The 57,597-nt window shown below is 36.3% G+C and overlaps 2 protein-coding genes across 2 annotated transcripts; one reads left to right on the top strand and one right to left on the bottom strand.

The window, feature by feature from the left end:
- The first annotated feature begins 11,532 nt into the window (after window positions 1–11,532).
- On the top strand, window positions 11,533–25,205 carry HK5 (histidine kinase 5). Its single transcript, XM_088518301.1, has 13 exons — window positions 11,533–11,772; window positions 13,094–14,011; window positions 14,933–14,989; window positions 15,205–15,432; window positions 15,520–15,613; window positions 15,712–15,918; window positions 17,079–17,209; window positions 20,506–20,555; window positions 20,949–21,313; window positions 21,458–21,561; window positions 22,647–23,435; window positions 24,278–24,457; window positions 24,921–25,205. Exons 2-13 carry the CDS (start codon window positions 13,292–13,294, stop codon window positions 25,044–25,046), a joined length of 3,051 nt encoding a protein of 1,016 aa, XP_088374427.1. The 5' UTR covers window positions 11,533–11,772; window positions 13,094–13,291; the 3' UTR covers window positions 25,047–25,205.
- A 1,249-nt stretch (window positions 25,206–26,454) lies between these two features.
- On the bottom strand, window positions 26,455–56,976 carry LOC132185158 (glutamate receptor 2.8-like). The gene is made up of 5 exons (XM_088518538.1): window positions 56,715–56,976; window positions 38,715–40,042; window positions 38,155–38,467; window positions 27,121–27,527; window positions 26,455–27,027 (listed from the first exon to the last, which is right to left on the bottom strand). The coding sequence occupies exons 1-5, from the start codon at window positions 56,920–56,922 to the stop codon at window positions 26,455–26,457; spliced, it is 2,829 nt and encodes a 942-aa protein (XP_088374664.1). The 5' UTR covers window positions 56,923–56,976.
- Window positions 56,977–57,597: the final 621 nt, after the last annotated feature.

The raw sequence follows: 57,597 nt of genomic DNA, 5'->3' as shown, positions 1-57,597 counted from the left end.
GCATTTTCGCCTACCGATTTATAAAAGTCGACTTATTTTTAACTACATAATCAGTAAATAATATGTTTTATAAATGAAAATAAAAAAGTAAATTCATGAAACACATACCAAAATGACAATCACAAATCAGCTAGACAAAAATACAATAAAAAATGTTACCAGATAAAATTTAAAATTCATTTAAAAAATCGGTTGAGTCGGTTAATTGTTGGTTAACCAACAAAAAAAAAAAAAAAACTTTCTACCCCTACCGAACCGATGTCGAAACAGTATTTCTATTTCGCTTACCGACCGTCGGAAGTCGATTCAGTGATTGTCGATAGGCAATTGGTAAGCGGTAAACGGTTAATCAGTCCACCCTACATGCACTGTTTCCCCCGAAAAAACAACATCAAAACCTTATAACTTTTTCCACTTTTATATCACACAATTCACTTTTTATTATTATTAAAATAAATAAATAAATCACTACAAAATAAAACTTTTTTACTTTTCCATACCATATTTTCACTTTTTTATACTAAAAATTCTTACTTCCTTTTTTTTTTTTACATCAATGTACATCAACTACAATGTTTAGGGAAAATGCCTTAACAAACAAACCCTAAACCTTTTTTTGTCTCCCCTAACTATAGAAAAAAAAAAAAAAAAAAAAAAACAACAACAAAAATGGCCTTAATTTTTTTTTTCAATAACACAAAAATACTCTAATAATTAAAAACAAAAAACAAAAAACAATTTAACAAAAGACTTCAAGAAATCATTCCGTTATTCTTAAGCAAAACCTAAGAAAGCAACATGTTGCAACCAAGGCAATAACAAACTTATCTTATTCAGAAGCAAAAATGAAAATACAGAATTAAAAAAAAAAGGTAAAAAAAAAAAAAAAACCACACTCCTAATGACGATGTCGCTGACACACCAGTGCGTGGGTCCCTAACAAAGTGATGCATGAAGGTTGGCGGCTAGAAGAAGGGGCGGCCAGCGAGCAATAGCGTGGATGGAAAGAACTAATGGAGAAAGTCAGATCTGAATATGAAGAAAATAGATTTAGAGATCCTATTAGATCCGGTAGAATGGCGGTGCGTAGAACATGATAGGCCGATATTGAGTTTGGATAGCATTTCTATGCGAAATGGGACATTTAGTACTTATAAAAATAACAATACAAAAAAGGAATGGGGGCATTCGTTATAAAAGAAAGAAATAAGAAAGGTATTCTTCATGCGTGCACATTATTTATCTGTTTGAATAGAATTTTATTTTCTGGTATTATTCCATATCTTTTTTTTTCTTTTTTTTTTAATGGGGGAAAATGAACCCTGGCTTAGAAAAAAAAAAAACCCTAGCTCTTTTTTGGGGGAGCGTGGTTTCACCTTTTTTGGGTCCGGAAGATTTAGTGGGCCATGGACCGGGTTTTAGTTTGAAAGTGTTCAAGTTTAGGCCATTGTCTCGGTCTGGTTGTTTCTCTAAGTAAGCCCAAGTGGGCTGACTAAACTTGTGGACGATGAAAGAATATTAGGCCATTGCCAGGGCCCACCTCTAGTGAAAAGCATTTTCTTGTGACTTGGGCCATTAACTAATTAGAAGATGAATGGTGCCCATATTTTTAATTTTTATTTTTTTTTTTATTTTTCACAACAAAAGGTTGTTTCAAAAATAAGTTTATACTTCTTTAATTATCTTTTTAATTATTATTTTTTTAAAAAATTGAATAAGATTCTTATTAAAATTGTCACTTTTAATGTAAAATAAAATTCTGTCTAAGGGTAGATTGGTAGTACCACGTAAGCATAACTTAAAAAAAGTGTTCAAATATCAAATAAGACTATTAGCTAATAATGCATATCCAAAAAAAAAAACAGTTTTATCATAAATTTTATTTTTAAAAATATAGAAAATTTCATTTTTCACTCTTAATTATGAAAAATTGATTATAGATATAAATGCTATATATGATTCAACAAAAAGATAGAATGTAGGGAGCATTTATTTTTTGAGTGTGATTGGAGTAAGAGACTATGGAGAGAAGTGATGCTTAAAAGTTTGGTCAGTCCTCTTTGGTTGGATTGGGACAAGGTGGTGAGGGAAGGCATAAAGGCATGGAAGGGGAAAATTTTGCAAAGCAGAATGTGTAAATTTTGGCTTTTGGGGCAACCATGTATCACATATGAAACTGTCATAATAGTATTAAATTTTGTAATAGCGTGAATTCTGAGGAGCAAATATTACAGCTGATTTGTTGGGAGATTAGTACAAGAATCATGGGAAAGCGCAAAGGAAAATTCAAGCATACTGTTGAAAATGTCAAGATTTGTGAGAATTGAAACATTCCTTTGAATATCTTAATTCAAAAAGGGTGACGAAACTCTTTTTTTTACTTTGATGGGTGGTAGTATTTTTTTCAGCTTGTGATTTTTTTTTTTTTTTTTTGCAGGAGACCATTTGTAATTGTTTAATCTGGGTTTGGTTTCTCGTTGTTTGATGTAAAAAAACTAAGTTCCAGCTTTCTTGCTGGTGTGTTAGGGTATTTTGTTTTATTCAAAAAAAAAGAAAAAAAAGAAGAAGGGTTGAAACTAGAATTTGTAAAAGCTCTGCACTGTATTAACAATAATAAATTTAATTCACACAAACCATCTCGACCCACTCTAAATGATATGATATTTTTTTGCTTTGAGCATTAGCCAGTACGATTTTTGTTATTGGGTTTATCCCAAAAGACCTTATATCATTTTAAAAGAGCATGCTTCTATATATAATAAAGCACATCTCATTTCCCACGGCCAAGCAATATGGGATGCTACAGTCCTACAATGCTACATAAACGGATATTAAAAACAAAGAAAATCTTTAACTTTGATGGAGTCTTTCCCCTCTTCCATATATGTTATCCATAAAGTGTGCCGCCCCTTTCTTCCAATAATCAGCCATCAAACCCTCTCGCATCTCTCTGTCAACCCATGAATTTTGCTTTCTTTTTCATTGGACTCTTAAAAATTAGCTATGTCATGATTTAGGTTTGCTGGACTTTATCTTGGAAGATGATTCTCTTGAAGTAATTCAAGTTTTACGGAATACGAGCCCAAATTGCAGCGCTTATGGGCAGCTTGTCGAGGATGCATGTAGCGTTTTATACACAAGGAGGAGCTGGGTGGCTAGTCACGTGATCGAAGAGAGAAGCCAACTCGGCTGCTCATCTATTGGCGAAGAATACTCTTCTTAATTTACAAGATAGGATATGGATGGAAGAGAGCCCTGGTTGTATTATTTCAAATTTTCAATTGTTACTTTAGAGCAACTTCTTCTTGCCTCTTAGAGTTTTTTAAACTCCGTCTCTATATGATATACAAGAAGTTTTTTTTTTTTTTTTTTTTTTTTTTTTTTTAAAAAAGAATAGATGTGTAAGATTATTTTCATACTCTCTTTTAGCTACCTATTTTGAAAAAATTTATAGCTAAAATGCTAATTTTTTACTCTTCAACTAGCTCCCTAGTTTGGTGAAAAATTTGAGGAGCTGGATGGTTCTCCCTACTAGTAGGGAGCACTGTTCAATCCTCAAATCATAAAAAAAAAAAATAAATAAAAGAAAATAAAAGTTTAACAATCTCTTTCCTCACAAAAATAAATAAATCCTCAAAAAAGAATATTTTAATGAAAAAGTGAAAGGAGATCCCTAATTTGGAGAGTCGGATATAGGTATTTTGAAAAAAATAAGTAGCTAAAATAGAAAAAAATGTAATTTTTTAAAACTAAAATATGAACTAAATTTAGAAAGCTAAATGAAAATGCCCAAACTTTCATATTCTTTCTCTATAAATAGAAGATGTGACCTCCTACTGTAAAATATGAGAGTTAATTAAAACATGTTTGAGACTATGTTTGAGAAATAAGTCTTTTAAGTTAAAAAGCGTTTTTTGGCAAAAGCAAATAGAACTTTTGCCAAAAGTACGTTTTGGCCAGTTTTAAGTTTTTTGAACCCTTAAAAGCGCTTTCAATTTTTTTAACAAACAGATACTTTTTTTTTCAAACGAATTTTTAAAGTGTTAAACGCATTTTTAAACTTCTCAAACGCACACCCAAACATACCCTTAAACATAAGTTCATGAACCATTGTTCTTACAACAGTTGACTCGATCTAATCTTAAACCAAGGTGTTGCACTACTTTAACAAAACCAACAGGTACTCACAAAATAAATAAATAAAATAAACAAAAGCAATTGGTAGATAATTTAACTCATAGAATATCCCTCAACTCATGCCCCATAAGCCCCATTTGCCTTTAATTAAGAAAATTTTCTCAGGGGGTTTTCTTTTGTCGTCGGACCCATGGATTTATTATTGGTGGTTTGGTAATCTCTCCAACCCATTATTATATGATTTATATCCTTTCGAGCTTGAAAGCTTTCCTCTTCTTTTTTTTTTCCTTAATTAAAGAGAAGTTTTTCTTTTCCTTTATTTATTTAATATTTTTTTTTCCTAGTGGATGCGTAAAATGGTTGCAGTTGGAAGCTAACAAAGGATAAATAATATAAATAAAATAAAAACCTTTTGGCGGTTCCATCCGAGGAAGATATAAAAAGAAACAAAGGGGGCATAAAGCAAAATGGTCCTACTTGCTTTGCTCTTGCTTTTGTTTGTTTCGTGAGAAAGTGGTGCTTTCCCACTAAATTCATGAAAGCTGCTACCTCCTCCTTTTAAGCATCACAAATGAGAATTATTTCCACTAAGTATTTGTAATGACGCACATACTTTCTAAAGAAAGATTACAAAAACTTATTATTATTATTCTTAAAGCCTATGCTTTACTAATCCACCTTCATGGATTAGAGTACTTATTAGGCTTTGCTAGCTTTTTAATTAGGGTTTTCTATTCTATGATCCACTCTTCACTTTTAAGAAATATATTATTTATGTTACCACCAACTTACCACAAAATATTATCCACGTTGCACCAATGAAATCGTACTACGTCTATCAAAAACCATCTCATCATATCACATGTGCTTTAAATTTTTTTCAAAATAAAAAATAAAACATTAAAATGAAACGATCAGAATAAAAAAAAAAGAAGCCAAATGAAAAAAAAAAAAAAAAGAAAAAAAAAGAAAAGGAAAAAGGAAAAAGAGGAGTAGTGGGTGAAGGGTAGCTCATTCTTCCATCCCATAGTGTACCACCCCTACAAAGAGGGTGGATTGAGGGAGTGATTCCGGCACTCCACCACCGTGGTGAGGAACAAGTTTAGAGTTATGCCTGCTGTCGCTTTCTTTTGCAATGTTAAAGAGGGTTGAGGGACCGAAGGTCCACCATTTACCACCTTTTTTAAACATGGGTCTTTTCCGGTCACGTAACCAAAAACTTAGGGATTACGAGATGATTTTTCAAGTTTGTATTACTCTTTTTTATTCTTTTGTTGGGGTGCAACAATACCGTTTGGCACATTTGGATGGCTCTCAGAACATGTTTTGCGAAGTATAATTTTAAATGACGAAAAGACTTTAGCTTTCCTCACTAAATACACCAATTAATTTTTAGATATAATGATTAGAAGCCGGATTCGGCACCTCTTTAATCGGTGTAATTTTCCTCTCACTCTCTCAATCAATCATGTAAAATATGAGACTGATCCATGTCTTTGTTCTGTCTATATCATTAATGAACAAATCTACATCACATTTAATAAAGCTGTTTTTTTCTCCCCCATTTCAGTTAATAGCCCACATCTGTCTTGATGTTGAGAGATTGGTGATTTCCACACAAAATGAACACTCTTCTAGGATCACATGATGCTCTCTCTCCTATTATGTATACTTTGTTTTTCTCTTTAAAGGAAAAGGACCTTGCAACTTGGCTCATGCTCTTCATCATTCTCTCTAAAGTGATGAGTTTGATGTGAGCAGATGTTACCTGGCACACCATTTTCTTTTTTTTTTTTTTTTTTTGGGAGGGCACTCAGAAAAGGAGGAGGCCACATAATGCAAATGCATTGGGATAGGCACCAGATTTATGTCCATCAAATTGAGTAATGAGCTCGAAAAGGCAGACAGAGAAGAGAAGAATATGGCTTAGTTGTTTAGTTGAATATAATATTTAACACATGTCCTTATTCTATGCACTACACCAATCTATCATGCATCCTTGTCTATCCATATAATGTTTTCAATTTGTGTGGTGCTGACTGCCCACATTAATTATTAGGATTCCTTTTATTAATTAATTAATATATATCTCCTTTTTATATATATTTTTGCATTAATTCTCATTAATCTTTTTTTGACTTCATTGTGTAGTTGTTGACTAGAAAAGCATGGTGGTTAAGTGAACCCGGCTTCCACCTGCGATCCGCCCGCCACAGTGGGCCATGGGTCCAAAAAAATGGGCAATGTCCCACATTCGATTCACGGAATAAATAAAATAACATTAAAAGTAGTGATATTTTACATTTGTCTTTCGGCTCTTACTTATTCTACACCTCTCATGTCATTTCATAAAATTGGACTAGATCCACTTCATCGTGTGTCTACTCGTTTCAATTGTTTGTGATGCACTTAGTTTTGATGAATGTTAAACCCCCCATCCCTCCAAAAGAAAAGAAAGAATCACAAATTAACTGGGTGAAAATGGAAAGAATCCTTAAATACCATCATGTTTTAATTGGAAGTAATGATAATCCATCGATCAATTCTTGGATTGGTTTTTTTTTATAACAATGACTATAGTAAAATACTCTTTAATTTTGTATCACCATCAGCTAAGTAAAATGAAAGTGAGATGTAGATAGATATAGTATGTAACATTACCTTTTAATTTGAGATCTAATGTCCTTGGTTGGTAACATGTGTTGGCCATATAGACAAAGGGTCTAAACATGAGGACAGATAATTAATGCTCTGTTTGTTTTGATGTAAAATATTTTTTGGTGTTTGGCGCGTACGAAAAATCACACACACACACGCACACACACACACATATATATTTAAATTATAAAAATGTCCCGACGAGGTGCCGTGAGTCCCGTTTGTGTCCTAATTTGGTCCCAGTTGTTTCTCGATCAGGTCTCGCTGAGGTCTTAGTTGGGTCTCGGTTGTATACTGACCAAGTTTCGACTGGGTCCCAGTGGGGTCTCGATGGGGTCTCTATTGGTCCCGGTTAGGTTCGGCTGGGTCCCAACCTAGTCCCAACGGTGTCCCAACCTAGTCCCGACAGTGTCTCGATTAGATCTTGATAGGGTCTCGACCACGTCTTGACAAGATCTGTCAATTTGAGAATGAGATGTTCAAATTCGGAAAATAGTTTATGATTTTTAAAAATAGAAACAATTTTTTGGAAATTAAATAGGTTTTTTCAGTCAAACCAAAAATATTTTTCGTTAACTATTATTTTCCGTCATACCAAAATTGTGAAAATATGAAAAATGTTTTTTAGAAATTATTTTACACCGAAACAAACAGAGCCTAAATGTAAATTTTTATTTGTCATTCTTTCATCTCACCTTCATTTTATTGTAATGATATAACAATATCAATTGTTTTTTATTTTTTATTTTTTTAAATAAAGGCCGGTGGGGTAGGAAAAATAAAAAAATGTCACATAAACCCCGTAAAATAAGGACAAAACGTAGAGTAATGCTAAAAGTATTTATTGTGTCACTCTAAGAATAATGTAGCTTATAAAATCACTATTGGACTTGAGATTGATGATTATTAAATTTTAATCAAATTGTATTTTAAAAGACTCCTTATTCTTGGAGTGACACAAAAAAGCACAAAAGTGACTTATAGAATTGCTCGAAATAAAAAAGCACAAATAGCACAATCCTAATTAAAAAAATATATATAATCATTTCCTTAAAAATCTAATCATATCTTAACTTTAATCAAATTCATATCAACCTTTGACTTCGTACAGCTTATGATTTCTTCTTTTGTAAACTATCAGGACAAGTTGACTTAACGTAATTACTTAACAAGTTTCGTACTTTTTCATTTTCCAATTATAATTGTTATTTCTATATGTTGTCCATACAACTTGAGTTTAAAGCACTCTTATTTCTTCTTTTATGGGAATTAATTGATGGAACGTAATAATAATTATAATATGTTTATTTTATTTTATTTTATTTTTTTAAAAAATAGGTAAAATCCGCTTAACCCTCTCAAAATACTATCCTAATTAATGACAATCTACTTCCCAAACTTTCAATTGTGACAATTTACCCTTCAAACTATCAAAACAACGACAATGTACCACCACTTTTAACAAAATGACGAAATTACCCTTACTAAAATTAAAAAAAAGTACTAAGATTTATTTATTTTTTCAAAATTTTAAGTGTATTTTTGTCTCATTGAAAATTATATAAAGGTAATTTCGTCACTTTACTAGTATTAAGGGGTACATTGTCATTGTTTTGATAGTTGATGGGGTAAATTGTCGCAATTGATAGTTTTGTGAGTAGATTGTTATTAGGGTGGTAGTTTAAAGGGGATAAGTAGACTTTATAAAAAAAAAAAGATTAATTTTAATGAAGCGCATATCAAATTAGTCAAAATATATGCTGCATAGAGACCGCAAGAATCTCAATTGTTTTGTTAATTATTATTATTATTTTTTTTAATTACTAAGGTCCTCATATTTTTGTTTTGACTTGCAAGGATCCTCATTTAAGCAATCTCTTATTATTATTATTTTTTTAATTTTTAATTTTTATTTTTTGTAGGTCATTTAAGCAATCTTTAGTTATTAGTTCCAATTTTCTTACTTTCGGATTAATACTCACTCCCATAAAACTTCGATTGAGTGAAGACCATGTTTGAGATTACGTTAAGGAGTTTAAAAATTACTTTTAATACCTAAAAAGTTGTGTCAAATAAAAAAATTAATATGTTCGGTAAAAAAATCTTGTAGTACCAATCTTCACAATAAACTACCCCAAGAAAATGAAGATTTTAGTGAAAGTGTTTTGGTTTTGGATCCCAAAACAACCGTGTATTTTGATCAATATATAGAGTTGTACAATTATAGTCATGTATATCTAGTGAGTAATGCTTAATGTCACCATCATGTTCTTCTTGTATCCTCCTAAAATTGACGTGACTTTTAAAATTACAATTGGATCAAAATTCAATAATAAGATCTAATGATAATCTATCAGAAATTCAATAGTAATTTTAAGACTTAGATCAATTTTAGGAGGACACAAGAGAAACACGAGCCTTCCTTTTAGTATTACTCATATCTAGTTGTTACAAAGAGCTCAAATTACAATCTAATCATAAGTCTCTAGATATAAGATAAACATTATATGTAGATAACAGGCTTGAACGTATAAAGATTTGAAATTTGATTTTGCTGGTCTTTGTGTTATAGTTTTTGTTGAAGTAGTTGCTAACTTATACAACTTAACTAAAAGCCCCTGCAAGCGAAAGGGTGCTATGACTACCTGAAGCTTGTCGCGTAAGAAACAAAATTGAATCATAAGTGAAAATAAATTTGATAAGACTATCTTTGTTAACAACATTTTCTTTTGATAAAATGGAATTCCACTTCAAAATGCTTGGATTAGCATGATAGATAGGATTGGATGCTAGAGCTAGAGCTCCAATAAGGTTGTGTTGTCGTTGTTGTAAATTTTGTAAAAGATTAGGGTTTTGTAGGGTTGGTAATGCTAAACCCTAAGAGTAAGATGGACTTTTGTGTAAGCCTGGAATAGACATGTGTGAGTGTGAGGAGTAGTTGTGGAAAATGCCAGATGGTTTGGAAATGAAAACAGTAAAAATGGAGTTTTTGGAAAAGTAGGGTTTGTGATGATATATAAAATATGGAGTGATTTCTAAATGTTTTATGGATGGAGTTTGGGTAGTAGGGGATGTTTAGCTGATGGTTGGAGTGAAAAATGGTGAAAAATAAGAGATTTTGGGGTGATTTCAAAGTTTAGAAGACATTGTCAATTGTCCCTCAATCAACTAAGAGTGGTGCTCGATCAATTGAGTACATGATAGGAGAAACCCGAGAGCTTTAAGGGAGTACTCGATCAATGACCGGTCAACCAAACTTTTGGGCAAATTGACCTCGGGAAATGCTCCGCAAAACTTCATCCAACCGAGCCTAGGAAGCAAGGCAAAAACTGAGTTTTCAGGGGCAATTTGGCAAATTAAAGTTTTTAGGAGCTCGGGAAAATTCTTAGAACATAAAAATTAAGAGTTTATAATCTGAAAAGTGGCCATAATGTAAATGCAGAGAAACATGATTACGAACCAAAAGAGAATAAGGAGGGGAATGCCAAAGGCAAGGCTAGTAATTGAAGTGAAGTCGTAACAAGATGGTATTTTGTTACAAAGGAATTAGCAAGTTTCTAATAACATTGTGATGCATTGTCTAGGACACAAGTACCAGGTACCATTAGCAATAAGGGCACCTAACTCCAGACCTATAGCTACCCAACAGTCAGGAGGTAACACTGTCCTGTGAGAAACAGGTAGGTTCGGCAGGACTGACAACACCATTAGAGCCTTAAGAGGATGCCTAGTAGAGTAAAAGAGCTTATATTCAGAAAAAGGCTTTGGGAAGTAGCGAGCAAAGTCCTAGATCTGGTAATCATATTGGAAAATGGGGTTAATTAGGAGCTGGTCGGGTAGAAAGAGAAACATTTGGGGCAGACTTCGAAGACACAGAATTGGAAAATTAAGGAGATGAGCTGCGAGAGACAGGGTCATGTACAGAGGATATATGTGCAGATGGAGATTAAGTGTTTGTTAATATGTGTAGCCTAAGCGAATGCTCATAGTAAACGCATACTCTTTAAATCTAATTTGCTAATTTTATAAATCGTGTAAAACATTGCCATTCGCAGATACTTCCAACCCCAACCGTCCAACAATGAATAATACTTGTTTAACAATGGCTCCGTCCAAACCACTAGATTAAGTTAACCAATTGAATTAATTAAAGATTACCGCCAATATTATATATAAGCTTACAATTTACAATACACAGCGATAAGATTCTTCACATGTTCGCCTCTGCTTCCTTCAACTCTAGACTGTCCAGTACATGCACATACTCCTCAAACCAACCGGCAACCAGAAAGAGTCGGGAGCTCGGGATGTCAAACTCACTTCCCTCCCCCCGCGCGTCCCCACCACTCGCGCTCCCACCACGTCACCTTGGAAATGGCGGGGAACAACAGAAACTGCGTCACCAATTTAAAACTCAATAATAATAATAATAATAAAAATGAAATAAATAAATAAAAAAAACAAACCCTTCGTTTCTGCCTCTGTAGTCTGTCCCCATTTTTGTGATTCGTTGTATCATTGTGTACAGAGAGAGAGAGAGAGAGGGAAAAAAGCAGTGAGAAAAGGAACATAAATACTAGGATGATTTGTGTGAGGCTTTTGCAGAAGGAGGAGCTCTGAATCAATGTATAAACAAACACAGAGAGAGAGAAAGAGAGAGAAATAAAATAAAGTATCGAAGGAAGTCTGAAGAATTCTCTAATATTTTTAACCTCCAAATTCACATGGCTTCTTGGGCGTCTCTTTCTCTCCCACATTTGTTGGTGTTCCTTTTCTTTTCCTCTCCCTCACATTCTCTCTCCTCGGTAGTTAGCTCTCCTTTTTCAATGCCATTTGAAGGCTGTTGACTGAACGGGTACGGAGATTCCTCAGATCTACAGTGAAACTGTGAAAGCCTTTCGCTCTTCTCACTCCCAATTCTTCTTCTTCTTCTTTTTCTTCTTCGGAGGAGGGTGGCTTTTGTTCAACCGCTAAAAGGTGTGCCTCTTTTAAGCTTAATTGTGTATTTTGGTATGTGTTCTTTCTACAAATGCACGTTCAATCCAGTCCGTCAATGGTTTGAATTTTCTTTCTGTTTTAACTTGTTTCGTTAATATTGGATCTCCGCTTCATTTTCTCATATTCAATTTCCATTTCACTGCTTTTGTAGAATTTGTTTTATTAGAGAATTTGGTTCCGCTTCTCTGTATTGGATCCCTGAATCCATTTTGGTTATTCGTAATTTGATTTTTCAATCGAAAATGACAGAATTAACTTTTTTTTTTTGCATGAAAATTCTTCGAGAGTTTTTTGCTAGTTCAATCTTCTGCTGAACTAAAGAATGTCGAAAATTGTTCTTTTTGGATAAATATTGTTTCTGCTAATTTCTTTTTGTATCACAACTTTCATTACAAAATCAAGGCATTTCTCAGCGTTTTTATTTGGGTGATTTTACATGTAATCAATCTGTTATCTTTGTTTGCTGTTTATAATCTTTGGTTATCTGCCAAAATTCTGCTTAAATTCAATGGTGAACTAGCACAGCCAGACTGGTTTCGAAGCTCTATGCTCTCACCTTTGATATTTCCATTACTTTTTTTTTTTTTTTTTCAAGTAAATAAATATGCTTTTATTTTTACTATTGCTTCTTCCATTAGTTTGACCATTTGATTGTTGATGTGGGACGTATGGCTTTGTAAAGCTTGAGCTATTTATGATATCATGTTCCCTTTCACAGTGGAAGAGCTTGTTCAAGATGGCCAAGAACGTGCTATTTTTCTTCTCAAATTTTCTTTTGCTGCGTTTCTTTTAGAGATTCAAAATTGTACGGTATTCATCAAAAGGGCAAAAAAAAAAAAAAAAAAAAAAAAAAAAATCAAGGATTCTGGTCTTCACTTTGGAGAAGTAGGGGTCATAGGGGCTTGCATTTTAGGTAGCAAATTGGCATTCATCAAGTTGAATATCTGAAACAAAAGGTTTCTTTAGCAAATGAGGTTATAGATAATGTGAGACCTATCTTATATTTTCCAATGGCATCAGAAGAGAATAAATTCTGGTAAACTCAAAAACCATGTTTTACTTCTAATTTCTCAGTAAAGTCACTGTATCTTTAATTTACTCCTGAAATTAAGCCATTACTTGTTAGTTCTAGGCAGCTATGTTGCTTTCATAATATTATGACCAAATGTGCAGGGCTCATCCAAAAGAAATCGCCTACTCATATACTTATTCATGTTTAATTATTTATTTATTTATTTATTTTTTTTTTTCAGTACCAAAAAAAACAAGTTCACTTCGAATTATATTGTTTCTTATGCAGTTGGTGACCTGAGCAGGAACTTCTGGCCAAATAAAACTGCAGCATACTTGCTGCATTGGATTTTCTCCGTGCTCTATTAACTCTATCTCCTGGATGTGAAATGTTGCACAAGATATGTTTTTGAGATTGCTGAGATGCATATACTGAAGTGGCAACCATGGTTCAGTAGCATTAGAATGCCCATCTACGTTTAGACAAATGGTTTCTGAAATGGAGAGTGGTCATATTGAAGAGATGGACATCGAAATCCTCCCTTCAATGTGGCCTGACGATGTTGGAACTGATGCTGGAAAGCAATTCAATGTAGAAAAGCCAAAAGGGGATCAAGATATGTTGGAGGAGGTTACAATCATAGATGATGCAACAATAGTTGATTTCAAGCGTCTTTTAGAGCTAACGAATTACACTGAGACGGGCTCTTCTCAGTTGGCATACCTTGTTAAGCACTGGGAGTATAAGCAGGCAAATGCTGTACGTCTTCTCAGAGAAGAACTTGACATTCTAAGCAAACAACGGGAGGAAGTTGAGCTAAAAAAATTGGAGATATTGGAGGAGCATCGGTTTGAGGAAGAAAGATATGGCGGTGATAAACGTCCAATATCTATACTGGATGAAGTTTATGATCTATGGCAAGATGTTCCCCGCAGGAAAAATGATGTTATTGTCCAGAATAAGAGAGTTGAAATAGATGCTGAGTATGATACTGTTGTATACTGGAAGCAGCGGGCTATGCATTTAGAGAAATTATTGGAGGCAAGTACTCAGAGAGAGCAGATACTCATTGAGAAGTTACAGGAAAGCATAAAAGATCTTGAAAGGCAGTCCTCACCTGTGGAAGAATTGTCCCAGATTCTGAAAAGAGCAGATAATTTCTTGCATTTTGTACTTCAAAATGCCCCCGTTGTCATTGGCCATCAGGTAAGTTTGGCATATATAGTATAAATGCTCTGTTTGCTACAACTTTTCAAGATGATCTTCCCTTGTGGTACTTGGATCTTTCATACTCGGTTATTGATTGCTTGAAGGGATTTTAAGCACTATAACAGCTGAAATTGTATATATATATATATATATATATATATTGTTGTGGCCAACAGTCAGTTACAAGAATAAAAAGCAATATGTACCTTTTGATATTTATTTTCTTTTATAACATCCTTTTTCTAACGTTTCCTTCAAAGAGGAACAAGAAGGAATCACATGAAACATTCAGTAGTAATAGATACACTAATGTATTGATAATTACTCAAGTCATCATGGTAAGATCTTATTTGGGTTCAACAAAATCCTTTATAGTCTTTCTGCTTATATGGGGCCATGTCATTTGTTGTTTACAGCTATATTATTGTTTCTCACAGAACTTACCCACTTCCTTTTAGGTTCCCCTTCAATCTGAATTATGCTACTCTTGAAATTAGATTACAGGCATTCTTCTATATGCACAAATTCATTTATTAGAGATGTAGGGAGTGGATCTTCCTTTTCTTATTTTTTTTTTGCAAACAGTGGAACTTCTATGAGAATGAGGTAATGAGCAATTTGAATAATCTCCTTCATTCACTCTAGTGATGCGGATGAATGTGGCAGTGAAGGTGGAAATATTGCTTTAGGAACCTGTAGTTGTTGAATAATGAACTTTCAATAAATGATAACTTTTCCTGTTGTAACTTTGATCTACTGTATAACTTCTCTACAAATTTATTTATATACACACACACACACACACATACAAATTTATTATATACACAAGTCCTTTATGCTTTTATTTCCACTATCATATATTTCTTTCAATCTTTTAGCTTTACAGGGGAATGATTCTTTGATGACAATTTCTTTCAGGATAAAGAGTTGCGCTATCGCTTTATCTATAATCACTTTCCAAGTTTGCATGAGGATGTAAGTAATTGGCACTGATGTTTCTATTCAAGGTTTGATGAGATTGCTTTATAGTTTTATTCCTTTTTACAAGTTACATCTTTTATTCAGGCGTTCGCTTGAAACCTGAGCAGGCACTTCCTCTTTTGATAGAGTTTTTGCTTTTTATAATTTCTTTTGCTTCTCTGTCAAATGCCATTGAAGTACATGAAGTTTTACGTTTATTTTTTTACCAGGACATTATTGGAAGAACAGATGTTGAAATTTTTACTGGATCTGGTGTTAAAGAGTCTCAAGATTTCAAGAGAGAAGTACTGGAAAAAGGACTACCAGCAAAGAGGGAAATTACATTTGAGACGGACTTATTTGGGTCAAAGACATTTTTGATATATGTGGAACCCGTCTTTAGCAAGGCAGGGGAGACAATTGGTATAAATTATATGGGAATGGATGTAACTGACCAGGTAACTTTTTTTCTGTTTTTAGTTGTCACTCTTTGGGTCTCTTTTGTTAACATAACCAATGCTATTTATGTTCCTGATGCGCAACAGGTAAGAAAACGAGAGAGGATGGCAAAACTTCGAGAGGAAATAGCAGTACAAAAGGCCAAGGAAACAGAACTGAACAAAACAATTCATATAACAGGTTCAATTGCTTGGTGAAATATATGGAGTTGTGAATTTCACTTCGGTGCGCTTCTGGAGAAGCAAAGTTTACTCTGTTTTTTTTTTATTCTCTTGCAGAGGAGACAATGCGAGCAAAACAAATGCTAGCTACAATGTCCCATGAGATAAGATCTCCTCTATCTGGAGTTGTTAGCATGGCTGAGATTCTTTCCACCACAAAAGTTGATCAGGAGCAACGACAACTGTTGGATTGCATGCTATCTTCTGGAGATTTAGTCCTTCAACTTATAAATGACATTCTTGACCTTTCGAAGGTTGAGTCAGGTTTGAATTTCATCCTTTCTCATTTTCACTCCCGTGGATGTTCGTATTGTATACAATTTATACATTTTACAATCTGTACTCTTACTTCAGTCTCTTTAACAATAACTTCATACTGATACAAATGTTATTAGATAATCAGGTTTTGTGTGCTATAGTCAGGTTGTCAATTTTCTCTATATTAAACACATCATTTTTCAACTGCTTGTTATGGTTTAAAGCTAGATTCTCTATGAAAGATAATCTGGTTTTGGTCTCATTCCAATAGAGATTGCAAAATGACTAGTTTCAGAAAAAAGATCCTAACCGTCTAGGATCAACTTGCAGGGTATATGTTTTTATCACTGATAAAGGGGCTTAAAAGTTCATTTCCTAAGCCTATGCATCAGTTAGCAAACACAACAAACGGATTTTAAGTGGAAATTGACTACCTTTAACTAATTAGGTATAAAAAGAAGATCTGCTTAAACTGCATTGGCACACACACATTTATACATAATATATATTTTTCATTACACATACGCACACGCACACCCACACGCACACAAACACGTATATAGGGTTAGATTTAAGGTACACCTAGTTTGTCTTTTTGTTAGTATTACACCACTCAATAACTTTTAGTCAAATTAATGTTTTGATAATCCCCCATTAGATTACACATTCTCTCTGCACTAATACACACGACAACTTTCATGTCAATAGATGTAATTTAGTTTTAAATACATCAATTCATCTGTTTTTGCATATTTTTCAACCCTTGGATGTGATGTGTCGACATTGACTTAAAATGAAAGAAAAATAAAATTGTAAACACATTATAGATGAAATATTTCTAAATCTCTAATTCTCTTAATATTGGCAAGCAAAAATATTCTACGGAGAGCATTTAATCCAATACTAGGTTTGTTAATAAAATACCGCCCAATGGAAAGTTTTTGAATGGTGCAGTATTGAAAACAAATTACATGTAACTTGAATTTGATCCATATGTCTAAATTTATCGATATGCATGTATATGTGTGCGAAGATGTACTTACATATTATGGGCCCTAGACGGTGCCAAACACATGCGTATTTTTGCTTTCTATGCATAGAATCCTTGATGGATGCACTCCCCCAATATGCTGATTTTATTCCTATATGTTTTCATTTTTCTTTAGGAGTTATGAAGTTGGAAGCTACAAAATTTCGGCCTAGACAGGTAGTAAAGCATGTGCTTCAGACTGCCGCAGCATCATTACAGAAAATTTTGACCTTGGAAGGACATGTAGCAGATGATGTTCCTGTAGAGGTGAGAACTTAGATGAGCTTTCCTGCCGCATTGTCGAAGAGTTCCACATTTTCTATATTGTTCTTTTTCAAAAAGCTACAAATTTCCTGCAGGAAATCTTGTCAGTAAACTATATTACATAATAAGGTGCACCTACATGTTTTTTCCCCTCTATTTTTTGATAACTTATAAAAAAATTCACGTTATAGAAGTAAGTACTAAGATGAAATAAAGGGGAAAGCTTAGGGCTTAGGTAGCCGTTTCTAGGCTGTGAACAGCAACGTGGGGGAACTGTAGCAGATCTGGTTTTGTGGTTTTGGAGGCTAATAAAGGTGGATTATGCTAGGATTTTTATCCCATGAATTTTAGGGTCCTAAGGGTGAGAAATAAAGGTCAATTGTAGAGTCTAAGAATTGATAATTTTTTATTTTTTATTTTTTTATTTTTTATTTTTTTTTAATTTTTATTTTATTTTATTTTCTAGAAATTAAAGAGATTAAGAAGAAGAAGATAGTCCTAGGTATCAGAAATAGTTTTCCTAAGTATCACACTTAGGGTTACTTTGGCATCACACTTTGGAGTAGGATTGTATTTGTATCTCACAAACCTAAAAAAATCACATTTATAAAAAAACTAAACCTAACCCTAATAAGACTTGAAACTTTTAAGAAACTTGACTATGTGCGCTTTGACTCATAGCCCAAACTAAATAATTAATAGAACCTGTACTTAAAATTCAAAAAAATAATATAATTCAAAATAAGATCTAATAGACTAAAAGTCCAACTAATATCTAGAAAAAACTTGTTCTCGAGTTATGAACTATTGAAGTAGCAAAAACTTCAGTGTCTTAAATTGTTTTTGTTAAAAGTGAATGAACTTCATTAAAAACGCAGAGGGTGCATTCAAGTATACATGAAGTATACGAGAAAAATACCTAACAAAAAATGGAAAAAGATAAAAAGAAAAGAAAAGAAGTCATGAAAACTATAAATATGAAAACACTAATAGGCAGCCATTCAATGGTATAGAGTATTGAAGAAGAAGGCCCTTAATTCCGCCACCATCCTCTTATTGTCTTCAAAGCTTCGTTCATTTCTTTCTCTCCAGATACACTTACCACATCGGGATCATCTTCCAGACAACTTCACTTACCACATTGCCTTCTCCAACAAGCAAAGAGATCTATGACTCAATGGGACATGATCCATGCTAAACCAAAGAAAACGAAGATAGAGTTTCATAAGGCACTAGCTATCTCACAATGAAGTAAAAGGTGGTCAACGGTTTTCCCACTCTTCTTGCACATGCAACACCAATCTACAACAAATGATTTGCCACTTTCTCAAGTTATCCAAAGTGAGGATTTTACCAAAGCGGCAGACCAAGTAAAGAAAGCCACTCTCAACGGGGCCTTATTCCACCAAATACTCCTCCAAGGAAAATTATTGTAAACATGGGGGATTAAGATACAAAACGGTCTAACATCAAACGACCCTTCTTGGAGGGGACCCAAGAGAGCTTGTCCTCTCCACCTTATCTCAACTGATGGAATACAACTAATTGAAGAATGAAGTAAAGAGTTCCCTCTCCCAATCATGTGCTGCTCTTATAAAAGTAACATTTCACTAAGGATAGCCCTTGGATAATGGAAGATGATCCGCCATGGAGGTATCTTTAGAGCAGGCAATCCTAAACAGCTCTAGAAACGCTACCTTAAGGAGCTACTCCCCACACCACACATCATGTCAACCTAATCTCTGAACTGTCACCCACCTCAATTCTTGTATACTTCGAAAACACCTCTCAACCCCTCCTATTGAATTTCCAAAGACAAAATCTTGTATCCTTGTCAATGGACAAAAAGCTACAAGTCGAATTTTCTTCTCTTCTTTTAAGACAAAAATGATGATAATGACAGGTTCAATATTTTACAAAGTTAGAGTAGACAATATGGCCTTCTCTTGATGTGAAATATAATTTAGGGAATGAGACTCGTCTTTGTCCCTTATATTATTTAATTTCGTCTTGCATCTTTTCAACTTCAACTTCAACTTCAACTAAATACTACATCTGAAGCAGGACAGCAACACAGATGTTTCTAGGCTTATTTGATAGCAAACATTTGGCGAAAGATTAGGCTTTGAAGTTCTAAAGCATGTGAAAAGGAAGTAGAGAGCTTATGACTTAGATTGGGTTTGAAAAGGTTGAATTTTTAAGAGTTTTAAGGACTGGAAACAAAAACTTTTGGTTGCAGGATTTTCCTTGACAGCAGAATTTGAGGAGAACTAGGGTTGTTTGGTTAGGGTTTTGTCGTGGAAAATGCTGGAAAAATATTAGGGGTTAAGGGCTTCAATCAGTGTAACTGTGTAAGGAGAGGGATTTAGTTTGAAGACAAAACGAAGACGAGATCTCAATTTCTGGAGTTGCTGTTCTGGACAATGAACTATAACCCCGGAATGAAACTTTGATACTTCGGGATTGTTTGAGAGATATTTGATGGATGGATGGTTTACGCTTCTCTAGGATCGGATTTTAGGGAACTAAAATTTGATATAAAATTGCTGAAAAAGTTAAAAGGAAAATGTGAAGAAGAAAGAGCATACAAACTTAGGCATCGTACATAAGGTTTCCTTGGCATTTCACTTTTGAAGGATTGCATCTCACATACCCGAGTAATACTGAATTCATTTTTGTGTAACTAAAAAATGATGTGGTTTCTAGAATCATTATTAACTTTGGGATTGATTATTATTAAATTTTGATCAAATGGTAATTTTAAAAGCACTTTATTTTTAGAGTGACACAAGAGGGACACGGGAGGGAGATACGAGTGACTTGTAGAATTACTCCACAAACCTCATAAGCATATTTGCAGCAAAGTTTTCATAAGAATAATGCTATTTAGTAGACTTTAGTACACCACAATACAACTAAATGACGTGGTAGTAAAAATAAGCTCTTTGATCATCACTTAAAAAAAAAAAAAAAAAAAATCATGTGTTCTAAGGGCTAATTTTTATTTTGACCTCATCTAATATATGAGCTTTGACTTCTAAGCCCAAATTAAATAACTAATAGAACCCATAATTAAAATTCCAAAAACATGATAAAACCAAAATAAGACCTAATAGACTAAAAGTACAACTCATTTCCAGAGGAATAAAATTAGGAAAGTATCGTTCACTCCAAAATTTGAATAAAACTATAATAAAATAAATCGACCTTTTTGCTGCTTGCGTCTTGCACAATTTTTTTTTTTATTCAATATTGCTTTTGCATCTTATTTAGTTTAAACAATATACTCAATTTTGCAGGTCATTGGGGATGTTCTAAGGATTCGACAAATTCTCACCAACTTGATCAGGTACCAAACTTTGTAGGATTTATGTTTCTTCTTTTTGGATTCACTAGATGATCTATCCATATTCTGGAAAGTAAAAATTGTTTGCATCTAGCTTGCAATATATTTACCATGACACCCCCCCCCCCCCCCCCCCCCCTTTTTTTTGTTGTTTTGTTTTTGTTTTTTATCAATTTTTATATCAGTTTATCTAGTTTTGCCTTTAGATACATTCATTCTATTTGTTAATGCTTTTTAGAGGGTTTTATTTTTTGTTTTGAAAAAGTATTCTGATGTGGGTGAAAATAATTTTGAGTTTTTTGTGTTTCTGGTTGTTTATTAATATTTTTGTTTTGGAAAGATAAAACAAAAGAAAGAAAGAAAGAGTGGTTTCTGAGTATTTTTTGCTTTTTGCAGCAATGCTATCAAGTTTACTCATGAAGGAAAAGTTGGGGTAAACCTTTATGTGGTACCAGATCCATCTTCTGTAAAGGGAGAAGGATGCCATCAGAAGTTGACTGCAGATGAGTCGACTTTTTCAGCAAATGGACGAAAAGAAGAGAAATGCCTATCAACATCTCGAACTATTGGTGATTGGAAAGGTACCCATGGTCAAAGACACATTGAAGGTCCTTGCCAAAATCATCCATCAAGCGATGAACCTAGAACCCCACAAAAGAGTAAAGTCTCAGTAGATGGAGATAATGAGGAGCAACCTCATTCTCCTGAAACAAAAGTCTGGATACGCTGTGATGTGTATGACACAGGAATTGGAATACCAGGTAATGCTCCTCTCTGTCTGGAATCAATAAGTTTAAACATAGAATTCAGTATCTTTGTTGCTTTTATGCTCTGGCTCTTCCCTACTTCTGGTTGATTCCTGTCATTGTAAGCAGTAACAACATTTTTCTTAAAACATGTTACAGAAACTGCTTTACCTACACTATTCAAGAAGTACATGCAAGTTAGTGCGGATCATGCCCGAAAGTATGGTGGGACTGGACTAGGACTAGCAATATGCAAACAACTGGTAAACTTTTCTTGCCATTACTCCCCCTTCCCCTGGTCTCTGAGGCAGTACAGGCATTGGAGGTCAGGAGCATTGCTCCACTTGTGCATATAACGTGCTTTTTATGTGTACCTTTCTTTCTGTATGTCATCTATCGTATCGGCAGATCTTTTCATTTGATTAGTTGTCAAGCACGTACAGCTCATCAAATTTTCTTATTAATTGTTATCCCTTGAATAATTGAAATCAAAAGAATACATGATTACTAGAGTAGAGATTTTATACACTAGCTCTGCTAAATATTGCAGATCACTGAAACATTCAACCAAGTTGTCACTGTAGCATGAAAGATGAGAAGTCAAGGGCAAGTTCCTTTTTTTTTTTTTTTTTTCAACTTCTTTTGGTAAAAAACAAATTTCTTGTTCAATATTGTGCAACTCATGGTTCTTAGGTTTTTGGTTCAACTGCATTGTACGAAGACCAAATATTGAGGTGAATCCTCTAAAACCCAAAAAAATATGACTGCTTGAATGATGCTCTCAGAACCGCTGAGAGATCCAATGGTGCAAAACCTCTTGATCAATAAGGAAGGCTTTTTAAGTTATAATTAGCAATGAAGAACGGACCGCATATAGTAAGAATAGCATGCTAATGGTTGTTAAACACTAAGTCCATGTTGGAAGCTCATTTTTCTGGATCTATATATATTGGTCCAACTCTTTATGAAGACTTCAAACTCTGTGAAGTCTACTCTGATTCATATCAAATTAGTTGGATTTTGGCATTCTAGTCTTTCAATTAATGTAGAGATTCTCTCAGACTAGAAAAATAGGGGACGTGGTTAGCTCTATTTTCAGATTTTGCAGCCCTTCCAAGTTCACTTTCACTGCAAGGCTAGCGTTCTGTATTTCTAGTCTTAGAGCACATTTATGCTGAGCCTTGAACAAGCAAATATTCAAAATGGATCATTGTGTATGATATTCATGTTCAATTCCTTTTTCTCTGGTAAACATTAACTCATCATTTTACTGTAGTTAAATAATTTGATTTCTTGATGAAACGAAGTTTTCTTCCTCCTTCCTAAAAATTTCAAGTATTTGAAATAGGTTGAGCTGATGGGAGGTCATCTTACGGTGTCGAGCCAAGAACATTGTGGGTCGACTTTTACGTTTGTACTACCATACAAGGTTTCAACCGCATCTGATAATTCTGATGATCCTGATGAGCTCTCAGATATGGCTGATCATAATGCGGCAACTGATGAAGCTACTGAGAGATTTTTCCAATTTCAGCCTCGCACTTTGGGTTCACTATTCTCGTCTAATGGGTCCAGCAGGACTAATATGGGGTATACTAGGTCACATAAACTCAATGGGTTCTCAGACAATTCTTACTCATTTCCCTCTAATAGTGTCAGATCAAAGGAGACAGCTTCAGTTGAGGAGGCATGTTCTGTGGTTGATGATGCAGAGACACTATGTCAACCAGAGAGTTCATCAAGCCATAGCCCAGACCCTACTAACCAGGATACAGTTTGTAGAGGCAAACAGTGTCAAGATGACACAAGTTCTCAGTTCCAAAATCCTATTATAGATTCCACTCATCACAAAGAAACAAGCAGAGAAGTCGCTGTAGTGGCAAAGACAAGAGAACCCCAAGGAACATGTCAGAGGCAGGAGAAATCTGATGCAAGTTCCCAGTGCGTTTCTAGCAGCAGTACAGAAGTACCCAAATCAACATTAAAACCTAAGATCCTTCTTGTTGAAGATAACAAGACCATCGTAATGGTGACACAGTCAATGATGAAGCTGTTAGGCCATAGCATAGATGTGGTGAATAATGGAGTTGAAGCTGTGTGCGCAGTTCAGCATCATAATTACGATCTCATTCTCATGGTACTTTCTTGAAAGCCAAATTTTTTGTTCGGTTACAGTTGCCTTCATTTGACTTGGTGTCAGTCATGTTTCAGGACAAATAGACACAACACATCCATCCTTCCCACTCTCTATTTGCAAGGGTAATAAGCATGAACAGTAAAAGACGATCTAGAACAATAAGGGTCTGTTTGATGGGGCTACTTGAACAATAAGCCTTCGAAAAATATACGTTGCCTACAAGTTGCTTGGTAACTGAAAGGTGCTTTGTTGATTTTGTAAAAGGACAGTTTTTTTAGGCAGCTTTGAGAAGCAGCCAAAAGTTTCTTTCCAACATGCTTGCAGCTTCTCAGCAAGGTCGTAGCTCTTAAAAATGCTCAAGTTCTCCCAAACTATCCCTAAGATCTCTTGCTTCCCCCATTTATCGTGATTCTAGAAACTCAATCTTTAGTTTGGTATCGAAATAGGAACTAGCGAAATAGGTGCCTGCCTCTGTGATAACAAACTTGAGTATATTTCTTTCAAGGCTTTCCATTCTAAAACTTTAAAAGATACAGTGAGAGACTACACACATTTGAATGTACAACATGTGGTGTCCAAACAATGGCCAAGTGCTTGGCCTCAAAGCAACTGTAAACATGGTTCTGATTAAGCTAGAAGGGTGGGGCTTTTTCTAGAAGACATGCATCTTTTCTGTTATACAATAGAAGGGACAACTAAGCATCATCATAAACATAGACAGTACAGCTTGATTGAAATACAGGAAACTCAAAATTAGCTGTAATGCTAAAGGCCTTGTTGGTTTGTCTTGGGCACAAGAATTTTTAGTTTTTGGTAATTGTGTAATATTTGAATTTTTTCAGGATGTCTGCATGCCAGTTATGGATGGCCTTCAAGCTACAAGACTAATTCGTTCTTTTGAGGAAACTGGCAATTGGGATGCTGCAGTGAAGGCAGGAATTGACCAAGCTTTGTTGTCTTTGGATTCATTACAAAATGGTCTGGGATCTACACCATCTGCAAAGCGGAGACCCATCATAGCGGTGAGCACCTCAAATCTTATTTGCCTGCAATATATGTATATATATAAAACTCAACTACATGGTTTGTCAACTAGCTGAATTTAGCCGATACTTGTGATGTTATCCTCTTTTTATCTGTTTAATAGTGGCATTGATCAGCTTCAATTTATCAACTGTTGGGTCCTAATTTGATGATTAAAATTTCTGCATGAGTGATCCTTTCTAAGCATAGTTCTACCACACACCAAATAATAAAGAAGTTTTAATTTTCACATTTGACAAACGGATTGACTTCTCAAAGGAATGATCTTCTATTCAATGATCTTCACTCTCTGCAACTTCTGATGTAGATGCTTATGTTATTTGTTAGATTTTTTTAAAACCATTACCATCAGTGTTATCATTGTTTAAATTACATACATATACAAACATGTGAGTGTGTACTCTGAAGCATCCACTAACTAAACATTTGGTAGAAATGCAGATGACAGCAAATGCATTGGCAGAGAGTGCAGATGAGTGTTTGGCAAATGGTATGGACTCATTCGTGTCAAAGCCTGTAACTTTGCAAAAATTGAAAGAGTGTCTTGCAAAATATCTACCATCATGATATCTCTTGTAAATTAATGCTTGTGTATAAAAATGAAAGCGTGTTAGGAAAGTTTTGTAACCAATATGCATCATGTTCTTCTCAACAGTTAGTATCTCCTCAGAAGCTGTATAGGTCTATGTCATATTCTTTTTTGTCTCTCTCCAAGAGCCTTTCACATTGTTTGGAGGGGAGGCATCTATGAACTTTAGTTAGGAATTAGGAAGTGAAAGCAAAGGCGTAAAGTGATAATTTTATGAAAATATATATGCTGGCATCAAAGATGATTGGATATCTCCACACTAAAGTCTTTCTATTATATTCTCATTGCCAATACCCAAACCAGACAAGGTTCACAATAGAGTAATTTAATTTTTATGTGGTATAATATTTATATCAGTTATACAAATGTTTTCCCTTTCTCCCCCTTTTTAATTAGAAAAAAAAAGAAAAGTTGTACAAATGTTTTTTTTTTTTTGGGACGGTGCAAGAATTGTTTGTATAACTCAATCTTTCTTTTACAACCAATAAAAAATTTATGGTATGGTGTAAAGTATTGAAATATAATGAAGTTATGATACTATGTTGAAGTTTGTGAGAAAATATAAAATACGAAAATAATAGCAGAAGCAAGAGAGAGATATGAACACAAATAGTTACGGATGGTTCGATATTAGACACTTACATTTAGAGGTGAAAAGGTAGTAAAATTCACTAATCGTCTTTGCTAACCGCTTAGGCGATTAACCGGCGGTTAGCCGTTAGTCCGCTTTTTAAAAGAAAAAAAAAAAAAAGAAAAAAAAGCAAAACGATGTTGTTTCTATGGTAATACAATAATATCATACTACATATGACATCGTTTCTAAATTTTTATATATATTTAAAATTTTAAATACAAAAACATCGTTTCATGTATAGAAATAAAATGTATCATATTATATTTATATATAGGCGGTTAACAATTAGCGGTTAGAGGTTTTGGAAAAACCTAAAACAGCTAACCGTAACCGCCTAGGCGGTTAGAGGTTTTTCCTAAACGCCTTCAAAAGTGGTTAGCGGTTTAATGCAATTCCCGCCTTTTGACCACCACTTTGGATAACCCCTAGAGCATTTATCCTTAAACTAACAACTATATTTCTTATGCTTCGTACATAAGCTACTATGAAAGGAGCTTGTTTCCGACATATTAGTACCTGAAAACATAAATGATCAGTTAATGGACATGCTATTGGGAAAGAAAGGCAATTTTTAGGAACATCAATTCTTCACTACGTACTGGCCATTGTGATATGGTGAAAACCGGTCAAGAAATTACCAACGTTGTATTCCGAACAAATGTGGCATACTAGCAGAACACACAGAATTAGTTGGAACTACAATTACTTACATTTAATATATATTTAAAATGCATATTAAGTGCTTTCGTAATCTATTCATGGGATTCTTGATTTGGGAGGACAATTATCTCAATAAGGGCTTCTGGTTGAGACACTTGATCGTTTGGACTGAGATTAGCATATTCTCTACAAGGTGTTCCTGCATCTCCAAAGAAAGCCAAGTGGGATTCCTCGTGTGTTGAATGGTTTGATGGACTTGGTGGGCAATTTGTGTTTGGTGGGAGTTCACTTTTGTCTTCAAATGCTCTCTTTCTGAAAATATGCGAGGAGAGGTCTTTTCTGTCAAAGATTCTTAATGTATGCCTAATTCTTCTCCCTAATGAGCCTTCTGAATCAAAATGCATCAAGATTTGCTGCCTCTCCTTGTAAAGGAACATGCACACAGAGATGATGATGGCTAATGAGGAAGCAACACCGGCAATGAGGAATAGGCCCCAAAAGCTTGCCAGGCTGAGACTATTAGAAGGAACTTGGGGGTTGGAGTCTAAACAATTAGAATCTTTCCCTAGCCATGCATTTTCAATCTCTTTCATTTTCCCTCCTTCTCTCACATTTAAGATTGCCCTTGAAACATCAGCGACAAGAGGGGAACCTCTTTGAAAGGCCTGCACATCATAAAAATAAGATATAATCTACATAGAAACAACATGCATGCATACATACACAAACACAGGCACATAAGAAACAAGATAGCTTACAAAGCCAAAGCCATCAGTTTTGTATATTAATGGAACGGCGATATACTTTGAGCAATATTCTGTCAGAAAAAGCTTCATGTAAGGGATTTCATCAAAAGCAGCAGCTATACCGCCATTTGCACTTCCTTTGGATAGAAGCTCATCACATTGATATGGAGAATTATATCGCCGAAGCTTACTTGTGTCAAATTTCATTTCTTTTAGGATTCCTAAAACAAAAGAATCTTCCTGGTATCCAACATACTCCCCATTCTTAATAAGCTCGTTGACATCAATAACAGTTGGTTGCAGCTGTTGAACTGTTAAGAGTGACGTCAAACTTGCAGTATAGCTTTGAGTGAGTATGAACACCACGAAAACCCATACAATCACCACAAACCTAGCGCAGTTGCTTAACATTGGCTCCCCTGTTAATTAAATGCAAAAGGGTTTTAGGAATGAACATAATTGCGTATGTATGAAATTTCAAACGCATCTAATCCAAGTATATATAGTTGTCAAGCCACTAATCCAATTGTAAAGCTAGACACGTGACAAAGGCCGACACCTATAGAGCTTCAACCTCACTTGACAATCAACAACTAATCAAGAGAAATAATTCAACAGCAAAAAATATTGACATTAATTCATTATAACAATAAATAGATTAACAATACTCTAACTAATTCTTCGAAGAGTCAATAATAACAACTAATTGCTCAAAATTTTATTACTATAGACTATAGTACTATTAATTTTAAATCTCCTCACGTCCCCCAACAAGCAAAGCAATTCTATGTATGCTAACCATGTTAGGGATAATGTCCTTAAATTTAATATGATGTGTATGCCATTTTTAGTTTATGAATAAAGTTGTTTATTTTTTGAGTTTTATTAGAACATTTGACATATCATTATATACATGTGTGTAATATTTATGCATAGAGGCATGTTACACAACCATCTTTAAACCATCTTTAAACCATATGTATTTACAAATTCAATAGATCAACCATTAGATTTATGGACTTATGTAGACCCCACACAAATTCAATTATGGATTCATTCATTCACAATGGAGATGGTTGAAAAAGAATGAATTCTATCATTTCTCTTATCCATATGTAGTCCTTATGTTATGTTGAATATGGTTTAGGCTTGTTAATAAGATCATTATATAGAAGATCTAAGCCATAATACCTTGTCAATAAACCTTAGTTCATAGTTATTAATGGAACTATGTATTCTATTTGATAAGACTATAACATATCAATCATGATGGTCTATCTTAATCACGAAAGTGGAGACTTTTGATTAATATGTTGGTGTGGTTATAATGCACTGAAATGCACTGTGCAAGTTGTTATTCTACATACTATTGTCAATTGAATAACTTTAACTCACGACTGCTTATAGCATGGACTCTCAATTCTGAGACGAATGTGAACTCAAATTTGTAGTGTAGGTCACTTGAATACATTTAAGAGTGAGATCTTTCCTATTTAAAATTTCGATGTATTTGATGATCACATATAGCATTGTGGGAACACTACTCAATATGGAATTCATGATCAATTTGATTATAATGATGAAAGAGAAATGGAATATTCCATTGAGATAAATTTAATAGGAATTGATTATTCTAAATCTCGGGCTTGATTATTTTAGTAAGGAGTTACTAAAATTAACTCCGTTCGCTTCTTGTTCACAGATCGTTCGAACGTGGGGCTTCATGAAGACTTCTAGTACTTCAACCTGAGAGCTCCGTCGCTAGCCATTTGATGGCCGTTTGAACATGAGTCCCGTGCAGCATTCTCATTACTTTAACCCAAGAGCTTTGTTCGTTAGCCGTCTGAACGGTAGTGGCGATGCAGAATTTTGCTAAGTGTTCAGCCTGATACACTAATGCTAGGGTTTCCATGTGTCAGCAGTACATTTAACCTAGCCGCATTCGAAGCACCATTCGAATGGTAGTTAGTCAGTGGAGAGTTGACTGTGGCAGGCAACTTAAATGCTCGCAGGAAACATGGGAGTATGTGGCCATTATGTGTGCCGCGTTCGAATGCTAGAAGTCATCGTTCAAACGGTAGTTGGAGAGTGGACAGCTCAGTGGAGTAAATGCTTGCAAGAATCCAAGAAAAGTTGTCTACCTGTCGCCACTTCAGCATGTGAAGCCAAGGCCGTTCGAACGCCCAGTAGCACCGTCCGAACGCTAGCCAGCAAAGCTCACCTAACTCAGCTGAAGGGTATCCTCATTTCTGCCTATAAATAGAGCACTCATGCTGCTCATTTTGATCAAGGAAAACAGAGGGCAGAAGCACAAAATTGAGAGAAAAATCCTAAGTTCTTTGAGTGAGTTTTTCCTTGTGTGCTAGGAGAGGTCTTTGTACATGAGCTTCGTCTGTATACTCTCCTAGAGTTGTGCTGTAATTTATTTTTAGCAACTCATGTGTCAAACAATTGTGATAACTTGCAGCTTGTTAGAGGTTCTGGCAAGGAAGGTCAATAGAAGAAGTACCAGAGGTCATGGGGGAACTACCGCTATAAAAGGCAAGAAGGGTTACTTGTCTAGATAGGTTTGTGTCAACTACAAAGGTTTTGTAAGTGTGAGCAACTTGTAATCTCATTCTTCTATAGTGAATGATCTCCTGGGTCTAATGTCCCGAAGTGTTTTTTTTCCTTGAAGAATTCTTCAGGTTTCCACTTCGTCACCAAAAATACTTGTGTCCATATGCTTTACTGTTTTACATATTTTTGGTGATTGACTGTTTGCATGCATTAATTTTTAATTCTGCATTATTTGTGAGATACACCTATTCACCCCCTCTCTAGGTGTACTTGGGAGTCTAGATAGTAACTTTCAAATGAAATAACAGCAAGTGCTATTTTAGTTAAGTTGGAGGAAACACCATTGGCAGAGACTAAACCGGAAGTAGTCAGTTATGATGAAGATTGGATCATTGACTTTGAGGTGAGCTCCAATCACATGAGAAGTAAATTGGGGGAACCAAAAGATAACATGCAATCATGTCTTAAAAACATGGAGGGATATATTGTAGTGACCCAACTAATTAACTAAGCTTTAGGTAGCTTAGTTAGAGGGTTAATTTGCACTTTGGGTCAATAGGAATAACTGGAAGGACATTTTGGGAATTTGGACTTTCAGACCAGACGTACGCTAGGATTGCCAGACGTACGCTCTTGTCTGTAGTAGAGGACGTACGCATAGGGACCATCGGATGAACGCTGACAAAAGTACGCCATACTCTACCAATAGTACACGAACGTACGCTGGGGAGCACACGAATGTATGTTACTTTTGGAATACCCTTGGATATACCTGGATGTACGCTATAGCCTTTGGACCGCTAGGTAAATAGTACCGGACGTATGCCCCTATAGTACCGAACGTCCGCTACTTTTCATAATAGTCGGTAAGTGCCCTCTGCTTTTTCTCACCTATAAATACCCCCTATTCCTCACCCTTTCACACTTATTTTCGCCCCCAGGCTCTCAGAAACCATTGTGTGAGTGTTTTGTGAGGATTGTGTGAGTTCTTGGAGAAGGAGAGGTGATTCTTGGAGGTTTTGCTTCAAGGAGGTAATCTTCTAAGCTTAGTTTGTTCCTTAGTTGTTATGCTGTTTAAATGCTTTTCCGTAGTTAGCCTAGTTGGTAGTTTGTAGCTTTTAGCTATGCCTTTTATCTTGATTCATGTTGGGTTAGCGTGTAATTCTTGTTGGACTTATTTCCCTTTGCATGGAGGTGTTGTTTTGAGATAGGAGGTCCTAGGAATCCGTTTGGTAGCTTTAGAACTAGTTTGGGAGGATAGGAGGATGATTGAACCAAATGAGGTTCTACCTGAAACTCTTTGAGCGAACGTACGACCACGAGACCGGATGTACGAGCTTTCTGGGTAAACGTACGGCTACGGACCCGAAAGTAGGGTCAAAAGCGTTCCAGGGAACGCCACTTTGGCCAGTCGTTCGATAACCTCTATTTTCATGTTCTAGGTTTGTTTTAGTTGGATTTAGAATTAATGATAGGTCTTTTCTCAGTATTCAAGGTTATGGAGCCTCAAGGGAATTTTATGGAGGAGCCTTATGACCCGGGTGAGTACAAACTCACATGGATGCTTGTTGTCACTTTTCCCGCATTGCACATCTATTTTATATATATCAAACATGCATATTTTGCAACTCTCATGAAATACATTTTAGAACTACTATGAACTCTCTTTTGCGAAAACGTATGTTAATTAACAAGATAATGATGAGACTTGTAAAACTATGCATGCAAAAGACTGATAAGATTAATTGCATCGTATGACATGGTACACCAGTACGTGTGAGATAACGCCCATGGGCTTACTATATAGGTTAACTTTATGGTCAAATGTGTGTGTGTGGGATTTGGATCCAATGGTTTCGTGACCAAGGCGCAGCCATTCCCTAATGGATGGTCACTATAGGATGGACATCATTAGTGGTGTGGGCGACCTAAGGTCAAACTCGGTCGTGCTACTAATGTTATGTACGGTAGCGTACAATATCCGGGACATTGGTGTTGTATTACAGGTCCCTCGGGACAGGGCCAACCCTGCTGAAAAGGGGTAATATTTCGGGTAGACCATACGGTTGAACTATTACTGTTACTCTATATCATATGCATATATCATATATCTATATCACATCCATGATAAACTATCATCTCATAATGTTGCATGTACTTTATAAACAACTGAGTTCACTATTTAATGATGGGTACGTCATGTGCATTTATACTCACTAAGTCATCGGACTTACGCTTGTATTATTTTCCTTTTTTCTCCATATGTACAACTATGTGGTTATAGATAGTTTAGCAGAGGCGGATACCGCGAAGCTTCCGGTTATTGTGGAGGATTAACCCGGGAGATGCTTGAGGACTTATTGCAAGCTTAGGGGGGTACTCATGGTAACTAGTACTTTTGAGTTATGTTGTAGACCTTAGAGCTTTTATGCATGTCTGCATGTTAAGGCATAACATGAATCCCTTGTAAAGATGATGATGTGTATAGTATGATTTCAGCTACTTTGATATTCTTTGGTAGATGCTCTGGTTGTAACGATTATGTTTATAGAATCTTTTATTTCCGATGTTTAGTATCCTCTCTTTCGAGGAATAGAGGTCCCTAAGTCTTGTTCGGAGTGGGATAAGGCTGGGAGATGAATCGTGGAATTAATTACTAGTTGATTAATTTCCAGGGCATTACATATATACCATTAATTGGTGAAATTGAGCAAGAGCCATAGTCAAAAAGAGCGAAAAGCCCATGGAAGATTGGTGTGCATAGAATACTAGATGTCGTACATTCTAGTATTAAGAATTAAAAAAGGAAGAGCCTCTTGCATTTGAAGAAAAAACTGTAAGCAGAACATGGAGGAAAATAAAGGAAGAAGAGCAAGAGGAAGAAAAACGTGGAGACTTGTCAACTTGAAATATAGTTCCAAAATTAAAGGATGTTACACCCATTTCCTACCAAGGGGGGTCAATAAAGGGAAGACTTGTCCATATGGATTGAATAAAAGATATAAGGTGTTGGTAGTAGTTTGACATGAAAGGGTGTTAGACCCTTTACATTTGGATTTTATTTTTAATAATAATAATAAAAATTTGCTTAAAATTTTTTGTAGCACAAGAAACTAGGTTTTGGAGGGGACATTAGTGGTTGTCCCTATTTTTCTTTCTTGAGAGGAGAATGTTCTACTTGACAAAATGATTAGTAGTAGGTTATTGAGTGTTTAAATTAAAATAAAGAAAGGAAGAGGCACACCCCCTCCAAAACCAAAAAAAAAAAAAAAAAATGTTAACCGTTCTAATTAAAGGGCTTTTGCAAAAAGCTTCATGGGAAGGAAGCTCTCTGCAGAGGACGATTTCATAGTTCATTTTTTTCTCTTTCTTCTCTGCTTGTTATCTCCCTAGAACAATGAAAATCTTCTCCCCTTAACTCTTAAATGCTGCATCAAAGGAGGAATGGCCTCGAGCATGGAGTTGATTTTACAGTCTGCAAAATCGAAGAACATGTCTCCTTCCTCTTGTGTGTATACATAGGACCATACTCTTTTATTTATTTTTTTACAAGTGTTTTGATTTTTTTTTTGTAACAAATGAAAATACATAATAAAAATCCTTTTTTTTTTTTGTTTGGTGAGAGAGAGAGAGAGGAAGGCTCAAATAGTGTTCATTCAACAAGGTGAAACTCCTCCCCTTCTTTAATTTTTGCTTTAATTCCTTTCTTTTGCTTAATTCTCTTTTGGTTTTAAGTAGTTCTTGGAGGGATTGTTGGGATTTTTGGCTGAGTTTTTGATTTTGATTTTCTTGTTTGAGAATCAATCGAGTGCTGAAGTTTTGGCTTCAATTTTCTGTTTTGTTTTGCATTTGGCTAAAAATAGGTGGAAATGTGAGATTTTTTTTTTGGTCCTTTGTATTGGATGAAATATAGGTGTTTGGGTGAAAATTTTAGTTTTCTCCACGGGGGCAGCTGGTTGCATAATCCTAACACTTACCATGTTGTCCTACCCCCTAAGAGCTTTATGAGGAAGGTCATTGCTCGAGTTTCATTCACTAGCAGCTCGTATGATGAGGGTGTGAATTCGATGGCGAATTCTCTTCAACCTGGGGAGGATGATGTAGACCAGAAAGCTAGGGATTTCATAAAGAGGGACGGGACACTCCTAGAAAGTCACCATAGTAATTCCTGAGACATGAAGTTGAATTCCATAGTGCTTCGTCTGCAACTGTTCGGATGAGAGGAATGAAGTGACTTCCTGAGAGCTTCATCTGCAGCCGTCCGGACCGGATTAGTCATAAAAGTTTAAACTGACTTATTTTTTTATTTAGTACTAAGGTTAGGATTTTGGGGGCTATAAATACATGCTTATAAACCCCAAGAATGTAGCTTTTGATTATCTTTCAGTTTTTATCAATAAGAAGCCTTAGAGTTGAGTTTCTTCATTATTTTCCTTCAAACCCTAAATAGACTCTAGCGTTTTGAGAAGATTTCTTAGATCTTTGATAGACTCAAGGTTTAAGCGATATTTATCCCTCCTTTCTTGTTGTTTATCTTTGCAACCCACAACGTCTTGCTGCATCAGTGTGTCTCCATGGGGAGCATCCATTTTGTTTGTAAAGAAGAAAGTCGATACTATCCGGACGTGCATAGATTTTCAAGAGTTGAACTCGATAATGGTAAATAACAAGTATTCCTTACCAAGGACCGACTACCTACTTGATCAATCGAAATGAACGAGTTTCTTTACAAAAAAAGACTTTCGATCAAGGCACTATCAATTGAATATACAAAGTGAAGACATTGAAAATACAACAATCAAGACCTGGTATGTCCATTAGCAGTTTTTGGTCATGTCATTCAAGTTGGCTAACACACCATCAATTTCTAGGGACTTGATGAATAATATATTTCACAATTACCTGTATTGGTTAATGGTCATTTTATTTGAAGACATATTAGTCTACTCGACTGATCATCAAAAACACGCAAACCATCTTAGAGTAGTGTTGGAAATATCTCATCAACAAATTCCTTGATAATTTATTTTTACCATCTCCTTTTAAGGGTTTTGGCTTCACCTCCTTGCTTGGTAGGAGTATAATGTTCACATTATCATCCAATGATGCATGGCAACCTTATTATATTGCCATGGTGCACCTATAGAAAATGACAAGTATCCATGGCAATTACATCACACCACACCTTATACCTATATTTAGACCAAAGGGAAAAGAATACTAGAGAACATTTAAAATCCGTCACCTTTTTTCCTTTACTAATTCATGCCAATCGGTAGGACAAGGTTGCTTCTCCATCTTAAACTCCAATTTATGTATGACCTCTTCAAACACCACATTGTCATAGCTCTTTGAATCAATCACGAGCCTACAAACCTTACCTCTTGTGGTACAAGTAGATTTGAAGATGTTGTTACACCTCCAATCTTCCCTTTCAACCTTACGTACGGGGTGTAAAGCATGCTCTCCTAACTACCAGGAAAGGACCTTCATCCATCTGAAAACGTTCCTCATCGATCACCTCTTCAGCATCAAATTCAAGCCATTATTCAAAATCAACCAAGGCATCTTCATCTATATATTCCCCGGATTCAATAAATAGGCCTTTTCCATACCGATCACCCTTTGTACATTCCACTACCCTATAACCCGATTCACCAAATTTAAAGCAACATAGGGATGTGCTCGTTGAAGCTGCCTTATTATGTTGCACATTTGGCTTTCCTCTAGTTTGTGTAGGTTTGGGTTACACCACATGTAGGGGGTGTGGAACTAGTGCCGTTATTACCCACTAACTCTTCCTCCTATCAATCTCAAAGGCCTCCTAAACAACGTCTTTTTATAGGTGTAAGCTCTTTGATATGCTTCATATACATTAATAGGGTCAAAGAAATTTAAAGAATCTTGGAATTGTTGTCGTATGCCTCCAATGTACCATGAAACAAACTAATCATCATACTCCACCAAATCCACTCGAGCCACTAGCTTGTAGAACTCCGCCATGTATTCGTATTGGGTCCTCATATAATTATAGGGCAAGAATGCAGCCTTCATTTGCTTTAATAATTTCTCTCAGCTATTGATCATCTCCTTTTTTTGTTGCACTCTACTTTACTTTACTTACTGCCACCACACATCAACTCTTCCCTTGAATTTGGTTGCCACCAAAGGAACTCTTCGATTATCAAGTACTTCTTTAAAGTCCAAGATCTCTCCAATAGCAACTACCTAATCAAGAAATTTGTTAGGTTTCAAGCAACCTTGGAATTCCAGGATGTCAAGTTTCAATCCTCACTCCTATTTACTAGCGTTGCTTTGCGCCACAACACACTCCATCCTTGTTGGAAAAGAAGGCTGGATAAGTAGTAAATTATTCTAGAAGAATGAAAATTCCATACTTTTTGGTTTCTATGAAAGAAGTTTTTAGATTTGTAATAGCCATGCAAGTGTGTGAAGGTGGTATATGTTGGGAATAAGTGTACAAATGAGAGATTTTTACAGCGGAAAATACAAATTCTCATCCCCAAGAACATTTTTATGAAGAACATGTGAAGAACTGTTGCTATTTAAAATTAAATCACAAGATGAAGAATACTTACTTGGATATCAATGGCCACACCTAGCTTTGGGCAAAAATCTTTTTGCTTTTCTTCTTTCTCCAAGAACACGACAGATCTTAGGGATGATAAGACCTCTAGATCTTCTCACCAATGACTGATAATAACCAAAAGAGTGTGGGCTCTTACTTGACTCTTGAGAGTTTAGGCTCTTCTTTATTTGTAGGCTTAGCATGCTAGCAGATGTGGAGATTTAAACAATGTGGGACAAGTGCTAATTCTAATTTAATTAGAACTAGGAGAAGCTAATCCTAGCTTCACTAGGATTGAGGTGGACAACTAGGGTTGCGAAAACCCTAACTTCCACTTCTCCTTAAAGTAATGCATGGGGCCAGGAAAAATTTTGTTGGCCTCATGTGCCTCCCTAGGGATTTGGGCTCTGGGTTTTATCTTAGCCAAGTCCCTTCAATTACCAAGCAACGCATAGGGCGAGGGAGTTTTCCCTGGCCTCATGCGTTCTACTTGATCCTTGGATCTCTAGGTTTTATCTCATGCCCGATTCTCCATACGTGCATCTCTGCACTGTATCTCTCTAGCCCATGTTTTAAATAAATAAAACAAGGAACCTAATAAATAAGAAAACCTATTTTTAGTTAAATTACATCAGCTTGGTGAGGGACCTAAAGAGAAAAATAATTATTGGCTTAAATATGTCTATAATCATATCTCCCCGAGATTCGTTACGCAACAATATTTTAATCACAATTAATTCCACTAAATAATTGTGATTACACTCCAATAAATATTTTTGATTAAACAATTAATTCATTTGACTTACTTAATGTTGACTTATGATCACTCCATGAAATATTCCGTAGTAAAATTAAGGCTAAGGATACTACCACTTAATTCTCTACCTCTTTATCCTTGAGTCACTGAATTTTACGTTGTTCTCATACTTGTGAAAGCACATGTATATATTTTGGCATGCCAACCAAAATGCTTTGGCCGAAGACTTAGAAAATAATATCCATAAAATCTATCTTAAGGGAAAATTTCTTGTCTCTTTGTCTTCTGACAAAAGATTTGGATTCCCTCCTGGAAAAGGCATTCCCACAATGCTACATGCGATTACCCAACATATCGAGGTTATTTATGTAGTGTCCCTTATTGCCTAGGTGTGAGAAAGTGGATGTGCATATATAGAGCATACTCTCTCTAAATGGTATGAGGCTTTTTGGGGTAAACCCAATAACAAAACTGTACGAGCTGAGGCCATAAGCGGATAATATCATACCACTTGGAGCGGGGTGTTACATATGGTATCAAAGCCGAAGCCCAACCTGAGATTGGAGGAACATGCACAAGTCCATGAAGGTCACCAACGAGGACACTAGGTCCTAAAAAGGGGTAATTCTGGAGTCCCACATCGCCTGGGTGTAAGAAATGAGATATGCTTATATAGAGCATGTTTCCCCTAAATGGTATGAGGCCTTTTGAGGGTAAACCCAATAACAAAAGCATGCAGGCTAAGGCCCAAAGCGGACAATATCATACCATTTGGAACGGGATGTTACAATTTCGACCTATAATAGGTCTCATTCTTGGATACCACTTGTGTGATAACCACGTTACTCATACCCATAGTCATATTCAATGTAATCCTATGACCTTTCACATGTATAATAAATATGATGAACTTTGGTGACAAGTATGTAAAAGATATTTTATATGCCATATGCTCAAATCCTTTAATCAGTAAATAAAACATATATTCGTTACAAATATTTGATGTCAACATAAACATAAAATCATTAGGATTTAGGGTGCAATCCCCAATAGTATATTGTGCATAGTCCTTGTATTGAGTATTTGAATCGCTTGTTAGTGTCATATAAGAATAAATTAGAACATGGTAAAGGGAACTTACGATGTGAAAAGACCATGGTGGAGAAGGCATACCACAAGCTTGTCCCAATTTGATGCGATGGAGGCCCGCGAAAATCATCATTTATTCGATGTTCAAGAACCCATACCACAAAGCCTATGAAGACAAAGAAACAACCGCTTGTTATCCAAAGGTCGAAAGTTAAAGGCTTCAAGAACACCCATGCATTTTTTCTCCCGCTATCTTTGACTGGCACAACCATTGATACACTAGACTCCATGTATGGCAATGTAAAGTCCACAAAGTTAGACCGGTTGGCTATGATTGTTGTATCTCCTACGGCAGCGTCGAATTTCTGTCAAGAAAACTATTTACTTCCATGATATCTATTCACATATATGTATATATAAGTATCTTGTTTGGATAAAAAGTGCATTCCAGAGGAAAAAGAATAAACAAAAATAATATATATGGAGAAGTGAAATATTTTTGTGTTAATTTCTTCTTCAGTAGCATAAACGATTTTATAGTTTATACTTGTCTTGTTTTTGTTTTCAAATGTTATCTTAGTTGTTAAAAATAGTAAGAAGATTTTTACCGACCCCAAGAGATACTTGATAGACCAAATCATCATAAGTACCAGCGCTTCCACCATCAGGGTTTTCAAAGGGAATGAACTCATAGCTAACAGCGTATGGCAATGTTTCCATTACAGCATTGAAGACGTCTATGCTATACCCAGTGGCCTTTTTTGTGTTAGTGCTAGGATCAGATGTCACCTTGATAAATTTATTAAAACCATGTATTGAAACTCCTATTTGTAGCTTCTTCTTGTTTGTTGGAATATCCCAACCTTTGGGAATAGAGCTTGAATCACCCGGCCATACAATAGGTCCTATATTATTCTTCGAAGTGGAATAAGTGTTTGGGTTCTTCGATTTCAATTTCCTTGTGAGCCCATTTTTTGGAGTCCAGAATGCAATCTCCCTTTCTCCATTACCATTCACATTAATTATCTTAAAAGTAGATAATTGTAGTTGCCCATTAACAAGACTGAACTCTCCAGAAAGGCCTGTAAATCTTGCACCCAATAATGCTTCGCGAAGTTTCGAACCATTTGGATTGACCCTAGTTTCAAGATCAGTTAAGTTGCTTGAAGCATTTGTCTTTTCAAAACCAAGATTTGTGATCCCAATTTTCTCAACTGCCCTAGCCAGTGCAGAAGCAGCATCATAAGCCCATAGGCTAACAACATCCAATTCAACATAAAAAAAGTTTGGATTGTCTAGTTGGAATTTCCTTTTCCATCTAATTGTAAAATTTTCAAGCTTTTTTGTTTTTGGAACATAAGTCTTTATGCCCAATACCCCTTGCATTGAGTCCAAGACTGAAGGTTCTATGGAATTAAATGAATTGGCTATCCCATTGGTAATGATCCAAACATAACCATCTTTCATCATTCCAATCTTTTTTGCTTTGGTGAAAAGCCGAGAACTAAGATTGTGTGACATGTGCACAATGAACACTCTTGTCTGCATTGTCATCAACTTGTAAAGTTCTTGGCCAATTTGTTCTTCTGTACCCAATGGAGGAATGACACTTCGATAAGGGATACGTGCATCAATCTCTTGGACGGCATCAATCAAGAAGGGTATTATTTCCCCGTAATTATTGTCTTCATAGATTGGCACGACTTCTCTCCATCCAAAAGCTTGAATAATTGCACTTATAGCTTTCATTTGAGATGAGTCATTTTGAGCGACTTGAAAAAAGTATGGACTCCGAAGGGAATTAAGAAAAGGGCTTGTTGCTGAGAATGATATAATGGGCACCTGAGCTTTCTCCCCTAGATCGATGACAAAGTTTGCCTGCATAGAGTTTTGTGGCCCTATGATGGCTTGCACTTTTGTATTTTTGATCAGGCTCAAAGCTGTATTTCGAAAACAAAGAAAACCTAATTAAAAAACATTAGACTCTTAATTTTAATTTACAATAATAATTAGCTTATATTTCAATAGGTTAATATTTAAGAATAATTGATGAACTCATTATGATTTAGGCAGAACTTGGGTTTTTAATGATTTGGTCCTAAGCTCTTCAAAATAAGGGGGCATACATGTAGTTCAATTCATATGATACTTATTGGTTGCTAAAGCAAGTGTTTAGTTTTTTTGGAAAGGTTTAAAGCTTATTGATTTAGTCTTGGAGTTATTCCTTGGATTGGCTAAAGGAATTAGGATTTCGATGGTTTATTTACATTGTAACATAATTATTTTCTTGTTTTGTAAACTTTAAGTTTGATGGATCTAGATTTTCCTGTCTGGAAAAAATACCTTAGAGCGTATTTGATCATGAATTCTAATTGAAATTAAGAAGTATGTTTGATATAGAAGTATTTTTGATATAGAAGTATATTTTTGATAATTAAAGCATTGGGGTAGAAATTAAATATGAAGAAAATGCTAAATTTTTGATATAGAAACTAATTGTTCATATTTAGCAAACTGATTGTTATGAGAAGTGAGTAATGATATTATCACACATAAGATTTTAGTGATAAACTCTTGTAGCTGATAATCATTGTTTGTGGTCGTTAATGGAATTGGACATTCCATTGGGAAGACCATAACACATCAACTGTGATGATCTATCTTGATCATGTGATCTGTTGACTTCTGGATGATGTATTAGTATACAATGCATTGAACGGGCCATAATTTCTTTTTCTTAACACTATCTAAAGAATAATGTACACTCAGGACTACTTATGCCACTTACTCTAAATCTTAAGGAGGTCGTGGACTCACATGTAAAGCGGAGGCCACTTTGATACATTTGAGTGTGAAACCTTATTGCGGTCAAAATTGTTGATGTGTTGTGTGATCGCATTTAGTATTGTAGGAACTCTATCTCTAAGAAGAAATCCAGTTCCTTTAATTGAATTAAAGGAATAAAGAATTTACCTTTGAGATAGATTTGATGGGATTGATCGTTCTTAATCTCAGGTCTACTTGTTTTTGTTTGAGTTCGATTGTAAAACTTTTATGCACGTACTGAAATGAGATTTTACAAAGTACAAAGAATGGTCAAGTGATTAAATTGGGTACTTAATGTTAATCTATAGTGAATTAAAGTGACAGTCTTAATTGACTTTAATTCAACTATAGATTATTCCATAGAAAGAATTTATGTGTCACACATAAGTATTGTCTAAGGGATTAATTGAATAGATAAAAAGTATATACTAGAGTTCAATTACAATTATTTAATCGAATTAATTGTAATTGAAAGTAACTTGTGACAACTCATGACATGACATGTGTCACAAGCCTATTGGAGTTAGTTATATTTTTCCTTTAGATCACCCTTTAAGATGATGAAAATTGACAATTTTATTATTATAGCCATGTTTTATTTCTAACACAAGGCCAATGAATTTAGTTCCTAGGTGGCTAGTTCTGGAGATATTGGGGCTAAGACATGGATACGGATAAAGGAGCATTGGCTACGGATAAAACCCAAGCCCATGCATTTTCTAGGAGTGAATGGGCTTGGGTGGGAGCCTTAGCCCTAGCTACATGGGGAGGAGTACTCCAACTCCTCCCAATGGCTGGGTAATTCTAGTACTACTTGTATTACCCTCTCTTACCTCTCCAAGGAACCCAAGCCTATAAATAGAGGTGCCTAATGAAGGCATAAACACACAACTCATACAATTGAGTATTACACACAATTGAGGGCAATAGCTTTCTAGATTTTATGTATTCGCAACTAGAATACAATTGAGTTCTAGTTTTCTTAAGAGTTTGAGAACCCACTCTCCTGGTCAGATTCAATTATTGAAGAAAAGACTTGAAGGCTTCATCACCTCCCTTGGTAGGCATGTTCTACATCTTAAGAGGAGAGAAGAAGAAGAAAAATCAAACAAGCCCATAACCTATGGAATGGCCGATTCTCAAGGTTAGTGCACTCTTGATGGTGATTTTTTTTTTTTTTTTTGGTATGATCTATCCTTTTTTCTGTGAAGTTTTCATGGTTAATGGGATCCTATTCCGTTACAAACTTGATGTACAAGTTGATCCCAACATTACAAAAACCAATGAGGTTTTAAACGGAGAGGAAGTTAAAAGGATTTGTAGCCTAGAAATAAGCCCCAATAGAAAACATGATCAACTAATTTGGATTGGAATGTCAAATGTGGAGTTTTTGGTAAAAGTTGCCAATCATCTGGAAAAAGAAAGGAAGATGAAAATAGAAGGAGACAATTCAAAAGCCCCATGTTTAATAATATGTGGGAGAGGATGTGACAAATTATTGTGCTGGGGGTGGTGAAGATGTTCTTATGGAAGCAATGCAACAATTTGCTGCCAATAAAAGAACATATTTTTTGAAGATAATGAATGATCCACTTTGTCCTATCTGTGGGTTGGATATGGAGACCTTTAGCCATATTCTGTGGAAATGTTCGTCATCCAATGATATATGGGCTGATTTTTTTTGAAAAATTAAAAAATACTTGAGGAAAGCAGATGATGTCCTGCCTAGATTTAACAGGGTAGTGGAGAAACTTGAAGAGGAGAATGTTGAATTGGTGGCCACAATAGCTAGAAGAGTATGGATCCTAAGAAATACACTTGCATTTGGAGGGTATCTCACTCATCATCAATCCCCGTTAGTACAAAGTGCTAAGAAGTCATTAGAGGACTTTTGAAGAGTTGCATAAAATATGAGAAATAACGTTGAACAAGAACGTGCTACAGTGATCCCGAAATGGACTGAAACCCCTCGTGAGGTAATAAAGACAACTGGGATGAATCGATAAATGTATCAACAAAAAAAAATAGGAGTGTGTGAAATTGTTAGAGACTAGGAGGGAAAGGTGTTGGCCTCAATGTGTTTATATTTTGAACATATCAACTTTAGGGTTTTATAAGGATTTTTTACGTCAATGGTGTTAAAAGAAGGAACTTCAAAGGGTTTTAGCCTCATTTTTTATGTTTTAACTGATGTAGGGTGGAATTCACTCCTGACGAGCTTGACTAAAAATGTCATAGCTTGAGTTTTGTTCACTGGCGACTCTTTCGATGAGGATGCGAATTCGAGGGCGAATTTGAAGGCGAGTTCTCCCCAACATGGGGAGGATGATTTAGGAGAAAATTTGCACCTAAAGATTTTTACTAAGAAGACCATATCTAGAGTTTCAAACCTCAGATTGGAGTAAGGTTTGCGGCGTTGAAAAGCTAACTCAAATATCTATAAAGTCATGTTTCACGAGAGTGTGCTAACTCCAATGGTTACTAGGTCAAACGGGTTGTCTAAAAGAAGTCCCGGAAGCCTCCGTTCGCTAGCCTGTTCAAACGGTGTTGAAAACTGAGCCCTCTATACGATATTCCGTTCGAACAGAGTTGCAAACGGAGCATTCTAGAGAGGCCCGTTTGCTAGCCCATTCGAACGGGACTATAAATGAAGAATAAAAGTTTTTTTTTTTTTATTTTTTATTTTTGTTTTGTTGTCGTTCAAACGGAGAAATGTTCAGTTCAAATGGCCAGTGTCAATTTGTTAAAATCGACTTATTTCGTAATACTATTAGGGTTAGGAGTGTGGGGGCCTATAAATACATGTTTATAGCCCCAAGAACGTAGCTTTGATGTATTTTGTTAGTTTTTTCAATGAGGAAGCTTAGAGTTGAATTTCTTCTATATATTTTCCTAAAATTCTAGATAGAGTCTAGCGTCTTGAGAATAGTTCCTTAGATCCTTGATAGGCTCATGGTTTTTAAGAAGGATTGTTTCTTTCTTGTTGTTTATGCTTGCGACCCATGACATCATGCTGCATCAGTTGGTATTAGAGACCAAGTTACTTTCCATGAATGAGGAGGGGCAACCATTTTGCAGACATGAGTGAAGTATACGGGCTCACAGAGGCATCACGTAAGGATCAATTGGCGATCCGTTTGTGGCACATGGAGGAGCAATTTTGTTGGTATGACCATGCAGAGGAAGGAACGGATCTGCACCTAGTACGGGGTCCCTACCAATCACTTTGTCGACATGGGTGGTCCAAATGGTCGTCGTTGTCAACCAAGACCACGGTAGGCGGAGGTGGAAGGCGAGTTTATTGTTTGGAGTGAACCTATCAATCCTTTTGCTGGGTATGGAGCGTAGAGGAAGTTTCCTACTGCAATGCTATTCCATGGGGAGCAGGATACAAGCTCGGCATCTCCGAATTCCAAAGTGGCTTGGAACTTGAAGAATTCCTTGATTGGGTGGTTACTGTTAAGGTGGTTCTCTACTTCAACAAGGTGCTTGACGAACGACGAGTCTCTTTAGTGGTAAACACATTCTCGGGAAGAGTTGCTGTGTGGTGGCAACAACTGAGTCAAACTAGGGTGTGGAAAGGCAAGGAGAAGATCAATAGTTGGGAGAAACTATTGAAGCACATGAGAGTCGCATTCTCGCCCCACAATTATACCATGTGCCAACAGTCACAAAATTGGAGGCAAGGGTTTATAGTTGTGTACGAAAATATAGAAAATTCCTACAAAAAGAGGGCGCATAGGGAGATGGTGGAACTCAGGTACCAATTGGTTTCCCGATACATTAGAGGTACGTGCCGACAATTTCAAACTATATGCACCATGGGGGGCAAGGTGGCCAAGCTTGTTATTGATCCAAGGAGTTGTGAGAATGTAGTCTCGGTGGAAGCGGTTCGAAAGTTGGGACTTGAGACCAAGAGACATCCTACTCCCTATCGGTTGGAATGGCTCACTAAAGGAAACGAGGTAAAGGTTTCTAAATGTTGTCTATTGCCTTTTTCGATTGGAGCTAAATATAGGGATAATGTGTGGTGTGATGTGATCGACATGGATACGTGCCACCTATTGTTGGGAAAGCCGTGGCAGCATGATAAGGCTACTATCCATGATGAAACAAAGAACTCATATAGCTTCATGGTTGATAAAGTCAAGCTAACGTTTTTGCCTAACCAAGAGGCGGGGCCAAAACCTTCACAGGGGGATGGTCAATCATTTGTAGCAAAGCGGAAGTTGACTGACAAGGAAAGAGGCATCAAGAGGGTAGTACCAGAAGTGGATAGGGATGATGTGGTTTCCTATAGTGAGGTGATATCTCAACGGGGGGAGGTAGAACTGGACGACCGGGGTCTACGGCGCAACATCTTGGCCATTATTCACAAGCCTCAAATCCATCTTATGTGGAGGAGGAAAGCGAATGTGTTGACGAGGAGTTCTAAGAATATGAGTTTTGATAAGCGCCGAATGTTGCACAGTCAAGACCCTTAACTAGCATATTTTAATTCCTTAGCATTGTTATTTATTTGATTTTGTTTTGTTTAAGTGATTTTCGGTTCCGAAGGAAAAATACAATTAATTCCATTAATTTTGGGCTTAAAGCACACTTTGAGAAGACCTAGAAGATGTGGTTAAACTTAACCAATCATAATAGATGACCTCTATGATGTGGTTAAGTTTAATCAAATCAAGAAAATAATTAAATCGAAATTTCTTTAATTGGAGTTAAAATCGGATTGGATTAAATTTCAGATTCTGCACATATCATAGCATTTTGACTATAACTTTCAACTCATATATCGGATTAAGGTGCAACCAGCAGCATTGGAAATCTAACTCAAAATTCTACAAATCATTATGAAATAGGATTTTCCTAATTCGGACGTTTGCTATACCAAAATTGTCCTGCAATATAAAAACACAAATTTGGATGAATCCTATTCCGATTTGTACTTAGATTGCTTCCTAATTTGACTAAGAGATTAAAGTATGTTTTTTCTGGGATTTCTAAGGTCTCTAGGGTTTGTATCACACCATGTAAATAGGCCTTTAAGCCTTGAAGAGAGGTGTGCTTAGTTTTAGATAGAAATTATCTTCTTGGAGGCTTGTAGAGTTGAAGAGAAGATGAACATGACAGGAGGCCATTCTAGCACCACCATGAGCGGCTAAACTCATAATAGGGTGTTGATGTAGCCCTTTCCAAGTAACAATGGTTTAATTGTATTTTAATTTGAGTTTTTCTATATGCATGATAGTTGTATAACTGTGAGAATTGATCTTAATGTTTATATTCAATCATTATGAATTTCTTCTGTTGTCTTAGAAAGTCTTTTATATTGATTGAACTCAATCCTTCATATTTTCTATGATTATATGAATTATTATTATACAACGGTTTTAACTGACACATGATTAATAGAATTTGATAGGCCATGCGTAGGGAAGACGAATTGTACTATACCATAGTTTTATGTAATTTAGGTAGACAGTTTGTGCCAACCGAAGATGAGTTATGCTTATTCATTGATTGTGTGTAACTTATTAAGGTATTAGATAATCCATACCTAGGGAAGACGGATCGTACCGCATCTTAGTGGTTAGGTGGATGGTCCGTGCCAACTGAAGATGGATAATACTTATTCCGTAAAGATGATATTTTCTTGATTACTTGAGTGAGACGAGCCCTATATCATGCATATTATGAATTTTCCTTATTAATTTATGATTGACTATTGTTATTCAACCCCCTATTCTATCTATCATCACTTTTTATCTTTACTTTTATGTCTTTACTCTTATGCACTTTAGTTACAAAACAAATCATCAAACTCTTTTCTTAAGTTACTTTTGATCTTGAAAACTTGATAACAATTCCTCGCAGTCCTTGAGGTTCGACACCCTCAATATAGCCATATCCAACAAGGATTCGTTCTATTGCAAGTGGTTCTTTTTTATTATTGAATATTTTTAGACACAAAAAGACCGCATCAAGTTTGTTGATGAAGAGTTTGAACAAAGAGATGTTCATGAAGATGTTGAACCTTCACAAGGATTCACGGATTGGGATCCCCCACCAACATGTGATCTCGATAACGATGGTGAAGATCCTATGGAAAGTCCCTTTCCATCTGATCAAGAAGAAGAATATGTAGCATATTGGTTAATTGTCTTGCTTCATGGCCTCTACCCTGAAGAAGATGAACCATTGGAAGAGGTAGAAGCCTCGGATAGTATTTTAAATTTTGATGCGGTTTCCATACCTCATGGGTGTTGGGAATAGGGTTGCAAATCAAAGTATTTGCGCAGCGAAAGGAATCGAATTCCCATGCCAAGATCCTTTATGAAGAACATGTGAAGAACCATTGCTATTTAAAATTAAATTTCAAGAACGAAGAACACATACTTGGATATCAACAACCACTCCTGGCTTTCGAAAAAAACTTTTTGTTTATTCAAGAACATGTTCTTTATTGTTCAAGAACACGAAGAATGATTTCTTCTTTCTTGAAGAACACAAAGAACAAATTCTTCTTTCTTCAAGAACACGAAGAACAAGTTCTTCTTTCTTCAAGAACTCGAAGAACAAGTTCTTCTTTCTTCAAGAACTCGAAGAACAAGTTCTTCTTTCTTCAAGAACTCGAAGAACAAGTTTTTCTTTTCTTTAAGAACACAAAGAACTTGGGGATATAAAGACCTCCAAATCCTCTCACCAATGATTGATAATAACCAAGAGAGTGTGAGCTCTTACTTGGCTCTTCAAATCTTAAACTTTTGTTCTTCGTGAGTTAACACAAACAACTAATATAGTTTTCAGAGAGTTTCTGAAAACTATGATCAAGAATACTTGATTGAATGATTTGAGAGCCCTAGGCTCCTCTCTATTTATAGGCATAGTAAGGAGGTAGAGAATCAGATTTAAGTAATGTTGACAAAGGAGCAGTTCTAATCCAATTAGAACTCTGTAATATCAATCCAATGGTTGATATTAGAGTAGCATGAATGGCTAGGATTAAATCCTAGCCTCCATGGAGCACTTTCCATGGGCCGCCATGGAGCACTCTCCATGGGCCACACAATTTCATACTCTTGGATTGGGCTTTGGTTTCACCCCAAGCCTTTGGAATAAACCCTGGCCTTATGTATTTCCACTTATCCTCATTGGGCCTCTAAGTTTTATCCCAAGCCCAATTACATTTAATCTCTTCAGCCCATGTTTTAATTATATAAAACACTTAGCCCAATAAATAAGAAACACTTATGGTTAGATTACATCAGCTTGGTGAGGGACCTATAGGGAAAAATATTATTAGCTTGAATATGATCGTAATCGTGTCACCCCAACATTTATTACGCAACAATATTCTAATCACAATTAATTCCACTAAATAAATGTGATTGAACTCCAATAAATATTTTTGATTTAAAAAAAATTAATCCCTTTGACTTTTTGACTTATGATTCGTCCATGAAATATTCCATAGTAGAATTAAGGCTTAGGATACTGCCACTTAAAACTCTACCTGTTTATCCTTGAGTCACTAACTTTATGTTATTCTCATACATGTGATAAACACATGTATATATATATATTTTGGTATGCCAACCAAAATGCTTCGGCCGAAGACTCTAAGAATAATATCCATAAAATCTATCTCAAGGAGAATTTTCTTGTCTCTTTGCTTACTAACAAAAGATTTGGATTCCCTCTTGAAGTTGGTGTTCCCACAATGTTAGATGTGATTACCCAACGTATTGAGTTCTATTGACTGACGATAGGTCTCACTTTAAGATACTCTAAGTAATCAACACTTCACATCTGAGTTCACGAACTTCTCAGGATTTAGAATCAAGGTCTAAATAGTCTCTATGGATTTTATTGTCTTTTCTCAATATACAGTATCTTTATGAAAAGACAAATCTTTGGTCAGTTCAATGCCTTAGGTTCTCAGCACACTACACATCAATCCTAAAGTTACCGCTTCGCTTGATCAAAGTAGATCAACAAGATTGGATGTGTAATAGTCTTACTCAAAATGGAATGCCTAGTTCCATTTACTGACTGCAAACTTTATACTTTAAGGATAAAAGGATTATGGACTATGACCTTGTGTTATAACCATGTTACTCACAACCATATCCATATTTAATGTAATCCTAGGACATTTCACATGCATAAAAAATATGATAAACTTGGTAATAAGCATGTAAAAGAAATTTTATATGTTATATGCTCAATTCATTTTAAATAGTGAATATAACATCTATATTCATTACAAATATTTGAATGTTAACATAGATATATAAAATAATTGGGATTCAAGGCATAATCCCAACAATGGGCTTGATGAAGACCTTCCAAGTGAAGTGCTTGACTTTAATGATGAAGAAGTTAGTTATGTTGATTTCCGTGGGATAGACGACATTTTGTTAAATCCTCCTAACAATGATGATGATGAATTTTATATGGTTTAGGAGAATTTTATGTTCACAAGGGAAGCGATGATTGACCCATTCTTGAGTATTTTCATGGCATGTGGAAGGGAAAAGGTACGAGAAAAGCACGACAAACCTGACGTATTTCAAGGTGATGTGTGGGGCCTTCAAGATAATCATCATAATCTTCTAATGATTAAAGGCATCACATTTATAGTGGGGTGTTGCCTTATTTTGATTTTGAGAAGGAGAGAATGGAATGAGTTGATAAGGACCTGAAGGACCATTAGAATTCGATGGTGAATTCTCTCCAACAGGGGGAGAATGATGTAGGGTGAAATTCACCTTTGACAAGCTTCACTAAAAAGATCATAGCTCGAGTTTTATTCACTCACGACTTTTTCGATGAGGATTCGAATTTGAGGGCGAATTCTCTCCAACCTAGGGAGGATGATGTAGATCAGAGTGCTTGGGAGAGGAGGTAGTGGGAGCAACAATAGTTCGAATGTTCCATTCACGAATCGAAGTGCCACTCAACCTCTGATCCAAAATAGGGGTTCATTGATGGGGCAACCAAACTGGGCCGTGACTACTAGTGGGCCTAAGCGCTTTCAATGTGATGAGTTAGGCCACAAGATAGCAGATTACCACAGGGGAGAGAAGTATGGCAAGGGTCCACTTACTGACTCTGGAGAAGCGTTAGATGAGCAAGGTGATGGAGTGGATCAAGAAGTAGCTTTCGACAACTGTGGGGAGGTCGACGAAGAGTTTGTCATCCGGGATGATGGTCCTCTCTTGGTGGTAAGAAGGGTGTGTTTTACACCTTGAAAGGCGGATGGCGACCATGGGCAGCGCCATAACCTCTTCTAGTCTACTTGCACTATTAAGGGCTAGTTCTGCAAGCTCGTCATTGATTAGGACAGCTGTGAGAATATAGTGGCGGAAGACGCGATTCGAAAGTTGGGCTTAGAGACGAAGCGACATCCTACCGGCTACCGCTTGGAGTGGCTCAAGAAAGGCACTGAGGTACTAGTGTCCAAACAACTTTCTCGATTAGAACCAAGTATAAAGATAAGGCATGGTGTGATGTAGTTGCCATGGATGCATGCCACTTGTTGTTAGGGAGGCCATGGCAATATGACAGAGGTGCTCATCATGATGGTAGGAAGAACATGTATAGCTTTATGGTGGATAACGTAATGCTCACACTCTTACGATAACGTAATGCTCACACTCTTACCTAGCCTAGGAGATGGACCAAAACCTTCAAAAGGGGAGGGCCAATCTCTCTTGGCAAATTGAGAGTTCATTATGGAGATGCTAGCCTTGAAGATTGTATTTGTGTTATTGGGCGAGGAGAGCAACACCACGGGAGTAGTGCCACACTCAGTTAGAGGGTTGTTGGAAGTGTTTGCCGATGTATTCCCGACAGAATTACCTGAGGAGCTGCCACCCCTATGAGACATCCAGGATCCAATTGACTTGGTGCCCGAATCTAGTCCCCCAAATTGGCCACACTACTGCATGAGTCCCAAGGAGTACGAAGAGTTGAGGTGACAAGTGGAGGAATTGTTGGCCAGAGGCCATATCCGGGAGAGTCTGAGGCCATGTGCAATCCCAACTTTGCTTACCCCCAAGAAAGATGGTACGTGGAGGATGTGTGTGGATAGCCGAGCCATCAACAAGGTCACTATGAGGTATAGATTTCCTATTCCTCGGTTGGATAATTTATTGGAACAGCTGAGTGGGGCGACAGTATTCACAAAGCTTAACCTGAAGAGTGGGTACCATCACATTTAGGTTTGACCAAGTGACGAGTGGAAGATGGCGTTCAAAACACGGAGGGGCTATATGAGTGGTTGGTGCTGCCTTTTGGGTTGTCTAATGCCACTAGCACATTCATATGGGTGATGAACCAGGTTTTTTGCCTTTTCGTCAGGAGGTTTGTAGTGGTCTACTTCGATGACATCCTTATCTATAGCTTTGACAATGAGGTACACCTTCAACATATGCAGTAGGTACTTCTTGTATTGCACAAGGAGAAGTTCTTTGCGGCTATGTGGTGTGCAAGGATTGGTTAGCAGTGGTTGAGTCCAAAGTTGAGGTTATTAGACAATGGCCTATCCCCACTACTCTACATGAAGTCCGAAGCTTCCATGGATTGGTGTCATTCTATAGGCGCTTCATTCACGATTTCAGCACCATCATGGCACCAATTACAAAGAGTATGAAGGCGAAGAAGTTCTCATGGAGTGATGTAGCCACAATCGCCTTTGAGTTGATCAAACTCAAGTTGACCACGGCTCCATTGCTTGTTCTTCGAGACATCGACTTGCCTTTTGAGCTGCATTGTGATTCATCCAAGGTGGGCATTGGAGCGGTATTAAGTCAAGCAGGAAAGCCAGTGGCTTACTTTAGCGAGAAGTTGAGTGGGTCAAGGTTTAATTATAGCACCTATGATGTGGAGTTTTATGCATTAGTGTAGTCTTTGAAACACTGGAGCTCATACTTAGCCTACAATTACTTTATTTTGTACTTGGACCACGAAGCATCTAAACAGTCAAGATAAGCTCTCATCTCGGTAAGCCAAGTGGACCGCGTACGTGCAACAATTTTCATTCACCATCAAGCATAAGTTGGGGGCTTTGAACAAGGTGGCTGGCGCCCTTAGCCGGAAGACCACTCTTGACCAGAATGAATACTAAGGTACTTGGTTTTGAGCTTTTAAAAGATTCATTGTCTATTGACCCATTCTTTGGTCTTATTGCTAGTGATGTGACATCTGGAGCAAGGAGAGACTTTAGTATGCATAATGGTTCCGCTTCAAAAGCACTCAACTATGCATTTTGGAAGGCAATTTAAGGTTGAAGATTATTTGAGAGTACCACAATGAGGGTTACATGGGGTGGGACAAGACATTGCAACTGGTGGTGGAATAGTTATATTGGCCGAGTATGAGGAGAGAGGTGGAGATGTTTGTGCAGGGCTGCTGGATATGCCAAGTATCAAAGGGGACAACTACTAAAGCCGGGTTGTATATGCCACTTCCTATTCCAGAAAGGTTATGGACCAATGTGAGCATGGACTTCGTGTTGGGTTTGCCATGGACCCAAAAAAGTAATGATTCCGTCTTTGTGGTAGTTGATCAATTTTCTAAGCTGCTTCATTTTATTGCTTTCAAGAAGACCTTCGATGCTGTGAATGGGACGTAATTGTATTTTTGAGAGGTCTACCGACTCCACAGGTTGCCATTGTCAATAGTTTATGATCCTGACACGCGGTTCCTTAGTCACTTTTGGCGGTGTTTGTGGAAATTATTTTACATAAGACTTGACTTTAGTAGTGCGTACCACCCGCAAAGTGATGGGCAAATGGAGTCGTCAATCGATCATTGGGGGCCTTGCTTCAGCTTGGTGGGGGAGCATCTTAAGTCGTGGGATTAAAAGTTATACCATGTCGAGTCCGCCTTTAACTAGTCAACAAACCGAGTACCGACCTTAGCATAATACCCTGACTTTTTAAATCATTTTAAAAAGAGTTTTAATCCCTTACTCAACGAGCTAATAGCCTTCTAAATTAGCCTTAAATAGAAAACCCTAAGCCATCTCAGCATAACCCATAGTTCTCACACTTAACCATTAAGCCTTTGAAATGAAACCCAAACCTACCATTTCTGTCCGTACGTACTCCCAGGGAATCGGACGTACGCTCTTTTCTTTAGTAGAGGACGTACGCGTGGGGACTATCGGACGTACGCTCTTGTCTCTAGTACCGGACGTACGCTAGGAGTCCACACCGGACGTACTCTGCCAATAGTACATCGTACTCTACAAATAGTACAAGACGTATGCCAGGGGACCACACAGGACGTATGCTACTTTTTGAAAAACCCTTGGATAATATCCAGAGAGTACGCTGAACTCTTTTACCCAATGTGTAATAGTATCGGACGTACGCCCCTATAGTACTGGACGTCTGCTACTTTTTAGAGTTGTTGGTGAACGCCTCCAGCTTTTCTCCCCTATAAATACCCATCCTCTATTCGTTCCCAGAACCCATTCCTCGCCCTTAGGCCCTCAACAAACACCTGTGAGAGTATTCTTGTGAGTTTTCTTGAGAGTTGAGAGGATTTTTGGAGAAAAAGAGGAAATTTTGTGTTCTTGCCAATTTCCAAGGTCAACCCTGCCCATGTTACACTTTCACTACTGTTTTATTGTTTTCCTAAATGCTGTGAGTTTTCAAAAGGATGTTATGTTAGGTTTTCAATCCTTTCTTTACAAACCAAGAAATATTTTTAAAAGAGTTTCGAAAGCTCCTTTGATTTCTTGTATTGCATGATGTTGAGTTTTCTTATGATGCATGTGCTTATTTTATAGCCTAGAAGGAGTTATAGTAGCCTCTAGATTGCATAGGAGCCTTAAAACCCTGTTAGGAGCTTTTGGCCGAAATGCCTACTCATTGACCGGACGTATGCTCCTTGAGCCCAGACGTACAGTCAGGAGGTCAGACATCCGCCTTAACCCCATTTGTGAAACTTAGGCCCTAGCAACCCTTTTGTTAGATAAGGCTTAGTATCTTACTCGTAAGGGTTCTTTAGTATTACGTATAACGGTGTGTTATATTTCGTTATAGCATGATTTAGCAATGTCAAAGGATTCAAGCAAGCGTATGAGGTAAGTAAACATTTATGAACACTTTCTTAAAAACGTGGGATATGTCAGTTGACTGACCACGAGTATGATATGAGGATGTCTACTTTTCGTAATAACTTGGTAACTGCTTTATCAATTGATTAATAAGATGCATTGTATGACATGGTACACCAGTACGTGCAGTATAATGGCTATGGGCTTACTATATAGACTTCATTCTATGGTCAAATGTGTGTGTATGGGCTTTGGATCCAATGGTTTCGTGACCAAGATGCAGCCATTCCCAATGGATGGTCACTATAGGACGGACATTAGTGATGTGGGCCACCTAAGGTCGGACTCGGTCATGCCACTAATGTTATGTACAGTAGACCGTGCAATATCTGGGGCACCGGTGTTGTACTACAAGTCCCTCGGGACAGTGTCAACTCTGCTGAGAAGGGGTAATATGTCGGGTAGACCATACGGTTGAATTATTACTGTTACTCATGATTATAAGCATATATATTATATCTATATCACATTCATGATAAACTGTCATCTCATAATATTGCATGCGCTTTATAAATAACTGAGTTTACCATTTAATGACCGGTACGTCATGTGTATTTATACTCATTAAGTCGTTAGACTTACCCTTGTATCATTTCCCTTTTTTCTACATATGTACAATTATGCTATTATAGATAGATGGATACCGTGAAGGATTTGGAACTTTTGGAGGATTCGATATGGGAGATGCTTGAGGACTTATTGCAAGCTTAGGTAAGCGCTCATGGTAACTAGTACTTTAAGTTATGTTGTAGAATTAAGAGCTCTTATGCATGCTTGCATATTAAGGTATAGCATAGATTCCTTGTAAAGATGATGCCTTGTATAGTGTAATTTTAGCAACTTCATGAACTATGGTAGACGCTCTGGTTGTAACAATTATGTTTATATAATTTTAATACTTTTTGCTGCTTAGTATCCTCTCTTTTCAAGGAGTAGAGGTCCCTAAGTCTTGTTTGGAGTGGAATAAGGCTGGGAGACGAACCGTGGAGTTAATTACAAGTTAATTAATTTCTGGGGTGTTACACTTAGCCCATTCACCATCATCTATGGCATAATCCTCGTGCGCCATTGATTTGGCTTCTATTCATGATTTGAAGAGAACACATGCTAAGGCTGAGGATTTGATTGCTTAGATACAAGAAGGCCACAAGCTGACCGTCCAGAATTTGCAAGAGTTAACGGTGAAGTATAAGACGGATGCAAACAAGAAGCAGGGTGCTCCAGAGTTCGAGGAGGGGGATTTTGTGTGGGCTGTCTTGACTAAAGATAGGTTCCCTGCCGGTGACTACAACAAATTGGCTGCCCGCAAGATTGGTCTAGTAGAAATTGTTGAGAAGATTAATCCAAATGCCTATCGGTTGAAGCTTCCTAGCCATATTAAGACGTTTGATGTCTTTAATGTCAAGCACTTCATTCCGTTTACAAACGACTCTTTTGATGAGGATGTGAATTTGAGGGCGAATTCTCTCCAACCTGGGGAGGATGATATAGATCGGAGTGCTTAGAAATTCATGAGAAAGACTCGTGCAGATGTAAGTGTGAAGGGACCTCAGGGAGCCATGCCAACTAGATGAGTCAACATGAAAGCACATACTTGTGCAGAAGAGCCATCAAAATAGTAGTAGAGACCGCCGTTCGATAGCTCATCCGAACGGTCTAGCGAACAGGCCACTCACAGGAACTCTCCATAGTAATTCCTGAGGCATCCGTTCGATGCCCCATTCAAAGGCCGTTCGAACAGCCAACCTCGGAAATTTCCCACACTAAATCCCAAGGCATCCGTTTGATAGTCGTTCGAAGGCCATTTGAACGCCTATGTTATAATTTAGTTTTGTACTTAAATTCTAGTTTTATTTTGTGACCATCCGAACGGAGGTATGTTTCGTTCAAATGGCCAGCGTAGAATTCTAAACCGACTTAATTTCTATTTACTACTAGGGTTAGGAGTTTGGGGGCTATAAATACATGCTTATAACTTCCAGAACGTAGCTTTTGATTATTATTCAGTTTTTCTTAATAAGAAAGCTTAGAGTTAAGTTTTTTCATTAATTTTCTTCAAACTCTAGATAGACTCTAACGTTGTAAGAAGATTTTTTGGATTTTTGATAGACTCAAGATCTAAGCGATATTTGTCCATTCTTCTTGCTATTTGTCTTTGGATCCCACGACAACACGCTGCATCAGCAACCGATGCTGGTCAATGTCTCCGAAATCTAAGTTTCGGTCATAGGAGAAATTCCAGTTTAGGTCAGAATAGTCATTTGATGTTCTTGATCAACAATCACTAATGGACGGTTCATCTTATGGGGACATGATCAGGATATAAATTCTTTATGCAAAATGATGATTTGATTATCCTTAATTAAGAGATTTAATTAGGTTCAGGTCATAGTAATCATTTGATATTCAAGATTAATAATCACTAATAGACTATATATTCATTTTATGGAGGCATGATAAGGATATAAATTCTTTATGAGAAATGATGATTTGATTATCCTAAATTAAGGAATTTAGTTACTTTAATTTAAGTGATTTATTTGTGTTTAAAATTATTTATTACATGTAAAGCTCTATAAGTATATGTATAGTATTTGTACTCAAATTATTATGAAACTCTATAAATAAAAGAGAGAGCGAGAAAGAGAGAGAACCTGCGGCAGCTGCTCCAACAACATCGCTTTTGGAGTCCCTGATGTTAAGTCTGAGCCTTGTCTTGTAGTAAGTATGAGAAGCATAGAAGTCAGAAAGAGCCATATTTATGCAACTCCACCCCATCTTCCCATTCCATGTATCCAAGTCAAGAACCACACCCACATCAACTGGGACCGTCGTCGTGTTTTGTGCATTGCCCAAAAACATCCTCTCATAAACAATAATAAAGAAGAAAAGAGAAAAACCAAATATGGTGTTGTAATATATGTGTGTTACAAACAAATTGTTTTCTTGTTTTCTTTTTCCATAAGCTCTTTTATTCTTTGTTTGATATTTGCTAGTGGCTTCTTTGAGAAATAATTTTTTGTGACCGTTTGGTCATTAAGGGCATTGAGTTTCTCCATACGTTGATTTTCACTTTTATTGTTTCTATTGATTTTCACTTTTATTGTTTCTAGCCGTTGGCCATTAACAATTCCATGGTTTTAATTGTTCAACAGTTTTGACCTTTGACATTAACAAGGTCTAATGATTTTTTTTATGGTTTCCAAGCATTTTTTACCGTTTGGTCATGAAGTCATTCAAGGCTTTGGATATTAAAAGATTCTCTTTAAGAAGGAAAACGTGAGCTTCATTTCTATATATTAAGCCAACCTTCTTGTCAATAGAACATACACAAAAGAGCATTTGAGATATATATATATTTATATATATTATTTCTATGTTTTCAATTATGTATTTGTTGTTCTACAAGAAAAGATTTGGGTTGTTCTATTACTCTTCGTTATTGGAAGTGCGTCCTTAACGAAGGTAGACGCTATAGTCTAATCCTGGGAGGTTGCGTGTCAAATGATCCGATCGCACCGAGTTATTCACTCCGGG

This window comes from Corylus avellana, chromosome 7 (genome assembly GCF_965113065.1).
Source record: "Corylus avellana chromosome 7, dhCorAvel1.hap1.2, whole genome shotgun sequence".
In the NCBI taxonomy this organism is placed as follows: domain Eukaryota; kingdom Viridiplantae; phylum Streptophyta; class Magnoliopsida; order Fagales; family Betulaceae; genus Corylus; species Corylus avellana.
Note: the sequence above shows the minus strand (reverse complement) of the source record. Positions and strands in the feature narration are given on the sequence as shown.

Bases quoted from the DNA above. Each gene is read 5' to 3' on its own strand.
- HK5 (XM_088518301.1), top strand. From the start codon at position 13,292: ATGGTTTCTGAAATGGAGAGTGGTCATATTGAAGAGATGGACATCGAA. The intron at 14,012-14,932 runs GTAAGTTTGGCA...AATTTCTTTCAG, and splicing joins CCGTTGTCATTGGCCATCAG to GATAAAGAGTTGCGCTATCG. The intron at 23,436-24,277 runs GTACTTTCTTGA...GAATTTTTTCAG, and splicing joins ATTACGATCTCATTCTCATG to GATGTCTGCATGCCAGTTAT.
- LOC132185158 (XM_088518538.1), bottom strand. From the start codon at position 56,922: ATGTTTTTGGGCAATGCACAAAACACGACGACGGTCCCAGTTGATGTG. The intron at 27,528-38,154 runs GTAAGTTCCCTT...TTTAATTAACAG, and splicing joins CACCATGGTCTTTTCACATC to GGGAGCCAATGTTAAGCAAC. The intron at 27,028-27,120 runs GTAAGCTATCTT...TATGATGTGCAG, and splicing joins AAACTGATGGCTTTGGCTTT to GCCTTTCAAAGAGGTTCCCC.